This window comes from Lithobates pipiens, unplaced genomic scaffold (genome assembly GCF_037356315.1).
Source record: "Lithobates pipiens isolate NorthernLeopardFrog02 unplaced genomic scaffold, aLitPip1_a1.2 Scaffold_13, whole genome shotgun sequence".
Classification (NCBI taxonomy): domain Eukaryota; kingdom Metazoa; phylum Chordata; class Amphibia; order Anura; family Ranidae; genus Lithobates; species Lithobates pipiens.
In genome coordinates this window covers 533,596,343-533,668,431 of record NW_027507718.1, presented here as the reverse complement: position 1 = coordinate 533,668,431, position 72,089 = coordinate 533,596,343, and the positions used below count along the sequence as shown (strand labels likewise).

General features: G+C 47.5%; 1 pseudogene; it reads left to right on the top strand.

The window, feature by feature from the left end:
* The first annotated feature begins 35,611 nt into the window (after positions 1–35,611).
* LOC143975708 (proteinase-activated receptor 1 pseudogene) lies at positions 35,612–38,070 on the top strand (annotated as a pseudogene).
* The last annotated feature ends 34,019 nt before the right edge of the window (positions 38,071–72,089 follow it).

The following is a 72,089-nucleotide window of genomic DNA, read 5'->3' as shown; positions in this document are numbered from 1 at the left end:
GGGGTTTCTCAAGCATAATCTCTACAAACATTATGCCAAGAGTCTCGGGGTTATTTTAGACGCACAAATGTCAATGGATGCACAAATAGGATCCGTAGTCAGTCGATCTCACCATCTGCTGCGCATGCTTCACAGACTCCTCCCTTTTATCCCAAAGAATGACAAAGCAGTGGTAGTTGGAACAATCATTAATTCACGTCTGGACTACGCAAACTCGCTTTACATAGGATTACCACAATATCAACTTGTGTGATTACAACTGATCCAAAACACGGCGGCAAGGCTGATAACAGGGAAAAAAACCCTGGGAATCCATCTCTCCTTCACTGAGGAGCTTACATTGGCTAACCGTAAAAAATCGGATCATGTTCAAGACCCTTTGCCTCACCCACAAATGCGTGCATAGAGAAGCTCCGCAATACCTAATGGAGAAAATAAATCATTACACACCAAACCGCAGTCTTCCATCAGTCAACAGAAACCTCCTCCTCGTGCCCAAAGCCCGGTATAAATCCAAGGGGGATCGGAGATTCGCTGTCCAAGGGCCTCGGCTATGGAATGCTCTACCAATCAACATCCGCCTGGAAGAAAATCACCTGGCTTTTAGGAAAAAACTCAAGACCTTCCTCTTTTAGCTGATGATCAAAGCTCATCACAGCACCTAGAGGTGATTCACTTCGCGTTGTGCGCTATACAAATATTTAATTCATTCATTCATTCAAATATTTCATTCATTCATTCACAGTGTGCAGGGTTGAGGAGTGCGCTATGCACAGTGTGCAGGGTTGAGGAGTGCACTATGCACAGTGTGCAGGATTGAGGAGTGCACTATGCACAGTGTGCAGGGTTGAGGAGTGCACTACACACAGAGTGCAGAGTTGAGGGATGCGCTATGCACAGGGTGCAGGGTTGAGGAGTGCACTATGCACAGTGTGCAGGGTTGAGGAGTGCACTACACACAGAGTGCAGAGTTGAGGGGTGCGCTATGCACAGGGTGCAGGGTTGAGGAGTGCGCTATGCACAGTGTGCAGGGTTGAGGAGTGCACTACGCACAGAGTGTAGGGTTGAGGGGTGCGCTACGCACAGGGTGCAGGGTTGAGGGGTGAGCTATGCACAGGGTGCAGGGTTGAGGAGTGCGTTACACACAGTGTGCAGGGTTGAGGAGTGCATTACGCACAGTGTGCAGGGTTGAGGAGTGCACTACACACAGAGTGTAGGGTGCAGGGTTGAGGACTGCATTATGCACAGTGTACAGGGTTGAGGAGTGAACTACACACAGAGTGTAGGGTGTAGGGTTGAGGAGTGCGTTATGCACAGTGTGCAGGGTTGAGGAGTCTGCTATGCACAGTGTGCAGGGTTGAGGAGTCTGCTATGAACAGTGTGCAGGGTTGAGGAGTGCGCTATGCACAGTGTACAGGGTTGAGGAGTCTGCTATGCACAGTATGCAGGGTTGAGGAGTGCGCTATGCACAGTGTACAGGATTGAGGAGTGCACTACGCACAGAGTGCAGGGTTGAGGAGTGCATTACGCACAGTGTGAAAAATTGAGGGGTGCGCTACACACAGTGTGCAGAATTGAGGGGTGCGCTACACACAGAGTGCAGGGTTCAGACATTCCAAATCTCAATTCCTCCCCTCCTCAGCTTACACCCCCCTCTACTGCTTTCATAATATCCCCCCTTAAAAGCTCTACCTTTCCTTCATAACGTACCTTTGTTGTTGTAGAGCCAACCATCTCTAGTAGCTCCAACAACAAATCAGAGGGATGAATACCATACGGCCTGACAAAATTCATATCTTCTATCATATGACCACAGTGAGCTGAGATCTGATTGGTTGCTGGGGCTCAGGTCACATGGTATATCCTCATTATTCTGTATAAAGTAACTTTTATATCAATGGAAGATCAAATCTAACTCTGTGTCTGCTCTTATTTCCAGTGCCCATCATCCGCCCACGTAAGGAGGGTAAGGAGCTTCATTATTTATTATTGTTTTCACATTTCTATCATTCTGTAACAAAAAAGTAAATTAAAGTGGAACTCCAGACAAAACATCCTTGTTTATTGGATGGAGTGTGGAAAGATAAGTGTTGTGCTGTCTGTGTTCTCCCCAGTGACTTTGTGTCCTTGTGACTCCATATCAGACTCTGACTAATGTTCTGTTACCTGGAGAGAATGTGAGGGGCAAATCACCCAGCAGGGACACAATATTCATACAATCCCTTTCCTGCACCACCCAAACCTTTCACAAAGCTTGTCTGGAGTCACACCCCTTCCCACCCAGCCTATAGAAAAATGGAGACTGGACAGGATATTCCTCAATATGGGTGGACGTCATATATTGTCCTCCTGGATTATGCAGGTCTGTGATCTCAAATCTATCCGTCTCCAGTATAGCTCTGTGATCTCTTCCATCATCCTCCAGTACTGCTCTGTGATCTCTTCCATCATCCTCCAGTACAGCTCTGTGATCACTTCCATCATCCTCCAGTACAGCTCTGTGATCTCTTCCGTCATCCTCCAGTACAGCTCTATGATCTCTCTTCTATCATCCTCCAGTACGGTTCTGTGATCGCTCTTCTATCATCCTCCAGTACAGCTCTGTGATCTCTGTTCTGTCATCCTTCAGTACAGCTCTGTGATCTCTCTTCCATGATCCTCCAGTACAGCTCTGTGATCTCTCTTCTATCATCCTCCAGTACAGCTCTGTGATCTCTTCCATCATCCTCCAGTACAGCTCTGTGATCTCTCTTCTAGCATCCTCCAGTACTGCTCTGTGATCTCTCTTCCATTATCCTCCAGTACAGCTCTGTGATCTCTCTTCCATCATCCTCCAGTACAGCTCTGTGATCTCTCTTCTATCATCCTCCAGTACAGCTCTGTGATCTCTCTTCTATCATCCTCCAGTAAAGCTCTGTGATCTCTGTCCCATCATCCTCCAGTACAGCTCTGTGATCTCTTCTATCATCACCCAGTACAGCTCTGTGATCTCTCTTCCATCATCCTCCAGTACAGCTCTGTGATCTCTCTTCCATCACCCTCCAGTACAGCTCTGTGATCTCTCTTCTATCATCCTCCAGTACAGCTCTGTGATCTCTCTTCTATCATCCTCCAGTACAGCTCTGTGATCTCTCTTCCATCACCCTCCAGTACAGCTCTGTGATCTCTCTTCCATCATCCTCCAGTACAGCTCTGTGATCTCTCTTCTATCATCCTCCAGTACAGCTCTGTGATCTCTCTTTTCTATGATCCTCCAGTACAGCTCTGTGATCTATCTTCCATCATCCTCCAGTACAGCTCTGTGATCTCTCTTCGATCATTCTCCAGTACAGCTCTGTGATCTCTCTTCTATCATTCCCCAGTATAGCTCTGTGATCTCTCTTCTATCATTCACCAGTACAGCTCTGTGATCTCTTCCATCATCCTCCAGTACAGCTCTGTGATCTCTCTTCCATCATCCTCCAGTACAGCTCTGTGATCTCTCTTCTATCATCCTCCAGTACAGCTCTGTGATCTCTCTTCCATCATCCTCCAGTACAGCTCTGTGATCTCTCTTCCATCACCCTCCAGTACAGCTCTGTGATCTCTCTTCTATCATCCTCCAGTACAGCTCTGTGATCTCTCTTCTATCATCCTCCAGTACAGCTCTGTGATCTCTCTTCTATCATCCTCCAGTACAGCTCTGTGATCTCTCTTCTATCATCCTCCAGTACAGCTCTGTGATCTCTCTTCGATCATCCTCCAGTACAGCTCTGTGATCTCTCTTCCATCACCCTCCAGTACAGCTCTGTGATCTCTCTTCCATCATCCTCCAGTACAGCTCTGTGATCTCTTTTCTATCACACTCCAGTACAGCTCTGTGATCTCTCTTCCATCACCCTCCAGTACAGCTCTGTGATCTCTCTTCCATCACCCTCCAGTACAGCTCTGTGATCTCTCTTCTATCATCCTCCAGTACAGCTCTGTGATCTCTCTTCTATCATCCTCCAGTACAGCTCTGTGATCTCTCTTCCATCATCCTCCAGTACAGCTCTGTGATCTCTCTTCCATCATCCTCCAGTACAGCTCTGTGACCTCTTCCATCACCCTCCAGTACAGCTCTGTGATCTCTCTTCCATCATCCTCCAGTGCAGCTCTGTGATCTCTCTTCTATCATCCTCCAGTACAGCTCTGTGATCTCTCTTCCATCATCCTCCAGTACAGCTCTGTAATCTCTCTTCCATAATCCTCCAGTACTGCTCTGTGATCTCTCGTCCATTATCCTCCAGTACAGCTCTGTGATCTCTTCTATCATCCTCCAGTACAGCTCTGTGATCTCTCTTCCATCATCCTCCAGTACAGCTCTGTGATCTCTCTTCCATCATCCTCCAGTACAGCTCTGTGATCTCACTTCCATCATTCTCCAGGACAGCTCTGTGATCTCTTCTATCATCCTCCAGTACAGCTCTGTGATCTCTCTTCCATCATCCTCCAGTACAGCTCTGTGATCTCTCTTCTATCATCCTCCAGTACAGCTCTGTGACCTCTTCCATCACCCTCCAGTACAGCTCTGTGATCTCTCTTCGCTCATCCTCCAGTACAGCTCTGTGATCTCTCTTCCATCATCCTCCAGTACAGCTCTGTGATCTCTCTTCCATCATCCTCCAGTACAGCTCTGTGATCTCACTTCCATCATCCTCCAGTACAGCTCTGTGATCTCACTTCCATCATTCTCCAGTACAGCTCTGTGATCTCTTCTATCATCCTCCAGTACAGCTCTGTGATCTCTCTTCCACCATCCTCCAGTACAGCTATGTGATCTCTCTTCCATCACCCTCCAGTACAGCTCTGTGATCTCTCTTCGCTCATCCTCCAGTACAGCTCTGTGATCTCTCTTCCATCATCCTCCATTACAGCTCTGTGATCTCTCTTCCATCATCCTCCAGTACAGCTCTGTGATCTCACTTCCATCATCCTCCAGTACAGCTCTGTGATCTCACTTCCATCATTCTCCAGTACAGCTCTGTGATCTCTTCTATCATCCTCCAGTACAGCTCTGTGATCTCTCTTCCATCATCCTCCAGTACAGCTATGTGATCTCTCTTCCATCACCCTCCAGTACAGCTCTGTGATCTCTCTTCTATCATCCTCCAGTACAGCTCTGTGATCTCTCTTCCATCATCCTCTAGTACAGCTCTGTGATCTCTCTTCCATCATCCTCCAGTACAGCTCTGTGATCTCTCTTCCATCATCCTCCAGTACAGCTCTGTGATCTCTCTTCTATCACCCTCCAGTGCAGCTCAGTGATCTCTCTTCTATCATCCTCCTGTGCAGCTCTGTGATCTCTCTTCCATCATCCTCCAGTACAGCTCTGTAATCTCTCTTCCATCATCCTCCAGTACTGCTCTGTGATTTCTCTTCCATCATGCTCCAGTACAGCTCTGTGATCTCTCTTCCATCATCCTCCAGTACAGCTCTGTGATCTCTCTTCCATCATCCTCCAGTACAGCTCTCTGACCTCTTCCATCACCCTCCAGTACAGCTCTGTGATCTCTCTTACATCATCCTCCAGTGCAGCTCTGTGATCTCTCTTCTATCATCCTCCAGTACAGCTCTGTGATCTCTCTTCCATCATCCTCCAGTACAGCTCTGTAATCTCTCTTCTATAATCCTCCAGTACTGCTCTGTGATCTCTCTTCCATTATCCTCCAGTACAGCTCTGTGATCTCTCTTCTATCATCCTCCAGTACAGCTCTGTGATCTCTCTTCCATCATCCTCCAGTACAGCTCTGTGATCTCTCTTCCATCATCCTCCAGTACAGCTCTGTAATCTCTCTTCCATAATCCTCCAGTACTGCTCTGTGATCTCTCTTCCATTATCCTCCAGTACAGCTCTGTGATCTCTTCTATCATCCTCCAGTACAGCTCTGTGATCTCTCTTCCACCATCCTCCAGTACAGCTCTGTGATCTCTCTTCCATCATCCTCCAGTACAGCTATGTGATCTCTCTTCCATCATCCTCCAGTACAGCTCTGTGATCTCTCTTCCATCATCCTCCAGTGCAGCTCTGTGATCTCTCTTCTATCATCCTCCAGTACAGCTCTGTGATCTCTCTTCCATCATCCTCCAGTACAGCTCTGTAATCTCTCTTCCATCATCCTCCAGTACTACTCTGTGATCTCTCTTCCATCATCCTCCAGTACAGCTCTGTGATCTCTCTTCCATCATCCTCCAGTACAGCTCTGTGATCTCTCTTCTATCATCCTCCAGTACAGCTATGTGATCTCTCTTCCATAATCCTCCAGTACAGCTCTGTGATCTCACTTCCATCATTCTCCAGTACAGCTCTGTGATCTCTTCTATCATCCTCCAGTACAGCTCTGTGATCTCTCTTTCATCATCCTCCAGTACAGCTCTGTGATCTCTCTTCTATCATCCTCCAGTACAGCTCTGTGATCTCACTTCCATCATCCTCCAGTACAGCTCTGTGATCTCACTTCCATCATTCTCCAGTACAGCTCTGTGATCTCTTCTATCATCCTCCAGTACAGCTCTGTGATCTCTCTTCCATCATCCTCCAGTACAGCTCTGTGATCTCTCTTCCATCATCCTCCAGTACAGCTATGTGATCTCTCTTCCATCACCCTCCAGTACAGCTCTGTGATCTCTCTTCTATCATCCTCCAGTACAGCTCTGTGATCTCTCTTCTATCATCCTCCAGTACAGCTCTGTTATCTCTCTTCTATAATCCTCCAGTACAGCTCTGTGATCTCTCTTCGATCATCCTCCAGTACAGCTCTGTGATCTCTCTTCTATCATCCTCCAGTACAGCTCTGTGATCTCTCTTCGATCATCCTCCAGTACAACTCTGTAATCTCTCTTCCATCACCCTCCAGTACAGCTCTGTTATCTCTCTTCTATAATCCTCCAGTACAGCTCTGTGATCTCTCTTCGATCATCCTCCAGTACAGCTCTGTGATCTCTCTTCTATCATCCTCCAGTACAGCTCTGTGATCTCTCTTCGATCATCCTCCAGTACAACTCTGTAATCTCTCTTCCATCACCCTCCAGTACAGCTCTGTGATCTCTTCTATCATCCTCCAGTACAGCTCTGTGATCTCTCTTTCATCATCCTCCAGTACAGCTCTGTGATCTCTCTTCTATCATCCTCCAGTACAGCTCTGTGATCTCACTTCCATCATTCTCCAGTACAGCTCTGTGATCTCTTCTATCATCCTCCAGTACAGCTCTGTGATCTCTCTTCCATCATCCTCCAGTACAGCTCTGTGATCTCTCTTCTATCATCCTCCAGTACAGCTCTGTGACCTCTTCCATCATCCTCCAGTACAGCTCTGTGATCTCTCTTCCATCATCCTCCAGTACAGCTCTGTGATCTCTCTTCCATCATCCTCCAGTGCAGCTCTGTGATCTCTCTTCTATCATCCTCCAGTACAGCTCTGTGATCTCTCTTCCATCATCCTCCAGTACAGCTCTGTAATCTCTCTTCCATCATCCTCCAGTACTATTCTGTGATCTCTCTTCCATCATCCTCCAGTACAGGTCTGTGATCTCTCTTCCATCATCCTCCAGTACAGCTCTGTGATCTCTCTTCTATCATCCTCCAGTACAGCTCTGTGATCTCTCTTCCATCATCCTCCAGTACAGCTCTGTGATCTCTCTTCCATAATCCTTCAGTACTGCTCTGTGATCTCTCTTCCATTATCCTCCAGTACAGCTCTGTGATCTCTTCTATCATCCTCCAGTACAGCTCTGTGATCTCTCTTCCATCATCCTCCAGTACAGCTCTGTGATCTCTCTTCCATCATCCTCCAGTACAGCTCTGTGATCTCACTTCCATCATTCTCCAGTACAGCTCTGTGATCTCTTCTATCATCCTCCAGTACAGCTCTGTGATCTCTCTTCCATCATCCTCCAGTACAGCTCTGTGATCTCTCTTCTATCATCCTCCAGTACAGCTCTGTGACCTCTTCCATCACCCTCCAGTACAGCTCTGTGATCTCTCTTCCATCATCCTCCAGTACAGCTCTGTGATCTCTCTTCCATCATCCTCCAGTACAGCTCTGTGATCTCACTTCCATCATTCTCCAGTACAGCTCTGTGATCTATTCTATCATCCTCCAGTACAGCTCTGTGATCTCTCTTCCATCATCCTCCAGTACAGCTCTGTGATCTCTCTTCCATCATCCTCCAGTACAGCTATGTGATCTATCTTCCATCACCCTCCAGTACAGCTCTGTGATCTCTCTTCTATCATCCTCCAGTACAGCTCTGTGATCTCTCTTCTATCATCCTTCAGTACAGCTCTGTGATCTCTCTTCTATCATCCTCCAGTACAGCTCTGTGATCTCTCTTCGATCATCCTCCAGTACAGCTCTGTAATCTCTCTTCCATCACCCTCCAGTACAGCTCTGTGATCTCTCTTCCATCATCCTCCAGTACAGCTCTGTGATCTCTCTTCTATCACACTCCAGTACAGCTCTGTGATCTCTCTTCCATCACCCTCCAGTACAGCTCTGTGATCTCTCTTCCATCATCCTCCAGTACAGCTCTGTAATCTCTCTTCCATCATCCTCCAGTACTGCTCGGTGATCTCTCTTCCATCATCCTCCAGTACAGCTCTGTGATCTCTCTTCTATCATCCTCCAGTACAGCGCTGTGACCTCTTCCATCATCCTCCAATACAGCTCTGTGATCTATCTTCCATCATCCTCCAGTACAGCTCTGTGATCTCTCCTCCATCATCCTCCAGTACAGCTCTGTGATCTCTCTTCCATCATCCTCCATTACAGCTCTGTGATCTCTCTTCCATCATCCTCCAGTACATCTCTGTGATCTCTCTTCCATCATCCTCCAGTGCAGCTCTGTGATCTCTCTTCTATCATCCTCCAGTACAGCTCTGTGTTTTCTCTTCCATCATCCGCCAGTACAGCTCTGTAATCTCTCTTCCATCATCCTCCAGTACTACTCTGTGATCTCTCTTCCATCATCCTCCAGTACAGCTCTGTGATCTCTCTTCCATCATCCTCCAGTACAGCTCTGTGATCTCTCTTCTATCATCCTCCAGTACAGCTCTGTGATCTCTCTTCCATCATCCTCCAGTACAGCTCTGTGATCTCACTTCCATCATTCTCCAGTACAGCTCTGTGATCTCTTCTATCATCCTCCAGTACAGCTCTGTGATCTCTCTTTCATCATCCTCCAGTACAGCTCTGTGATCTCTCTTCCATCATCCTCCAGTAAAGCTCTGTGATCTCACTTCCATCATTCTCCAGTACAGCTCTGTGATTTCTTCTATCATCCTCCAGTACAGCTCTGTGATCTCTCTTCCATCATCCTCCAGTACAGCTCTGTGATCTCTCTTCCATCATCCTCCAGTACAGCTCTGTGATCTCTCTTCTATCATCCTCCAGTACAGCTCTGTGATCTCTCTTCTATCATCCTCCAGTACAGCTCTGTGATCTCTCTTCTATCATCCTTCAGTACAGCTCTGTGATCTCTCTTCTATCATCCTCAAGTACAGCTCTGTGATCTCTCTTCGATCATCCTCCAGTACAGCTCTGTAATCTCTCTTCCATCACCCTCCAGTACAGCTCTGTGATCTCTCTTCCATCATCCTCCAGTACAGCTCTGTGATCTCTCTTCTATCACACTCCAGTACAGCTCTGTGATCTCTCTTCCATCACCCTCCAGTACAGCTCTGTGATCTCTCTTCCATCATCCTCCAGTACAGCTCTGTAATCTCTCTTCCATCATCCTCCAGTACTGCTCGGTGATCTCTCTTCCATCATCCTCCAGTACAGCTCTGTGATCTCTCTTCCATCATCCTCCAGTACAGCTCTGTGATCTCTCTTCTATCATCCTCCAGTACAGCGCTGTGACCTCTTCCATCATCCTCCAATACAGCTCTGTGATCTATCTTCCATCATCCTCCAGTACAGCTCTGTGATCTCTCCTCCATCATCCTCCAGTACAGCTCTGTGATCTCTCTTCCATCATCCTCCATTACAGCTCTGTGATCTCTCTTCCATCATCCTCCAGTACAGCTCTGTGATCTCTCTTCCATCATCCTCCAGTGCAGCTCTGTGATCTCTCTTCTATCATCCTCCAGTACAGCTCTGTGTTTTCTCTTCCATCATCCGCCAGTACAGCTCTGTAATCTCTCTTCCATCATCCTCCAGTACTACTCTGTGATCTCTCTTCCATCATCCTCCAGTACAGCTCTGTGATCTCTCTTCTATCATCCTCCAGTACAGCTCTGTGATCTCACTTCCATCATTCTCCAGTACAGCTCTGTGATCTCTTCTATCATCCTCCAGTACAGCTCTGTGATCTCTCTTTCATCATCCTCCAGTACAGCTCTGTGATCTCTCTTCCATCATCCTCCAGTACAGCTCTGTGATCTCACTTCCATCATTCTCCAGTACAGCTCTGTGATCTCTTCTATCATCCTCCAGTACAGCTCTGTGATCTCTCTTCCATCATCCTCCAGTACAGCTCTGTGATCTCTCTTCCATCATCCTCCAGTACAGCTCTGTGATCTCTCTTCTATCATCCTCCAGTACAGCTCTGTGATCTCTCTTCCATCATCCTCCAGTACAGCTCTGTGATCTCACTTCCATCATTCTCCAGTACAGCTCTGTGATCTCTTCTATCATCCTCCAGTACAGCTCTGTGATCTCTCTTCCATCACCCTCCAGTACAGCTCTGTGATCTCTCTTCCATCATCCTCCAGTACAGCTCTGTGATCTCTCTTCCATTATCTTCCAGTACAGCTCTGTGATCTCTCTTCCATCATCCTCCAGTACAGCTCTGTGATCTCTTCCATCATCCTCCAGTACAGCTCTGTGATCTCTCTTCTATCATCCTCCAGTACAGCTCTGTGATCTCTCTTCCATCATCCTCCAGTACAGCTCTGTAATCTCTCTTCCATAATCCTCCAGTACTGCTCTGTGATCTCTCTTCCATTATCCTCCAGTACAGCTCTGTGATCTCTTCTATCATCCTCCAGTACAGCTCTGTGATCTCTCTTCCATCATCCTCCAGTACAGCTCTGTGATCTCTCTTCCATCATCCTCCAGTACAGCTCTGTGATCTCACTTCCATCATTCTCCAGTATAGCTCTGTGATCTCTTCTATCATCCTCCAGTACAGCTCTGTGATCTCTCTTCCATCATCCTCCAGTACAGCTCTGTGATCTCTCTTCTATCATCCTCCAGTACAGCTCTGTGACCTCTTCCATCACCCTCCAGTACAGCTCTGTGATCTCTCTTCCATCATCCTCCAGTACAGCTCTGTGATCTCTCTTCCATCATCCTCCAGTACAGCTCTATGATCTCTCTTCCATCATCCTCCAGTACAGCTCTGTGATCTCACTTCCATCATCCTCCAGTACAGCTCTGTGATCTCACTTCCATCATTCTCCAGTACAGCTCTGTGATCTCTTCTATCATCCTCCAGTACAGCTCTGTGATCTCTCTTCCATCATCCTCCAGTACGGCTCTGTGATCTCTCTTCCATCATCCTCCAGTACAGCTATGTGATCTCTCTTCCATCACCCTCCAGTACAGCTCTGTGATCTCTCTTCTATCATCCTCCAGTACAGCTCTGTGATCTCTCTTCCATCACCCTCCAGTACAGCTCTGTGAACTCTCTTCCATCATCCTCCAGTACAGCTCTGTAATCTCTCTTCCATCATCCTCCAGTACTGCTCGGTGATCTCTCTTCCATCATCCTCCAGTACAGCTCTGTGATCTCTCTTCCATCATCCTCCAGTACAGCTCTGGGATCTCTCTTCTATCATCCTCCAGTACAGCTCTGTGACCTCTTCCATCATCCTCCAATACAGCTCTGTAATCTCTCTTCCATCATCCTCCAGTACTACTCTGTGATCTCTCTTCCATCATCCTCCAGTACAGCTCTGTGATCTCTCTTCCATCATCCTCCAGTACAGCTCTGTGATCTCTCTTCTATCATCCTCCAGTACAGCTCTGTGATCTCTCTTTCATCATCCTCCAGTACAGCTCTGTGATCTCTCTTCTATCATCCTCCAGTACAGCTCTGTGACCTCTTCCATCACCCTCCAGTACAGCTCTGTGATCTCTCTTCCATCATCCTCCAGTACAGCTCTGTGATCTCTCTTCTATCATCCTCCAGTACAGCTCTGTGATCTCTCTTCCATCATCCTCCAGTACAGCTCTGTGATCTCACTTCCATCATTCTCCAGTACAGCTCTGTGATCTCTCTTCCATCATCCTCCAGTACAGCTCTGTGATCTCTCTTCCATCATTCTCCAGTACAGCTCTGTGATCTCCCTTCTATCATCCTCCAGTACAGCTCTGTGATCTCTCTTCCATCATCCTCCAGTACAGCTCTGTGATCTCACTTCCATCATTCTCCAGTACAGCTCTGTGATCTCTTCTATCATCCTCCAGTACAGCTCTGTGATCTCTCTTCCATCATCCTCCAGTACAGCTCTGTGATCTCTCTTCTATCATCCTCCAGTACAGCTCTGTGACCTCTTCCATCACCCTCCAGTACAGCTCTGTGATCTCTCTTTCATCATCCTCCAGTACAGCTCTGTGATCTCTCTTCCATCATCCTCCAGTACAGCTCTGTGATCTCTTCCATCATCCTCCAGTACAGCTCTGTGATCTCTCTTCTATCATCCTCCAGTACAGCTCTGTGATCTCTCTTCCATCATCCTCCAGTACAGCTCTGTAATCTCTCTTCCATAATCCTCCAGTACTGCTCTGTGATCTCTCTTCCATTATCCTCCAGTACAGCTCTGTGATCTCTTCTATCATCCTCCAGTACAGCTCTGTGATCTCTCTTCCATCATCCTCCAGTACAGCTCTGTGATCTCTCTTCCATCATCCTCCAGTACAGCTCTGTGATCTCACTTCCATCATTCTCCAGTATAGCTCTGTGATCTCTTCTATCATCCTCCAGTACAGCTCTGTGATCTCTCTTCCATCATCCTCCAGTACAGCTCTGTGATCTCTCTTCTATCATCCTCCAGTACAGCTCTGTGACCTCTTCCATCACCCTCCAGTACAGCTCTGTGATCTCTCTTCCATCATCCTCCAGTACAGCTCTGTGATCTCTCTTCCATCATCCTCCAGTACAGCTCTATGATCTCTCTTCCATCATCCTCCAGTACAGCTCTGTGATCTCACTTCCATCATCCTCCAGTACAGCTCTGTGATCTCACTTCCATCATTCTCCAGTACAGCTCTGTGATCTCTTCTATCATCCTCCAGTACAGCTCTGTGATCTCTCTTCCATCATCCTCCAGTACAGCTCTGTGATCTCTCTTCCATCATCCTCCAGTACAGCTATGTGATCTCTCTTCCATCACCCTCCAGTACAGCTCTGTGATCTCTCTTCTATCATCCTCCAGTACAGCTCTGTGATCTCTCTTCCATCACCCTCCAGTACAGCTCTGTGATCTCTCTTCCATCATCCTCCAGTACAGCTCTGTAATCTCTCTTCCATCATCCTCCAGTACTGCTCGGTGATCTCTCTTCCATCATCCTCCAGTACAGCTCTGTGATCTCTCTTCCATCATCCTCCAGTACAGCTCTGGGATCTCTCTTCTATCATCCTCCAGTACAGCTCTGTGACCTCTTCCATCATCCTCCAATACAGCTCTGTAATCTCTCTTCCATCATCCTCCAGTACTACTCTGTGATCTCTCTTCCATCATCCTCCAGTACAGCTCTGTGATCTCTCTTCCATCATCCTCCAGTACAGCTCTGTGATCTCTCTTCTATCATCCTCCAGTACAGCTCTGTGATCTCTCTTTCATCATCCTCCAGTACAGCTCTGTGATCTCTCTTCTATCATCCTCCAGTACAGCTCTGTGACCTCTTCCATCACCCTCCAGTACAGCTCTGTGATCTCTCTTCCATCATCCTCCAGTACAGCTCTGTGATCTCTCTTCTATCATCCTCCAGTACAGCTCTGTGATCTCTCTTCCATCATCCTCCAGTACAGCTCTGTGATCTCACTTCCATCATTCTCCAGTACAGCTCTGTGATCTCTCTTCCATCATCCTCCAGTACAGCTCTGTGATCTCTCTTCCATCATTCTCCAGTACAGCTCTGTGATCTCTCTTCTATCATCCTCCAGTACAGCTCTGTGATCTCTCTTCCATCATCCTCCAGTACAGCTCTGTGATCTCACTTCCATCATTCTCCAGTACAGCTCTGTGATCTCTTCTATCATCCTCCAGTACAGCTCTGTGATCTCTCTTCCATCATCCTCCAGTACAGCTCTTTGATCTCTCTTCTATCATCCTCCAGTACAGCTCTGTGACCTCTTCCATCACCCTCCAGTACAGCTCTGTGATCTCTCTTTCATCATCCTCCAGTACAGCTCTGTGATCTCTCTTCTATCATCCTCCAGTACAGCTCTGTGATCTCTCTTCCATCATTCTCCAGTACAGCTCTGTGATCTCTCTTCCATCATCCTCCAGTACAGCTCTGTGATCTCTCTTCCATCATCCTCCAGTACAGCTCTGTGATCTCTCTTCTATCATCCTCCAGTACAGCTCTGTGATCTCTTCCATTACCCTCCAGTACAGCTCTGTGATCTCTTCTATCATCCTCCAGTACAGCTCTGTGATCTCTCTTCTATCATCCTCTAGTACATGCCACAAGACGATCAGCGTCACATGTCCTTAGCTCCACCCAACGTTTCGTCATAAGAATGCGTCACCACAGACCGGAAGCAACTTGCATTCCGGAAACAGGAAGAACACCAACGCCAAACTCCGGTCACAAAGGGAACTACCTAATGACATATAAATAAACGAAAAGGCATGATAAAAGAACATCACTAAGAAGTGATTAATGAGTAAGAAGGACAATATCAATTTTAAACTAAAAAAATTGGACGTGGAACAAACAGACCTGAGAAACAACGACATCATGTGGTAAAAAAACAACATTACAGCTATAAAAAAATACAGAGGTACCCTCTTTTTGTATAGGGATATGCTTCTATTATTTATGGTTCGATTCAGAGCAAATCCTTTTATATTCCCCGTATTATATTTCTCTGGATTTTCTGTAGGTGTAATGTTGTTTTTTTACCACATGATGTCGCCGCTTCTCAAGTCTGTTTGTTCCACGTCCAATTTTTTTTTTTTTAGTTTAAAATTGATACAGTAAAACTTTGGATTGCGAGCATAAAATTTGATAATTCGTTCCAGAAACATGCTTGTAATCCAAAGCGCTCGTATATCAAAGCGAATTTCCCCCGTAAGAAATAATGGAAACTCAGATGATTCGTTCCACAACCATTTATTCCTAGCTCTTTCATTTTATAGGCCATATAAAAAGATTCTAGCGATGTGATTGGTTGTGTAACCATAAAATGTCCCTCCACAAATGGAAGCCTCCGCAAGGGGGATTAGAAGCAAAATCCAGAAGGAGAAAAGAGAAGAGGGGTGCCTCCAATGCCGCCTACACACGATCGGAAATTTGGCCAGCAAAAGACCAATGAGAGATTTTCATTCGGAAACTGCGACCGCGTGTACGCTCCATCGGAATTTTGCTGGCCGAATTTCGGCCAGCAAAAGATTGAGGGCAGGTTCTCAATTTTTCCGACTGAAAAAAATTTGATCGGAAATCCCGATCGTCTGTAGCAATTTCCGACGTGCAAAATTCCTACACACGCTCGGAAACAATTCGACGCACGCTCGGAAGCATGGAACTTCATTTTCTCGGCTCGTCGTAGTGTTGTACGTCACCGCGTTCTTGACGGTCGAAAGTTCAGCAAACTTTTGTGTGACCCGTGTGTATGCAAGCCAAACCATCATAGCTTTTTCCGTGGAGAATTCCGATCGTGTGTACGCGGCATAAGTGTAGCAATATGGCCGTATTTAACCACTTAAAGAGTAGTTCCCATTCTAAAAAAAAAAAAAAAATTAAAATCAACTACAAATATTGCAGCTGCTGACTTTTAAGAATCGGACACTTACCTGTCCCGGGGGCCAGTGATGCGGGGGATCGAAGCCTCGCTCGTCTCCCCCTCCATTCGGCGGCGCCGGCATTGTCACTGTGGGCACTCGGATGTGGCTTCACAACCGGGCACCCACTGCACATGCGTGATCGGCGCTGTGTGACGTGATTGGCCACACAATCATCTGGGACCTATCACCTGTCCCAGATGATTGATAAGAGATAGGGGGCAGAGCTGAGCCCTTCCTGCGCTGAGGGGAAGTGACGTCACCAGCCCAGGCACTGAAGGAGGCAGACTACGAGGGACCCCCTAGCAACAGCCATTTAGAGGTGAGTAAAAAAAAAATTTCTAAATGTTTTTTTTTTTTGTTTTTTTTTAGGAACATTCATCCCATTTTTTTTATTTTATTTTTTTGCATACAACTCCACTTTAAGCCCCAGACCATTTGGCTGGCAAACGACCAGAGCACTTTTTTGCGATTCGCCACTGTGTCACTTTAACTGACAATTGCGCGGTCGTGCGCTGCTGTACCCAAACAAAATTGATGTCCTTTTTTTTCACCACAAAAAGCGTGAGCTATTTTTTGGTGGTATTTGATCACCTCTGCGGTTTTTATTTTTTGCGCTAAAGACAAAAAAAGAGCGTCAATTTTGAAAAAAAAACGCATTATTTTTTACTTTATAGTTCTAATAAATATCCCCCAAAAATACATAAAAAAACATTTTTCTTCAGTTTAGGCCGATACGTATTCTTCTACATATTTTTGGTTTGCACAAAAGCTATAGCGTCTACAAAATAGGGGATAGTTTTATGGCATTTTTATTATAATTTTTTTTTTTTTTTACTAGTAATGGCGGCGATCAGCGATTTTTTTTTTATTTTTTATTTTTTTTACACACTGACGGTAAGAGTCAGTAGTTTTGTAGTTGGGATCTGGGATGAAGCCCACACAAGCACAGGGAGGACACGAAAACTCCATGTAGATAGTGTCCTGGTTGTAGTTCGAACCAAGGAATCCAGTGCTTCAAGGCAGAAGTGCTAACCACCGTGCTGCTCACTGTGACATATATACTAGACTTGTGCACAACGGAAAATGTCGTTTAGTTTCAGTTCGTTGTCATTCGTAAAATACATCATTTCGTTCTGTTATATTCGTTATGTTGCATTAATACGCTTTTGGATAATTCGTTATTATTCGCAGAGTGTCTAATTAATTTGTTCGTATTAGTTGAAATTCGCTATTTATGTATGTATAGACATTCGTGATAATGATTCGTAGTTTGGAAAGTCGTTTGTTTATTGAATCTTTTAACACACACAATGACAACGTCTCGTCTCCTCGGCTCAAATACAATACAACACTAGTGATGGACGAACTTCCGACGGGACGTTTCGCGAACGCGAAACGCGAACGGGCACAAACGTTCGCGAAAACGACCGTTCGCCGCGGGCTCCATTGACTTCAATGGGAGGCGAATTTCGCAAACCTTTAGGTCGAATTTGCGGCCACGGGGTAATTATTAGGGGGTAGCACGCAGTCCCACCACCTGGACAATAGCATAATACATGTATGAGGTGAATTTGGGATCGATAACTACAAGCATTTTTTTTTTATTTGGGAAATTGTTCTGACAATTCAGGACTATGGAGCTAATGAAGGCAATGGAGGAGAGGGAAGGTCAGGGACCAGGGTAGGCAAACAAGAGGGTGCAGGAGATACAGAGCACTGACAGCAGCACCGTAATACAGAGCACTGACATCAGCACCGTGACATACAGCGCTGACAGCAGCTCCGTGACATACAGCGCTGACAGCAGCTCCGTGACATACAGCGCTGACAGCAGCTCCGTGACATACAGCGCTGACAGCAGCTCCGTGACATACAGCGCTGACAGCAGCTCCGTGACATACAGCGCTGACAGCAGCACCGTGACATACAGCGCTGACAGCAGCTCCGTGACATACAGCGCTGACAGCAGCTCCGTGACATACAGCGCTGACAGCAGCTCCGTGACATACAGCACTGACAGCAGCTCCGTGACATACAGCGCTGACAGCAGCTCCGTGACATACAGCGCTGACAGCAGCACCGTGACATACAGCGCTGACAGCAGCTCCGTGACATACAGCGCTGACAGCAGCTCCGTGACATACAGCGCTGACAGCAGCTCCGTGACATACAGCACTGACAGCAGCTCCGTGACATACAGCGCTGACAGCAGCTCCGTGACATACAGCGCTGACAGCAGCACCGTGACATACAGCGCTGACAGCAGCTCCGTGACATACAGCGCTGACAGCAGCTCCGTGACATACAGCGCTGACAGCAGCTCCGTGACATACAGCGCTGACAGCAGCTCCGTGACATACAGCGCTGACAGCAGCTCCGTGACATACAGCGCTGACAGCAGCTCCGTGACATACAGCGCTGACAGCAGCTCCGTGACATACAGCGCTGACAGCAGCTCCGTGACATACAGCGCTGACAGCAGCACCGTAAGCAGCCCCAGGAGGAAGTCAGCACAGCACAGGGATGGTGTGATCCCCTCATAATAAGAACCCCCAGGAGGAAGTCAGCACAGCACAGGGATGGTGGGAGCCCCTCATAATAAGAACCCCCAGGAGGAAGTCAGCACAGCACAGGGATGGTGGGAGCCCCTCATAATAAGAACACCCAGGAGGAAGTCAGCACAGCACAGGGATGGTGGGAACCCCTCATAATAAGCAGCCCCAGTAGAAATATGACACCGCTCAACCTCTTCAAAGAGGAGGGTAGGGGCATATAGTACGGTGTGCTTTTTTGGGTCAGGGAAGTGAGCCAAATGAATTAAGAAGGTCTGTGTGCTTGATTCCAAAAATTGTTTATAGACATATACATGGTCTACTGATCACATGTGTTGAATTCCTCCGAGATCCATGCCTCATTCATTTTTAGAAATGTGAGGTAGTTAACACTGTCGTGAGCTAGGCGAGTACGCTTATCGGTCACAATCCCCCCTGCTGCGCTGAACGTCCTTTCGGACAGGACACTGGATGAGGGGCAAGCCAACAGTTCGATTGCAAATTGGGCAAGCTCTGGCCAGAGGTCAAGCCTGCCCACCCAGTAGTCTAGGGGTTCATCACTCCTCAGAGCGTCCACATCGGCCGTTAACCCAATGTAGTCGGACACCTGACGGTCTAGGCGTTCCCTGATGCTGGATCCGGATGACACCTGTCGATGGGTCGGCTGAAAGAATGACCTCATATCCGAAGTCACCAACACATCTTCAAACCGGCCTCTTCTTGCAGGCGCTGTTGGATTGGTACCCGCAAATCCTTCTCTGGGAGTGGGAATTGCTCCTCTGCCAGCGCACGCAAAAGCAGAATGCAGCATTTCTCGAAGCAAGGCCTGGAAGTGCTGCATTCTGACAGCCCTCTGCGACGGCGGTAACATTTCCGCCATTTTGTGTTTGTACCGGGGATCTAAGTACGTTGCCACCCAGTACTGGTCCTTGACCCTCATGCTTTTTATACGGGGGTCCCTATTAAAACACTGGAGCATGAAGGCCCCCATTTGCACTCAAGCGGAAGGTATGTGGTGGTGGTGGTGTTGTTGGTGGTAGTGTCTTTGGGGGTGCACATAGCAGAGAGTGAAGAAGAGGGTGCAGATCGAGAGGATGAGGAGGGTGCAGAAGAATAAGGCTGAGTGAGCCACTCAACCAAGTCTGGTGCGTCCTTTAAAGTAATTGAACGCACCTTCTGCAACTTCCCACTTTGGCTCAAGGCTGTTGCTCCTGCCCTACCCCTACCACCCCTGCGGAAGGGCCTGCCTCTTCCTCTGCCTGTCATTTTTTAAATCACCCTGTGACAAAACTCTTAGTCCCTATACCGCTGAAGGACTGCTGCAGTATAGGGCAGCGGTCAGCAGTAGTGCACGTCAACCCTATGTATTGTGGACCGATAGCGGTCCTTACAGAACAGCAGACTGTACTGCACTCAGGCCTATGTACCGTAGCACCCTATACCAAGTTACCAGTCCTTATAAGAACTTTTGTGGACCAAGCAGGTTGTGTGTTAGTGATTAGCAGACTGTACGTCAGTCCCTATACCAATGAAGGACTGCTGCAGTATAGGGCAGCGGTCAGCAGTAGTGCACGTCAACCCTATGTATTGTGGACCGATAGCGGTCCTTACAGAACAGCAGACTGTACTGCACTCAGGCCTATGTACCGTAGCACCCTATACCAAGTTACCAGTCCTTATAAGAACTTTTGTGGACCAAGCAGGTTGTGTGTTAGTGATTAGCAGACTGTACGTCAGTCCCTATACCAATGAAGGACTGCTGCAGTATAGGGCAGCGGTCAGCAGTAGTGCACGTCAACCCTATGTATTGTGGACCGATAGCGGTCCTTACAGAACAGCAGACTGTACTGCACTCAGGCCTATGTACCGTAGCACCCTATACCAAGTTACCAGTCCTTATAAAAACTTTTGTGGACCAAGCAGGTTGTGTGTTAGTGATTAGCAGACTGTACGTCAGTCCCTATACCAATGAAGGACTGCTGCAGTATAGGGCAGCGGTCAGCAGTAGTGCACGTCAACCCTATGTATTGTGGACCGATAGCGGTCCTTACAGAACAGCAGACTGTACTGCACTCAGGCCTATGTACCGTAGCACCCTATACCAAGTTACCAGTCCTTATAAAAACTTTTGTGGACCAAGCAGGTTGTGTGTTAGTGATTAGCAGACTGTACGTCAGTCCCTATACCAATGAAGGACTGCTGCAGTATAGGGCAGCGGTCAGCAGTAGTGCACGGCAACCCTATGTATTGTGGACCGATAGCGGTCCTTACAGAACAGCAGACTGTAACGCACTCAGGCCTATGTACCGTAGCACCCTATACCAAGTTACCAGTCCTTATAAGAACTTTTGTGGACCAAGCAGGTTGTGTGTTAGTGTTTAGCAGACTGTGCGTCAGTCCCTATACCGCTGAAGGACTGCTGCAGTATAGGGCAGCGGTCAGCAGTAGTGCACGGCAACCCTATGTATTGTGGACCGATAGCGGTCCTTACAGAACAGCAGACTGTAACGCACTCAGGCCTATGTACCGTAGCACCCTATACCAAGTTACCAGTCCTTATAAGAACTTTTGTGGACCAAGCAGGTTGTGTGTTAGTGATTAGCAGACTGTACGTCAGTCCCTATACCAATGAAGGACTGCTGCAGTATAGGGCAGCGGTCAGCAGTAGTGCACGGCAACCCTATGTATTGTGGACCGATAGCGGTCCTTACAGAACAGCAGACTGTAACGCACTCAGGCCTATGTACCGTAGCACCCTATACCAAGTTACCAGTCCTTATAAGAACTTTTGTGGACCAAGCAGGTTGTGTGTTAGTGATTAGCAGACTGTACGTCAGTCCCTATACCAATGAAGGACTGCTGCAGTATAGGGCAGCGGTCAGCAGTAGTGCACGGCAACCCTATGTATTGTGGACCGATAGCGGTCCTTACAGAACAGCAGACTGTAACGCACTCAGGCCTATGTACCGTAGCACCCTATACCAAGTTACCAGTCCTTATAAGAACTTTTGTGGACCAAGCAGGTTGTGTGTTAGTGATTAGCAGACTGTACGTCAGTCCCTATACCAATGAAGGACTGCTGCAGTATAGGGCAGCGGTCAGCAGTAGTGCACGGCAACCCTATGTATTGTGGACCGATAGCGGTCCTTACAGAACAGCAGACTGTAACGCACTCAGGCCTATGTACCGTAGCACCCTATACCAAGTTACCAGTCCTTATAAGAACTTTTGTGGACCAAGCAGGTTGTGTGTTAGTGATTAGCAGACTGTACGTCAGTCCCTATACCAATGAAGGACTGCTGCAGTATAGGGCAGCGGTCAGCAGTAGTGCACGGCAACCCTATGTATTGTGGACCGATAGCGGTCCTTACAGAACAGCAGACTGTAACGCACTCAGGCCTATGTACCGTAGCACCCTATACCAAGTTACCAGTCCTTATAAGAACTTTTGTGGACCAAGCAGGTTGTGTGTTAGTGTTTAGCAGACTGTGCGTCAGTCCCTATACCGCTGAAGGACTGCTGCAGTATAGGGCAGCGGTCAGCAGTAGTGCACGGCAACCCTATGTATTGTGGACCGATAGCAGTCCTTACAGAACAGCAGACTGTACTGCACTCAGGCCTATGTACCGTAGCACCCTATACCAAGTTACCAGTCCTTATAAGAACTTTTGTGGACCAAGCAGGTTGTGTGTTAGTGTTTAGCAGACTGTGCGTCAGTCCCTATACCGCTGAAGGACTGCTGCAGTATAGGGCAGCGGTCAGCAGTAGTGCACGTCAACCCTATGTATTGTGGACCGATAGCGGTCCTTACAGAACAGCAGACTGTAACGCACTCAGGCCTATGTACCGTAGCACCCTATACCAAGTTACCAGTCCTTATAAGAACTTTTGTGGACCAAGCAGGTTGTGTATTAGTGTTTAGCAGACTGTGCGTCAGTCCCTATACCGCTGAAGGACTGCTGCAGTATAGGGCAGCGGTCAGCAGTAGTGCACGGCAACCCTATCTATTGTGGACCGATAGCGGTCCTTACAGAACAGCAGACTGTACCGCACCCAAGCCTATGTACCGTAGCACCCTAGACAGACCAAGTTACCAGTCCTTATAAGAACTTTTGTGGAACAAGTGAGTTGTGAATGATTAGCAGACTGCAGCAGAAGGGCAGCAGTCAAGTATAATATTCTTTCTATATTTGGAAGAAAGAATATTATACGTGTACAAGCCTATTACCGTACCACTGATACCAGTCCTGAAAAGAACCTTTGTGGAACTAATAGTAACAGCAAGTCTTTAAAATTATCCTCACTGCCTGACACACTGCTTCCTGCCTGTCCCTATACAAATTGGCAAAAAAGAGTAGGCTGGAACGATTAGCTGGAACAGCTCTTTTGTGGACCTGATAGTAACAGCTAATGATGATGATGATGATGATGATGAAGAAAGACTAATCTGGCTGAGCTGTCCCTAAAATAGCAGCATACAGCGCTCTGTCCCTTTATCTAAACTGACAAAAGAAACTCAGGCTGCTGACCTAACACCTATACCAGTCCTGAAAAGAACTTTTGTGTACCAAATAGCTAGCGTTTTCTCTGTCCCTACTCCACACAGGATCCTTTCCCTACAGTGACAGAAGAAAGAATGTAAAATGGCCACCGGATCGGGTGTATTTATAGGTTAGGGGGAATGTCCAAGTGTCCATGAGCTGTCATGTCTCAATTGGTTGTCCTGTAACACATGATAAACGTGTCACGAAAGGTTAAAGTTCTTGTATACATTAAACACGTAAGTCCGCCGGGGCGAACGACGGAAAAAGGCGTTCGAACCCGCGGACGGCGAAAGTCGGAAATTCGCCGCGAAACGACCGCCGGGCGAACCGTTCGGCCATCACTATACAACACCCTTCTAACTCAGGTCTCAGGAATGCGCTTTGCCAGTAATCCAACCTCCGGCACAAAATTAATCAGCTGATTGGACTATAAGATTTACTTTGAGCTGAACTTTTGTTTCATTAGATCTTTAACCACTTCCTTACTGGGCACTTAAACCCCCCTCCTGCCCAGACCAATTTTCAGCTTTCACCGCTGATGCACTTTGAATGACAATTACGCGGTCATACAACACTGTACCCAAATGAAATTTTTATAATTTTTTTCCCACAAATAGAGCTTTCTTTTGGTGGTATTTAGTTACAGCTCGGAGTTTTATTTTTTGCTAAACAAACAAAAAGAGATGCAAAATAAAAAAAAATAAAAATCATGTTTAATAGTTTGTTATAAAATTTTGCAAACAGACATTTTTCTCCTTCATTGAGGTGCACTGATGAGGCGGCACTGGTGGGCACTGATAGGCTGCACTGGTGGGCACTGGTAGGCATAGTTAAGGTGACACTAATAGGCACAGATAAGGTGACACCGATAGGCACAGATAAGGCAGTACTGATGGGCACAGATAAGGCGGCACTGATGGGCAAAGATGGGCACAGATAAAATGGCACTGATGGGTGGCACAGATGGGTGGCACGGATGGGTGGCACGGATGGGTGGCCCTAAGGGTCACTGATAGGTACCACTGATAGATGGGACTGATGGGCACTGATAGGTGGCACTGATAGGTGGCTCTGATAGGTGGCACTGCTGGGCACTGATGAGCGGCACTGATGGGCACTGGTAGATGACACTGATGGGCACGGATATGTGGCACTGAGGTATAGCACTGTTGTTGAGGCAGATTGTGGGCACTGATAGGTGGCACTATGGGCACTGATAGGTGGCACTGTGGGTACTGATATATGGCACTGTGGGCACTGATGTATGGCACTGTGGGCACTAATGTATGGCACTATGGGCACTGATGGGTGGCACTGCTGGGTGGCACTTTTATTAATAACTGGCAGGGGGCAGCTGGGCACTGATAAGTTGCAACAGCTGGAGGGCCACAGGTTGAGCACCCATGATGTAGACAAAGATGTCCAACCTCCTGAGGACATTGAGTCAAATTAGCTTACACAATATGTGTTGGGTTATAGACGCCGGGACCGGCTGTGCCTTTGATTTTCCTAGAGTCCGTCCTCCTAGAGCAGTGATGGTGAACCTTGGCACCCCTGATGTTTTGGAACTACATTTCCCATGATGCTCAAGGACTCTGCAATGTGGTTGAGCATCATGGGAAATGTAGTTCCAAAACATCTAGGGTGCCAAGGTTCGCCATCACTGGTCTAGAGCATTCTCTGGATCAACACACTGAAGATGAAGATTTCTCCCTCTTCCTTTTTTCTTTCTTTTTTTTCCCCTGCCCCTATTTCCACAGTCCTCTTCAGAAGGCTTGGCATGCTCAGAAAACATTGGCTGTGAACTTGTATAGAACTTAAATAAAGCGTTATTTACGGTATCCTTCCGGGGGATGGTCACTGCCCTCCCAAACCGTTTCTATCTCTGGGTGTCCTCACAAGGTAGATTCACATCACAGAACTTTATTTCTGGGCTTTGGTTTTCTCTGCCCAGCTATGTTGTCTATTGTTGTGTTTTAGTTTTGTTGGTGTTTGCACCATAGTTTATTCTCCTTTCTTTCTCTTTTCTGCCCCCTTTTCCCTTCCCAGGGATACCTCCCTTTTGGTTATTGCTGAGCGGGTGGCTGCTTGGCTGCTTTATCTACACCCTGATGGCGCCCCTTTAACATCTCACATTAAATGCTCAAGGTTTGAACTCCCCAACCAAAAGTACTAAAGCTTTCTGAGCCTTTCCATCACTTGGAGCCACCCAACTCTACTAGGCAATCGTTCAGCACACTGCTATAAAGACATTCCCTAGTTGACACCTGGAGGGAATGCAACCCCACCTGCCATCCATATACTTACTACTTCCATCCCCACAAGCTTTTCACTAGAATAGATAACATTTTGATCCCAATGGGATTGACCACAGAGCTGCTGTCATCCACCATTACACTCATACCGTGGTGGTCCAATCATAACAAAGTGATTACAATTTTCTCCCTACTTTCTAAATATCATGATTACAACCTGAAACATACAGTAAATGATTCATATTGGGCTCATGCTGGGCATCTCTACTAATCAGTGCGACCCATACTTGGCAAATCCTTAAGCGCTTTTTCTCTCTGCATATAAGAAAGGCCTTCAAAACAGTCTCCTGGCCTTATCTTCTCGATCTCTATCTTCTCTATGTACTCAAACAATGGGGGGTTTTGCCCCTGCTTTCTTCAATGGGTGACTTCCCAAAGCATATGTATGATAGGCTGGCTTCTGATTGGATTAATTTGCAATTGGTAGAAGCATTAGGAAGGGCTGCCCTCCTTTTTTTTTTTCCTCCATTCTCAGTCGCGATAGAACCACTTGCCCACTTCATATGCCCGAATATTAACCACTTCAGATCCGCGCTATTGCCAAATGACGGCATTAGCGCGGACCTACATTTTCAGGACTACGTCTATTGACGTCGTCCTGGTTACGAGCGGCCTGCGCGCCCCCTGAGGGGCGCGCGCGGCGCGCTCTGTGATCGGCGAGTCCGTGAGACTCGCCTGATCACCGATCCGTGTAAGGGGTCGATCCCGACCCCTTATCACGTGATCAGCTGTCAGCCAATGACAGCTGATCATGTGATAGAACGGAGCCGGCAATCGGCTATTATTCCTCCTCGCGCTAACAGCGCGAGGAGAGAAAAAAAAAGCCGATCACCGGCGGCCGTGATCGGGACATCAGTCCCGATCACGGCCAGCAATACAAGCAACCACCTGCCACCTGCCAGTGCCCACCTGCCTCCCGCAGTGCCATCCTGAAAAAAAATAAAAGAAAAAGTAAGTGCCCCCCGTCAGTGCCCCCTGTCAGTGCCCATAGTGCCCACAGTGCCACCCACAGTGCCACCCACAGTGCCACCCACAGTGCCACCCCACAGTGCCACCCACAGTGCCACCCAATCTGCCTCAAAGGTGCTGCACCCCAGTGCCGCCCATCAGTGCCCAGCAGTGCCGCCCATCAGTGCCCAGCAGTGCCGCCCATCAGTGCCCAGCAGTGCCACCTATCAGAGCCACCTATCAGTGCCACCTATCAGTGCCCATCAGTCCCATCTATCTGTGGTACCTATCAGTGCCCATCCGTGCCACCCATCCGTGCCACTTATCCGTGCCACCCATCCGTGCCATCTTATCTGTGCCCATCTTTGCCCATCAGTGCCGCCTTATCTGTGCCCATCGGTGCCGCCTTATCTGTGCCTATTAGTGCCGCCTTAACTATGCCTATCAGTGCCCACCAGTGCAGCCCATCAGTGCCCACCAATGCAGCCCATCAGTGCCCACCAATGCAGCCCATCAGTGCCCACCAATGCAGCCTATCAGTGCCGCCTAATCAGCGCACTTCAATGAAGGAGAAAAATGACCCGTTTGCAAAATTTTATAACAAACTATTAAAACATGATTTTTTTTTTTTTTGCATCTTTTTTTGTTTGTTTAGCAAAAAATAAAACTCCGAGCTGTAACTAAATACCACCAAAAGAAAGCTCTATTTGTGGGAAAAAAATGATAAAAATTTCATTTGGGTACAGTGTTGTATGCCCGCGCAATTGTCACTCAAAGTGCATCAGCGCTGAAAGCTGAAAATTGGTCTGGGACTGAGGGGGGTTTAAGTGCCCAGTAAGCAAGTGGTTAAAGGAAGTAGGTGGGCATCACCACAAACTGGCTGCAAAAGGAACTCAACCAAGGTGGCTACAGGAATTTTGAACCATATTATTATTATGCCAGCCATGCAGCAAACGTGGAAACTTATGCCGTGCACACACGACCGGAATTTGCGGCAGAAAAAGGTTTGACGGTCTTCCCAATGGACTTTTTCGATGGAGTTCCGAACGCTCGGATTTACCCACATACAATCAGACTAAAGTTTGTTCGAAAGTCCGTTCGTTTTGAACGTGATGACGTAAGACAGGACTAGAAAAGGAAGTTCAGTAGCCAATAGCTTCCCTTGCGTCGTATTTGGTCCGTCGGACCAGCATACAGACGAACGATTTTCCCAATAGGAATTGAGTGCGTCGGACAGATTTGAAACATGTTCTATTTCTAGGTCCATCGGAATTTTTTAAAGAAAAACGACCGGATTATCCCACACACGATCGGAATGTTTGACACACTGATTCCGTTGGACCTATTCTGATGGAAAGTCCGGTCGTGTGTACATGGCATAAGAGGTACCAGACTAACAGCTGATGAGAGGATAGTCCTAATACCAGAGTTTGGCTGGGCAGCATGCACCACATCAGTGGAGGCAGGATGAGCAGCAGATGCTGGATCAGCAGAGGAAGGCTGGGCAGCAGACACTGGATCAGCAGAGGAAGGCTGGGCAGCAGACACTGGATCAGTAGAAGAAGGCTGGGCAGCAGACAATGGATCAGCAGAAGAAGGCTGGGCAGCAGACACTGGATCAGCAGAAGAAGGCTGGGCAGCAGTCACTGGATCAGCAGAGGAAGGCTGGGCAGCAGACACTGGATCAGCAGAGGAAGGCTGGGCAGCAAACACTGGATCAGCAGAGGAAGGCTGTGCAGCAGTCACTGGATCAGCAGAAGCAGATAAGCAGACACTGGATCAGCAGAAGAAGGCTGGGAAGCAGACACTGGATCAGCAGAAGAAGGCTGGGCAGCAGACGCTGGATCAGCAGAAGCAGATAAGCAGACACTGGATCAGCAGAAGAAGGCTGGGCATCAGACACTGGATCAACAGAGGAAGGCTGGGCAGCAGTCACTGGATCAGCAGAAGAAGGCTGGGCAGCAGACACTGGATCAGCAGAGGAAGGCTGGGCAGCAGTCACTGGATCAGCAGAGGAAGGCTGGGCAGCAGTCACTGGATCTGCAGAAGAAGGCTGGGCAGCAGACAATGGATGAGCAGAAGAAGGCTGGGCAGCAGACACTTTATGAGCAGAAGAAGGCTGGGAAGCAGACACTGGATCAGCAGAAGAAGGCTGGGCAGCAGACAATGGATCAGCAGAGGAAGGCTGGGCAGCAGACACTGGATCAGCAGAAGAAGGCTGGGCAGCAGACACTGGATCAGCAGAAGAAGGCTGGGCAGCAGACACTGGATCAGCAGAAGAAGGCTGGGCAGCAGACAATGGATCAGCAGAGGAAGGCTGGGCAGCAGACACTGGATCAGCAGAAGAAGGCTAGGCAGCAGTCACTGGATCAGCAGAGGAAGGCTGGGCAGCAGACACTGGATCAGCAGAGGAAGGCTGGGCAGCAGACACTGGATCAGCAGATGAAGGCTGGGCAGCAGTCACTGGATCAGCAGAGGAAGGCTGGGCAGCAGACCCTGGATCAGCAGAGGAAGGCTGGGCAGCAGACACTGGATCAGCAGAGGAAGGCTGGGCAGCAGACACTGGATCAGCAGAAGAAGGCTGGGCAGCAGTCACTGGATCAGCAGAGGAAGGCTGGGCAGCAGACACTGGATCAGCAGAGGAAGGCTGGGCAGCAGACACTGGATCAGCAGAGGAAGGCTAGGCAGCAGACACTGGATCAGCAGAGGAAGGCTGGGCAGCAGTCGCTGGATCAGCAGAAGAAGGCTGGGCAGCAGACACTGGATCAGCAGAGGAAGGCTGGGCAGCAGACACTGGATCAGCAGAAGAAGGCTGGGCAGCAGTCGCTGGATCAGCAGAGGAAGGCTGGGCAGCAGACACTGGATCAGCAGAGGAAGGCTGGGCAGCAGACACTGGATCAGCAGAGGAAGGCTAGGCAGCAGTCGCTGGATCAGCAGAAGAAGGCTGGGCAGCAGACACTGGATCAGCAGAGGAAGGCTGGGCAGCAGACACTGGATCAGCAGAGGAAGGCTGGGCAGCAGACACTGGATCAGCAGATGAAGGCTGGGCAGCAGTCACTGGATCAGCAGAGGAAGGCTGGGCAGCAGACACTGGATCAGCAGAAGAAGGCTGGGAAGCAGACACTGGATCAGCAGAGGAAGGCTGGGCAGCAGACGCTGGATCAGCAGAAGCAGATAAGCAGACACTGGATCAGCAGAAGAAGGCTGGGCAGCAGACACTGGATCAGCAGAGGAAGGCTGGGCAGCAGACACTGGATCAGCAGAGGAAGGCTGGGCAGCAGACACTGGATCAGCAGAGGAAGGCTAGGCAGCAGACACTGGATCAGCAGAAGAAGGCTGGGCAGCAGACGCTGGATCAGCAGAAGCAGATAAGCAGACACTGGATCAGCAGAAGAAGGCTGGGCAGCAGACACTGGATCAGCAGAGGAAGGCTGGGCAGCAGACACTGGATCAGCAGAAGAAGGCTGGGCAGCAGTCACTAGATCCGCAGAAGAAGGCTGGGCAGCAGACACTGGATCAGCAGAGGAAGGCTAGGCAGCAGTCGCTGGATCAGCAGAAGAAGGCTGGGCAGCAGACACTGGATCAGCAGAGGAAGGCTGGGCAGCAGACACTGGATCAGCAGAGGAAGGCTGGGCAGCAGACACTGGATCAGCAGAGGAAGGCTGGGCAGCAGACACTGGATCAGCAGAGGAAGGCTGGGCAGCAGACACTGAATCAGCAGAGGAAGGCTGGGCAGCAGACACTGGATCAGCAGAGGAAGGCTGGGCAGCAGACACTGAATCAGCAGAGGAAGGCTGGGCAGCAGTCACTGGATCAGCAGAGGAAGGCTGGGCAGCAGACACTGAATCAGCAGAGGAAGGCTGGGCAGCAGTCACTGGATCAGCAGAGGAAGGCTGGGCAGCAGACACTGGATCAGCAGAGGAAGGCTGGGCATCAGACAAAGGATCATTGAAGTTAGGTTAGGCAACAGACAGGAAATCAGTGAAGTCAAGCTAGGGAGTAGAGGGAGCATCAGTAAAGTTAGGCTGAGCAGCAGATGCAGGATCCCGAGAGATCATGGCTCCACCTCCCAAAGGAAACACCTCCTCCATCAGAGCTTTTTAAGGGAAGCCTCCACGCAGCCTCCTCAGTTGTTTGTGTTTCCTCCAACTAGGAGGAACACCTCCTCTGGGAGTCACGGTCTCTCGGGTGGTCCTGAGAGTGTAGGTTCTCACCTTTGGTCACCCCCCCCTTTTCCCCGCACCCCCCTCTCCCCCCCTTCTTTCTGAGTGTTTGCAGCGGTGTATAATTTAAGGGGTGTCGGCTTGGGCACCAGGAACTTGTGATTTTCCTTAGTTGCACCTGGGTGTTAGCTGCATTTTCTGTTTGTTTAGGCAAAGAGTGATGCCCAACCAGTTAAGAGGAGATGTCCTGCCTGCAAGGAGAAACTTAGTGAAACCTGGACCAAAACGATTTGTGCGTTTTGTATCACAAGCCTGGTTAGGGAGGAATCCCCGTCCTTTTGTGGTGACTTAATTTCAACCATTAAGTGTGAGCTTAAGGCTACCTTTCAGGCATTCAGGTCTAATCTGTCAGACTAGCCTGGAACGTCGGGAGAGCCTAGAACCCAGCAGTCTTCCTTGGAACCTCAAGGGTGTTCTCAGTTGCTGACTGGGGGAGGGTTGTTGCAGGACACCTCGCAGGATTCCGTCTCACTGGCCTTAGAGGAGTCGGACTCAGAGGAAGTTTCAGAAGCAGCTTCTAAGTACAAATTATCCTTGGAAGAAGTGGGAGGTCTCCTCAAAGTGATGTATGCCACTTTAGGTATTGAGGAAGAGAAGAAAGAGCTCTCCCTACATGATCGCATGTATGCTGGGATAGGGGATTCCAGATCTCGCACCTTTCACAGTGCATTCCCTGTTGTCAAACATGATCAAGAGAGAGTGGTTGGAGCCCGAGAAGAAACCTTTTTTCTCCAGAGCACACAGGAGGAGTTTTCCTTTTGAAGACAACCCGGACCTGGTTTGGAACAAGGTCCCAAACTTGGACTCGGCCTTCTCTCAGGTCTCGAAATTGACAGACTTAGCCTTTGAAGACATGGGCACTTTAAACGAACCCATGGATAAAAAGATGGATCTCCTTCTAAAAAGATCCTGGCAGTCGGTAATGATGAATTTTCCAGTAAAGAAAAAGCCAGCGCAGACGTAGAGGCAGTTTTTTCGGAGCCCCAAGGGACAAGCTGAAGATAGGACACAGAACAGGAGGAAGCCTTGGGTGGCACAAAAACCCAAGCATAAAGGGGGAGTTCTCCTCCTGCGTCCACCTCCAAGCCACAATGACTCACCCGTCAGGGTGGGAGGGAGGCTCCAGGAGTTTCTCCCTCAGTGGGGGCCATTACTCAAAATCAGTTCATTTTGAGGATGATTTCCCACGGTTAGGTGATAGAGTTTACAGAGGTCCCTCCTCAAAGGCTCCTGTTCACAAACATTGCCAGAGATCCAGTCAAGGCCTTCGCTATGAAGTCCCTTAGTCAGGATCTGATGTTTCAGAGGGTCATTGTCCCAGTCCCAACAGAGGAACTGGGTCAGGGATTTTATTTGCATGTGTTCCTGGTCCAAAAGCCTTCGGGAAGGTTCCGACTCATCTTGAACCTCAAAGGGCTGAACAAGTCAGTGCGGTACGAGAGGTTTCTGATGGACTCTATCTTCTCCGTAAGGAACCTCTTGAATCAAGGGTGCTATATGGCATCCATAGATTTGCAGGATGCGTATATCCATGTCCCAATTTTGGTCGGGTCTCAGAGATATTTGAGGTTGGCACTAAAGGAAGGGAGCAAGGTAGTTCACCTCCAGTTCAGAGCCCTCCTGTTCGGCCTGTCATCATCCCTGAGAGTGTTCACCAAGATTGTGGCTGAAGCATTAGCTCCCCTCCGCCTGGAAGGAATCTTGGTGATTCCCTACCTAGATGACCTGTTGTTTTTAGCCCAGACCGGGGAGGGTTTGCGGAAAGATTTGGACAGAGCCTGCATCCACCTAGAGTTAGGTTGGATTATGAATCTGCAAAAATTTAATTTGGGTCCCGCTCAGGAAGTAACTTTCCTGGGGAAGGAGAAGCTGATACAGTTAGTATCCCAACTGCAATCCAATCAGCCCCTATCCATCAGGAAGGTTATGTCGGCGTTGGGAACCTTGACTTCTTCCATCCCGGCAGTCCAGTGGGCGAGGCATCATTTCAGGCCTCTTCAGGCTTTCTTGTTGAAGGTTTGGGATCGTCAACAAAGTTCGCTGGATGTTCCGGTGAAGGAGGGCCCTCTCCATCAAGATCTGGTGAAGCTGAGGCTCACGGCTTGGCTTCTGAGGAGCAGCTCTTGAAGAAGAAAGGGTTCTCTGACAAGTTGGTGGCTACTTTGTTGTCCAGTAGGAAGAAGGTCACTAGGGCAATATATTTTAAATTCTGGAAGGTATTCAACTCCTGGTGCAAGGCTTCGGCAAGATCACCAAGACAAATTGCTTCAATTTTGGAATTCCTGCAAGAAGGGGCAGATAATAAGTTAGCAATCAGCACCCTCAAGGTGCAAGTGGGTGCTCTAGGGGTTTTCTTGGTGAAACCGATAGCATCAGACCCCCTAGTAGTTATGTTCTTTAGAGCTCTTTCTTGATCTAGGCCTGTTGTTTCTAAAAAATACCCAGGCTGGGACTTGTCTACTGTTCTGCAGGTCCTGACCAGGGATCCTTTCAAACCTATTGTTTCGGCCTCCCTGAGATGGGTTACGTTGAAAACTGTTTTTTGGTGGCCATTACTTCAGCTCGCAGAGTCAGCGAGTTGCAGGATTTGTCAATCAAGGAGCTGTTCTTTTTTGTTTTTTTTCCGGATAGGATAGCCCTTAAAACAGATCCTAATTTTTTGCCTAAAGTAGCGTCAATTCAAAATCGATCCCAATCGATAATTCTTCCTACATTCTGCTCTAATCCGTCGGGTAAGAAAGAAGATCTCCATACCTTGGATGTTAAGAGAGCAGTTCTAAGTTATTTGGAAGCCACTAAATACTTTAGACATACGGATGCACTGTTTATTTTATTTTCCGGTAGTAAAAAGGGAAAGCAGGCTTCTAAAGGGACCATAGCCAGATGGCTAAGCTCTTGTACACACGGTCAGAGATTCCGATGACCAAATCCGTCGGAGTTATTCTGACAGATTAATTCCGGAAGAGGTCCGGAAGTGATGTTGCATACACACGGTCGGACTAAGTTGTCGGAAAATCCGATTGTATATAACGTGATGACATTATTTAGTTACGATGGGACTACGTTCAGGCTAGTAGCCAATAGCTTTGGTCTAGGAATTTGATCTGAGCATGCGTGGCACCTTGTCCGTCGGAGTAGGCTACACATGATCGGAGTATGTCCGATCGGAGCATTTTGTCGGAAAATATTTCCGTCAAGTTGGAAAAGTTGGTCCAACGGATATTCCGATGGAAACAGTCCAATGCAGACCACACACAGTCGGAATATCCGACAAAACACTCCGATCGGAAACATTCCGACGGAATCTCCGACCGTGTGTACAAGGGCTGAGGATGGCAATTTTGGAAGCCTATTCCTGCGCAGGTCAGAGGAGTCCAGTTAGTGTCTGGGCTCATTCCACAAGGGCTACATCGGTGAGTTGGGCAGAGAAATGTAGCACCACCCCCAACAGATATGTAAGGCAGCTACCTGGTCAAGTCTGGCGACATGTGCCTGTCATTATAGATTGGATATCATGAGGGCTGGGGATCAGGCTTTTGGAAGGAAAGTCTTACAGGCTATTGTCCCGCCCTGAATGGAGTAAGTCTCGGTAATCCTCTCGGGTGGCTGTCCTGAAAGTCGTTTTGGAAAATTCAAGTTAGACTTACCGGTAACTTGTTTTCCAGTAGACTTTCAGGACAGCAGTAACCCGTCCTGTGTTTTACGTTAATTGTTGTAATACTATGATATAACTGTCACTTATGTGTTGCAGCAAGGGGTTGGAGAGTCTCTACAAACAACTGAGGAGGCTGCGTGGAGGCTTCCCTTAAAAAGCTCTGATGGAGGAGGTGTTTCCTTTGGTAGGTGGAGCCATGATCTCTCGGGTGGCTGTCCTGAAAGTCTACTAGAAAACAAGTTAGCGGTAAGTGTAACTTGAATTTTTCCGCTCATTAATATCCTCTCCTCCAGTGGTTCATTGGCAAAAACTGATTCCACCCAATATTTTAGTGGATGTATCTGCCTTTAGTTAAGAGAGAAATTTTCCAAAGGTAGCATTGTTCTGTTGTGATCTTCTTTAACCTTTTGCTCTTCCTGGGCGTGCCTGCTATGTGCAGAGGCGGTACCCACTAGAAGCAGCTGTGTCTTTTGATTTGCTTGTGTCCAGACTCCTAGAGCCAAAGTGTATTCCCAGAGATCTGCTGTGCCTTTGGTTTTTCCCATGTCCAACTTCCTAGAACCAAAGCATATACAGTATGTCACAAAAGTAAGTACACCCCTCAGTCACATGTTTGTAAATCTTTTCTTCTCTATTTTCATGTGACAACACTGAAGAAATGACACTTGTCTACAATGTAAAGTAGTGAGTGTACAGCTTGTATAACAGTGTAAATTTCCTGTCCCCCTCAAAATAACTCAACACACAGCCATTAATGTTTAAACCGCTGGCAACAAAAGTCAGTACACCTCTAAGTGAAAATATCCAAATTGGGCTCAGTTAGCCTTTTTCCCTCCTCGGTGCCATGTAACTCGCTAGTGTCTCAGGTGTGAATGGGGAGCAGGTGTGTTAAATTTGGTGTTATCGCTCTTACTCCCTCATACTGGTCACTGGAAGTTCAAAACTTCCTCTTATGCCCCGTACACACAGTCGGACTTTCCAATGATAAAATCTGTTGGATTTTTTCAGACGGATTTTGGCCCAAACTTGTCTAGCATACACAAGGTTGCACAAAGTTGTCGGGAAAATCCGATCGTAGCTAATAGCTTTCATCTCGTAATTTATTCTGAGCATGCGTAGCACTTTGTCCATCGGAATTGTCTACACAGAATCGGAATTTAAACAATCGGATTTAGTTGTCGGAAAATTTTAGATCCAGCTCTCAAACTTTGTGTGTCGGAAATTCCATCGGAAAAAGTCAGACCGTGTGTACAGGGCATTAGATTGAAATTATCAGCAGATCTCAGGGCTCCCAACATTAAGGGGACACACAAGAGATCATCAGCTGTCCTCCTGTTTGATGTAATGTGAAAAATCCGGCAAAATGTTTCCCATACAATGACTTCAGCTCATATTTTCATGTTTTCAGATGAAGAAACTACGACGAACTCAACCCAACAAGTCAAGGTCCAACAACTACACAGAACATTTTCATCTGAATTTAAAGAATATATGAACAGCTGGTGGGTGACGAAGTTTGTGCCCTCCATCTATACCGTGATTCTCCTCGTGGCTCTTCCTCTCAATATAATGGCCATCTTCCTGTTCTTGGTGAAGGTGAAGAAGCCAGGAGTTGTGTACCTGCTGAACCTAGCCGCTGCTGATGTTCTCTTTGTCAGTATTCTTCCTTTCCACATCGTGTACAGATTCTCAGGAAATAACTGGCTATTGGGGGAAGGGATGTGCCGATTAGTCACGGCCATGTATTTCAGTAGCATGCGTGGATCCATCCTGCTGATGACGAGTATCAGTGTGGACCGGTTCCTGGCTCTGGTCTACCCGGTCCAGTCCCTTCCCTGGCGCACAGTGAGAAGATCCTGGCTGGTGTGTTGCTTCATCTGGGTGATATCGATGGTCAGCACCGTGCCGGTTCTCATAGCGGAACAAACCCGACCATTTCCCGACATGAAGATCACAACCTGTACTGATGTTCAGGATGCCGAATTGGTCGAAAAGTTTCATATTTACGTCTATTTCCCCATATATATGGCACTTTTATATTTATTACCTTTAATTATTACAATCTTCTGTTACATTGGAATCGTCCGCAGTCTCAGTGCACCGAGCATGAAGGGCGCCCAGAAGAGATCCCGAGCCGTCCTCCTGTCTGTGGTTGTGTTGTGTGTGTTTGTCCTCTGCTTTGGCCCAGCCAATGTTATTTGGTTCATGCATTTCCTGCAGGTCTATAACCAAGCCAGTAACTTCCTGTACGTCGTCTACGTCATCAGTGTCAGTGTGAGCAGTGTCAGTTGTTGTCTGGATCCTCTGATCTATTACTATGCGTCCTCGGAGTGGCAGAGACACGTCTACAGCCTGCTGGGATGTAAGAGAGAACAGACACCACCAGTAGACCCCAAAGACAAAATGCAAGAATCCTCTTGAAACATCTTAGTTTATATAACTGGACGAGGAAGAACCTTTCCAGAAGACCTAAAACATAAATAAGTGCCAATTACCTCTATGGTACCTCATCCTCTCCTTTTGTCTTTTCACTGCTGCCCATTCCTAAGTTTCCAGGCCACCATTTAAAAAAATTCTTTCTGGGGTCAGCTTGTAATATAGTTTTAGTGCAAGATGGAGCTCATGATATCATGTGGCTCACCCCACACATGCATATGACAATAATGTGAGATCTGGAAGAATAGGAACAAGATCAGCAGGGTTTTATTGCCCATACTCAATGCTACTTTCTTCTGTATCATTCTCTGAAGCTGCAAAAGCTCAGTCAACTCTTGTGGCTGACCCTTATCTGGGGGGGCACAAGAATCCATCACCTTTCTGATGAGCTCCCTTTGAGCCAAGCTCTGTGCAATGATATGTTCCCATAAGTCCTCAGCAATAAAGCTCCACATAGCATTTTCAAGCTCATATCTTCGAGTATTAGTGAATCTCTTCTGGTTATGCAATAAGTTAAATAGCCGAAAGCCAAACTTGCTGCTTTGCTGATCCCCATCGGTTCACCTGCTGGAACAGTGGCCCCCAGGCTCCCTCTACGTGGGGACAACAGGACTGTCTTGGGTAATAGGACTTTCCAAGGCATCCCTCAGATGAACTTCAGCCATGGCTTCTGCTTTGGTAAAGGGAGTAGAAGTTTCATCCCTCTGAATGGGGTTGCAGGCAAAACCAACTAGGCATCAGTCTTGGTCCTGATCTCCATCCAGCTCCCTACTGCTGCACAGCATTCCCTCCCCTCAGTGATACACATGACTTCCCCATCTCTGATCCATGTACAAAAAGCGGTGGATAATTTGTAACAGGTAACCCCGACTGGTACATTCCAGTAGGTGCTGCCATTTTGGTGCTCTCGCCAAGTGAGTGCTTCTCTTCTACACTCAAGCATGGCACACTGACTCCCCTCGCCTTTCCAAATTGGCTGAAACTGCACAGTAACCCCACCCCCCTCTTCTGGCTGGCATGCTAGCAGTAACCTGTTGGACAGACTTCCCTGGCACTCTCCCTCCAGTGCCACATGTCCACTCTTTCACTGCCACCACTTGGAAATGTTTCTGCACTGACAGTAGCCATTGTAGAGCAGGCATTCTCCATTGTGACACAACACTTCTCCACGCTGATTACCTTCCAGCAATTCTGCACACTGAATAAAAGCACTGACAGTCTTTTCTGTTTTCTTCCATCAGTTACCAATAGCAACTGCTGGGATTCCTTTAGGGAATAATCCTGGATGAGCCCCCAAATGTACCACTTCCCCACAAAGGAGCTGCTTGTAGATTGTATGGAGTCCTTTCCCCAATAGTTGCCCGCATCCAGGCATACAATCATAGTCAGTCTTTGGCTCAATGAACAGTCCAGGGGTTTTCTTTTTGGTGTTTTTTTTGGGGGGGGGGTAACTTGGTTGGGGTTAGGGAACTTGAGGAGTTAACACTTCCTTTGGTTGAAAGTCTAAGCAAAGCCCTTTCACTGGGAATTAAATAGACTTAGCTCTTCAGAACACCTTTACACATACACTGTCGACTGTGACACACACAAGGGATGACCTCAGCCCACAGTCTCTAGGATCTCTCTATTCAGTCTACTCACAAAAGTCATTGGAAAACTGGTTGACCCCTTCCAATACCCTTACAACCCTTTCTCCCTGTGATATCAGAGTAGATCCTCAGAAGACAGCCCCTCAGTCAGCTTTCTGCAGCTTCCAGCAAAGCAGGGTTCCTGGTAGCCCACTTGGGGCCTTGATCCCCCCCCAGGCACATGGCAGGGTGGGTGGGAATGGTCATTGGAAAATTATAGAAGGGTGATAATAATAGACGGACAATGTCTGAAAACTCTGAGAATATTAATTATCAGATTTACTCAGAATTCTTCATCTAGATTACAGACACACGTTGAGCAGCTTCAGTTCATCCAGATACAGGAGATCAGTCAGAGGATGATAAGCTGCGTTACACTTTCCATGTCATCAGATTGTCCTCATATGACTCCATGTAACCTTCTTGACTCTAATATATTATAGGAAAATAAATATATCATAAAAGCCATGATCTCATCCTCATCAGTGCCGACCAATAAGCACATATCCATTGCTACACATACACTAGCAGCCATGACATTAACATTCTTCTGATTGGTTTTGCCCAATGAGCCCACATACAATACTATATATCAGTTGTGACCTCATCATCATCCTTGCCACCCAATGGGCAGACATTTACAATAGTAGTTATGACATCATCATCTTCCTGATCGGTTTTACCCAATGAGTGCACATCCAATGCTATCCAAAGCCATGACACCATCCTTATCAGTACCACCTAATAGGCACACATCCATTACTGCACATGCAATACCAGCCATGGCATCATCATCCTCCTGATTGGTGATGTCCAATGGGCACACATCCACTACTATACAATATATCAGTCATGACATCATCATCTGCAGCTGACAAATCTACAACCCTTCCTAAATAATTATTATAGTTATATCAATTGGTTATTACTCTCAAAGATGAGGCGCTCTTCCCACCAGATCATATAAAGGTTGGTGAGTGGGGGCCTCATCATTGCCCTCATGGAGGGCTCCGCCTCAATGTAGGTAATAAGGACCATCACACAAAAAATATTTAGAAGCCAAAATTTCCACAGAATTAAGTAAAACTGACGGTAACTCCTCGGTGAAGCCGCTATCCGGGATCAGATGATATGGCGGAGCCAGTGTTGCAGGTATATGGTTAGGAATTAGCTTAAGGTCTAGAGATGGGCCAAACACCCCCCTGTAAGGTTCACAGCAGAACTCCCAAACAGGGCAAATGTTCTAACCTGAATGGTGAACCCCATTGAAGTCTATTGGAGCCGAAGAGGAAAAAATAAAAAGTGCTCATTTTGAAGGCTTGTATGCAAGTAATTGGCCAGTAATTGGTAAATGTCGCCCTGGGGGACATGTATTAATAAAAAAAAAAAAAAAAAAAAAAGCGGTGGAGCAGCAGTGATCTTAATTATGCTAAAAGTGCAACAATAAAAATGAAAGATCCATTTAAATATAGTGCCTGGGGGGGGGGGTCTCCTTAGTCTGCCTGTAAAGTGGTGCATCTGTAGCATTCATAAAGCATGCTACAGCAAAAAATAACATTTCTAAAGAAAAAAAACAAGGCAAATCCCATTTAAACGACTCACGGTTACAATTCCGGCTATCCCCCTAGTCCATACCAGGACCTTCAGGTCTGGAATGGATTTTAAGGGAAAAAATCCTAAAAAAAAAAAAAAAAAAATGAAGTGGCCACCTCCCCCAAAATCCATACCAGACCCTTATCCGGTCATGCAGGTCAGGAAAGCGAGTGCCCCCCCCCCCTACTGAACCTTACCAGGCTGTATGCCCTCAACATGGGGAGTGGGTGCTTTGGGGTGGTGGGGGGGGGCTCTGACGTCAAGTGACATCAGAAATGGAGCAGTGCCACCGAATGACATAGCCAGGTGGCCCCCGCCACTTGCCTATAAATGAAATGTCAAAGCGCGGAGCAGGTCAGCAGGTGGCGTGATTGGCGATGGATTTACACAGAGGGACACAATTTTTTTTATTTTTTTAATAAAAAGATTTGTCAAAAACGGACTTGTGTGGTTAGTACTTTTGTACACTTTTTTGGTGAATGGGTAGGGGTACTATGTACCTGATACCCATTCACATTGGGGGGCCAGGATCTTTAACAAGGGGGCTTCCAGATTCCGATAAGCCCCCTCCACCCACAGACCCTGACAACCACAACCCAGGGTTGTTTGTAAGAGGCCCTTGTCCCCATCAACATTGGGACACAGTGCTTTGGGGTGGGGGAGCTCTTCACCAAAGCACCCACCCCCCGCATGTTAAGGGCATGTGGCCTGGCATGGTTCAGGAGGGGGGGGGACTCGCTCATCCCCCCACCCTTCCCTGATCTTCCAGGCTGCATGCCCGGATAAGGGTCTGGTATGGATTTTGAGGTATACCCCACACCATTTTTTTAAAACCTTTTTACCAGCATTTTTTTTTTATTCAACTGTCAGTGGGGAAACCCATTGACAGCTGATGACTAATCAGTTGTTAATAACACCGCTGCTGACTTCCTGTCCTCACTCCCTACACGGCACCCTGGGACGCTTAAACTGCGCCCTGATTATGCAAAGCTTTGCTTAATCAGGGCGCAGAATGCACTGTGCAAATGTTTGGCCCAAACTCATTCTCGGGTCTCACCGTTCTCCCATCCCTATAAAGGTCCTGTTTGAACAGGAAATTAACACCGAATCCTGGCTATTCAAGTGCCTGCCTGAACATTTACCCATCCCGCAGGAGCCAAATGTCATGTATAATAGCGGCAATACTTCCTACTGTCATTGCTTATTAGGGATGCTGTTGCATGCAGGCACTGCCGAGCAGTGCCGGGACAAGGTCACCCAGCGCCCAGGGCAAAGATGCCAAACTGCGCCCTCCTTTCCTTTAGGGTTAGGGTCAGGGTGCCCCCTACCCCTGCAATAAACCATTGCGCCAGGGGCAGCCGTCCCTCCTGCCCACCCCTTGTCCCGGCCCTGCTGCCAAGTCCATAGCAACTGAAGGCATCAACTGGAAGGTGTGTAAATTGCTCAATGAACCAATAACAATTGAAGAACTAACTGAGGCCGTTGCTACTATGGCTAACAATAAGTCCCCGGGGGCCAATGGATTACCCGTGGAGTTGTATATACTCTATGGTGAATCTCTTTTGCCCAAGCTTTTGGCTGGTTGAATGATGCTGTTCGCAGAGGAGCATTGCCAGCTTCTATGAGAGAGCCTATCATTCTAGTGTTGCCCAAGCCGGGTAAAAGCCCTTTACTTCCTCTCATCAATAAACACGGACATCAAACACTTGGCCAGAGTTCTAGCCACACGTTTGGCAAAGCTGGCCCTGGGCTGATACACCTTGATCAGTTGGGCTTCATTCCTGCTCGGTCAACGGCATTGAGTATTAGAAGGCTATTTCTTAACATAGAGCTACCAGTAGATAATTAGCACAATAGGACTGTGTTCTCACTTGACGCTGCCAAAGATTTGAAAACGTCAAGTGGAGATATCTGTGGGGGGGTCCTATGCAAATTTAAAGTTGGGAAATTGTCTATTGTCTGGATCCAGTTGTTACATATGGCTCCCAGTGCACATATTTGCATTAAAGGGGTTCTCTCTGAGACTTTCCCGTTGCACAGAGGGACTAGGCAGGAATGCCCATCGTTCCCCTTGCTCTTGGCTTTGGTGCTGGAACCTCTGGCAGCCATGGTGAGAGCATCCCCTGTGGTGGTAGGTCCATAGAGGTGAGAGGGTAGACAAACTCTCCCTCTACGCTGAGGACACCCTGATATAACTTGGAGATACAATTGGGTCCCTTGAAGCTGTCATGCAACTTATTGAACAATGTGGGCGCTATTCAGGTTTTGCCATTAATTGGCATAAGTCCTCGCTACTGCCATTGGACCCCTTGCCTGGCCCTTTCCCTCAAATAGCTTCACAGGTGGATTTTTTATTTTCTTTAACGTTATGTATGTTTGGTTTGTGTGAGGTTTTGATTTTTTATTGTACTCACCACTGTTTGAAAAGTGTGGGCTCATACTTCATGTAATGTAAAACGTATCTCTGAATATCTAATAATTGCACATGCTGTCTATCCTTGAATGTTTGTAATTTATATTTTCTTGTATAATAAAACTTTTTCTCTGATTTAAAAAAAAAAAAAAGCCATCAGCTGACTCCAATCACTTACATGAAAGCAATGGAGGTGGAGAGGACTAAAAAAACAACAGGACTGGGGTTCCCCCCAATTCATCCCAGTGAGTTCAGGTAGGATAAGAATTTTAAGGGGAACAACACAAAAGAAACAAAAAAAAAAAGGGCATGAGGTGCCCCAAATTCTATACCAAACATTTTGGGTCTAGCATGGATGTTAAGGGCCCCACACAAAAATAAAAGCATAAAAGTTCACAAAACATTCACACCAGACCCTAGCAGGCCAGGAAAAGGGAGGAACCATACCAGGCTACATGGACACGATTGTATATGCTGATATGACGGGTTGGCAGATGTTGGGCTCGTGATTGATGTGGATCTACTGCACATCACCGGATGACGTGATTGGTGGTCTATGTACAGCCCGGGACTTTTCTGGGGTTTATTTCATTAAAGGTCTTGCCATAAACTGTGCCTCTGTGTTTATTTACACTTTCTATTTGTACTGGGAATTGCTATGTACTGTGTAACTCATTTACAAGGGGGAGGGGGGGGGGGCAGTATCTGGAGCCCCCTGCCTGCAGACCCTCACAAACACTGAGCCAGGGTTGTGGGGAAGAGGACCTTGTCGTCATCAGGATGGGGACAGAGTGCTTTTCCAGGGGGGCCCCCAAATTCTCCAAGTTACCCTTGAGGGCATGTGGTTTGATATGGTTCAGGAGAGGGGCACACAAGCATCCCACCTATCCTGGCCTGACAGGCTTCTGTATTTTTTACATGATTGTCCCATTCAGCCAAAACAGCAGCTCACCGCCCCTTTATAAACACACCTCTGGTGATGAGGATGTCCCTCTGAGGCAGAGGCATTCATACACCTTATTATGTGCCCACCCCAACATCTATGACCCCCAAGGTCCCATCAGAAGAGCAGGGGAGAAAGAAACAGGATCGGAGAAAAAACTTTGCCACAAATATTGCCTGATTAAACTAGCTAGGAATCAGCACATGGCAACCTTGTAGACAGACTTGTGAAGCTATTTTTTAGCATAGAGGTACAGTACTTCGAGCTGCAAATAATTATATCCAAAATAAAGAAATAGCAGAAAAAATAACAAATTTGATTGTTTAAAATAATACTATTATGCCAAGTGACAGGTAAGCTGACAACACAGTTTTTAAAATATGTTGACAGGTGCAATTAGTCTACCCACCTGCGGGTGGCCTAGTGCCAATGTTTCTTGAGAAGATAAAGCTCGGGAGGGGATTTGATTCTGTTCAGTGCCTCGAGAGGAGAAGTATCTAGACCAGTGATGGCGAACCTCGGCACCCCAGATGTTTTGGAACTACATTTCCCATGATGTTCTTGTACTCTGCAGTGTAGTTGAGCATCATGGGAAATGTAGTTCCAAAACATCTGGGGTGCCGAGGTTCGCCATCACTGGTCTAGACTGAACACATAACTCTGGAGTGACTTTGGTGGCCATCTTAGGTGAGGGAACCTTTTAAATAAGAAGTTTTGGCACACTTTTGGTGAGTGGATGGTCAGGGACAGGAACTTACTTGTGAGGGACGATATCGAGCATAGAAAAAGAGTTCCAGAGCAGAAGGGATAGCTTAGGGGAGGCTCCTTCTTTCTTTCATGCACTCTAGTAGGCGTGGAGTCGGTGCAATCTGCAGCATCTTCTTTGCCCCTTTCCAGAATGGACCCTATTCCCAAAAACTGAAGCCATCCTACGGTACCATAACTTGTAAATGTTGGGACTGTATATTTTCTGGACCATTATACATCAGTGTCAACAACTGGTTGTTATGTTACTACCAACAACCTCACTAAGGATTGATATAAAGACACCAGTGCCCTATAAACTGGGTGTGAGTGATTCCTCCCAGACAAGATACCTAAACCAGCCCCCACCTCCAAGTCTGTAGATCTGAAGTCCTTATTTCAAATTCTTATATATCCTTGAGGTGCCATGGGAGTGTTCCTAGGGGAGACCTAAAGAATTCTGAAAAGTTCTCTCTGATGTTTGCACCACTTGTGATAACATGGCTTCCAGTCTAATTTTCCCTTTCCATAGTGTGGATTATTGTATCTTTAAAAGGGTACCTATCACACCAGCGAACATAATCATGCAGGGTGCATGAGGCCTTAACAGCAGTGATTACATTCTGCATGTTCAAGTTGATTGGAGTGTGCAGAAAAAAAGACCAAAAGCACACTCCACAACTCTTCCTGCTCTGGTAAGCCAAAAATCGGACACCCTCTTGCCGTGCTTACAATAGAGCCTTAGCAAGTGCTCGCCCAGCGCAAAGGCCTCACTCCCTACAAAGACAATGGGCAGACCAGGACTACTTATTCCCAGCAGTGGAGAGTTATCAAAAAGGTTTGCAAGCATGAGGAAACTGCATTATGATATTTTAAATGATTACTTTTCTCCAGTGTTACCATGTTAATATTATTTTCTTGTGTGAGTTAGCGTTCCCTATGGCCAGAGGCTAAAATACTTTCTCGGGCCCCACATCAGACATCTTTTAACGGCTTCAGCCCTGGAAGATTTTACCCCCTTCCTGACCAGAGCACTTTTTGCGATTCGGCACTGCGTCAATTTAACTGACAATTGCGCAGTTGTGTGACGTTGCACCCAAACAAAATTGACGTCCTTTTTTTCCAACAAATAGAGCTTTGTTTTGGTGTTATTTGATCAGTTCTGCGATTTTTATATTTTGCTCTATAAACAAAAAAAGAGAGAATTTTGAAAAAACTTTTTGCTATAATAAATATCCCCCAAAAATATATTTAAAAAACGACTTTATTTCATCAGTTTAGGCCGATACGTATTCTTCTACATATTTTTGGTAAAAAATTGCAATAATCGAATATCGAATTGGCTTGTGCAAAAGTTATAACGTCTACAAATTAGGGGATCGTTTTATGGCATTTTTATTATTACTTTTTTGTTTATTAGTAATGGCGGACGATCTGCAATTTTTTATTGTGACTGTGACATTATGGCGGACACATCAAAAACACTTTTGACACTATTTTTGGACCATTGTCATTTATACAGAGATCAGAGTTATAAAAATGCACAGATTACTGTGTAAATGACACTGGCAGGGAGGGGGTTAAAACCTAGGGAGCGATCAAGGGGTTCTAGGTAGGTGTTCTAGGTAGGTGTGTCCTAGGTAGGTGTTCTAACTGTGGGGGGATGGGCTACAACTCACATGACAGCGATCACTGCTCCCGATCACAGGACGCAGTGGATCTCTGTCATGACACAAGGCAGAACGGGGAAATGACACGATCGCCGGGAGACCGGTGGATATCGAGTCCGCAGGTCCTGCAGGCACGGTCATGCCCGCTAACCCCCACCAAATAATGGAGACGTATTTGCCCATTTGCCCACCGATGCCATCGTGCTGACATATATCGGTGTGCAGAGGTCGGCAAGTGGTTCATTTGCCAGTGACACCTGTCTCGGCACTGACTACACAGATATTTTGATAGATACTGCATTGGGTCTCACCAACAGTTCCACCACACGTTACACAATATACTTTACTCGTTCAGCCCAAAGGCATGGGAGGAAGGAGCTGTATATTTCATGAGGCCTCACATACCAGGATCCGGGTTGGTCCACAGGAGGGTTCTATTATGCAGAGGGACATAACAGAGGGATCCTGCTCCTAAGCCCTTGTACACACGGTCGGACATTCCGACGGAAAATGTCCAATCGGACCGCGTTGTCGGATAATCCGACCGTGTGTGGTCTCCATCGGACTGTTTCCGTCGGAATATCTGACCGACAAAGTTTTAGAGCTGGGCTATAAAAATTTTCCCACAACATGATCCGATCGGACTTTATCCGATCGTTTGTAGAGAATTCCGATTGGACAAAGTGCCACGCATGCTCAGATAAAATTCCTAGACCAAAGCTATTGGCTACTAGCCTGAACGTAGTAACGTCATCACGTTCTGAACGATCGGATTTTCCGACAACTTTGTCCGACCGTGTGTATGGAACACCAGTTTCGGACAAAATCCGACGGATTTGGTTGTCAGAATGTCCGAACGTGTGTACAAGGGCTTAGAAGTGCAAACCATACCCTAACCCTCTTCACCCCTCTTACAGAACCTGTCACTGGTTACCACGGCCTCCTCTCCCGAGCTGGCAACTGCTCCTTCCCTTTACTCTCCATTACCTAGAAAGTAACATGAATGTTTAAACTTATACTCAGATCCCATACAGTGTATACTCAGTTCCCATACACTGTAGGAGCACACTCTCACTCTCTCCACAAGTAAATCAGATCAGAGCAACCAACCAAATTGCAGTATGCATTTGTAGCGCCTACACCGATTTTGGAGCGAACAAGAAATGAAATTGTGTGCCAATCACTTCTATGTTTTAAACAATGGAGAAGATTATTTCTCAGAACAGAAAAATGTGGGAGAGTGGGGAGTAGGGCGCATTTCACCTTTAATTCCGATCAGCAACAGGCAGATTGGCAAAAAATAGGTGAGGTATGTAAGACGGCAGTACAGGAAAAAGAGCCTTTAAGGTGAACCAGCACATCTGTACTTTGTAGGACAGGCCGTCTCCTCTAGTAACTGAACTTTACTCACAGCTTCATACACAGATTGTCTTGGACGAGTTCTCTCTTGAAGTCATCCCAGCCACTTCATAGCCTTCTGTTCATGAAGGATCACCCCTGGTGCTTCTTTAGAACTCCATTCCTCTAGAATCATTTCCAGATCTTTTGTAGGCTTTTCTCCACATGCACCCGGAAAGGCATCAGATAGGCCTAGCAGCTGGCAGCCACCTGGATAGGCCTCAGGCTTCAGGCCTAGCAGCCAGGAACTGTACACACATCCACCCAGGCCGAAGCCCTGGGTGGGAACACTGACCATGATCATCTGACTTTATTTCATTAAATAGCTTTTCCCAGCATGCATCACATCAAATATGATTGGCTGAGAAAAGTATGTTTATCCATAACTTGCATATACTCTAGCTCATCATACTAATGTCAAAAGCAACAGTGCCACCTACTGACAAAAGGGAGAAACCAACAATTGAACATAAGTAATTTTAAACTTAAACACTACAAATTAGCTAGGCTGGCTACCACCCAGCATAACTGAATTTACCTGCAGCCCTACTCTAGGGACAAGGGTGCTTCACGTTAAAAACAAGGGTTTAATCTGCACACATTTACTAATACTCGCATCAGCTGCAGAGCCACTCCACGGCACCCCAGTATTATCTAAATTTTTGTGAGCCTCCGTAGTAGAAGTACATGCATAATAATGGATAGATAGAGGACAGGTGAGCCTGGAGGGAGCCCACCCCTTTCTAAAAGGTACAGGGGCACACTAGACACCCAGCATAGAGGAAAATGGCAGCAAAGATGTCCAATGTGCCCCCTCACCGTATTCCAACAGTACAAACAATTGGCCATTGCCCCCATCTATAGCTGGCCTTTGCAACAAGGAGCACATGGAATGGCAATGGATGTTATAAAAAAACAAAAGAAAATTCCCAGCTCAACTTACCAACCAGCATGCTCTCCAGGCTTACATGCCCTCTATTATTATGCATGTGCTTCTACTATGGAGGCTCTCGAAAATGTATAGAGTTAGGACCGCAGATAATATTGGGGTGCTGTGAAGTAGCTCTGCAGCTTATGCAAGTATTTGCAAATGTGTGCAAACCAGTGCTGTGTTTTGGCCTAGGCCGACAAGACTCAGGCCTAGGGTAGCACTTGGGGGGCAGCAAAAAAGCCGCCCTCCCACATGAAAAAGGCACCCGCTCCCTCCTCCCGACTCCCGCATGCAGGGCCACAATCAGTGGAGTACAGCTGAAGAGAACAGTGGCATCAGGGTGCGGAAGGGGGCCAGGAAGCAGTTTTAGTAGGTACCGTCAAGCCGCCCTGTTGTTAAAACGGTGACTCTCTCTCTCTGATTGGCTCTCTGCTGTGGCCAATCATGGGGAGGGGAAAAAGCGGGCAGGAAGCTGGGCGGCGGTGCACCAAATCCAATTAGAGCCACTCTCTCTCTTCTCCCTTTGGCTGACAGGAGAAAGGGGAGGGGGCGAGCGGGGGAGATACACAGACAGCCCGCAGCTCTCCCCTCCTTGTCACAGCGCTGCTGCAGAGTTCACAGCGGAGCTGCGGTCTGTCTGTGTATCTCCCCCGCTCGCCCCCTCCCCTTTCTCCTGTCAGCCGAAGGGAGAAAAGAGCAAACGGTTCTAAATGGGTTTGACACACTTAGAGCCGCTACGCTTCCTGCCCGCCTTTTCCCTCCCCATGATTGGCCACAGCAGAGGGCCAATCAGAAGACACTGGGGGGGCATCATGGTAAATGCAGTCCCTGAAGACTGGTGGCCCCAGTGTGCCCACAGACACCATCCTACAGCCCCCAGCATGCATGCACTTTGCTGGGGGAGGGGGGATCCTGGAACCCGGAACAAAGCAGAGGAATTGAGTGTTAAAGTAGGAGAAAAAGAGAGAACTGTGCTGGGGGAAGCCAGAGACAGAGCCACACTGTACCCGCACCACCAGAAAGAGAGCCACACTGTACCCGCACCACCAGAAAGAGAGCCACACTGTACCCGCACCACCAGAAAGAGAGCCACACTGTACCCGCACCACAAGGGAGAGAGAGCCACGATGTACTCACACCACCAAAGGTGGAGAAAGACGGAGCCACTGCCAGGGTACAGACATGCTACCCTACTGACTAGCGTCAGTCTGGGCAACCTACAGTGAGAGAACTTCCAACCGGGGTGATCAATGTTGCGATTTCACCGGGTCTGGTAAGAAGGCCCGTTGGCCATTATCCATTACTGTTCCCAGGGACTGAGCCATTAGCTATTGCTAGCGTGGGCACCCATTACATCTGCCCCCCATTGGTCCCACAAGATTGGCTTTCCATAGCAGCCGACACCTCTCTCCTCACTGTCAGCCACACACACGCCACGGCACCTCCTGCCTCGGCTCAATGTTCTAGTGTACACAGCCAGGAGGAGGAGGGGCCGCAGAGGAGGGGAAACAACTTCAGTCCAAGAGCTGTGCTGCTGGTATGAGGTCTGTGTATAGTTTACAGTGGAGGGGGACACAGTAACCGGGAAGGGGAGGAGGCAGGGCCGGATTAACATAGGGGCTATTGGAGCTGCAGCTCCAGGCCCCTTTCTCAAGATAGGCCCATTTGCCCCAAAAAAAAAATCAATAAAAAATAAAAAAGATAGACTTGTAGGATTGTAGCTCGGCGATCAGGAGTCACAGTGACCCCACATTTGGTGGGTAGGTAGCTAAAGACCCACTCCAGCACTGGTTAAAATATGGGGCCTCTATCATTTGTTCCGGAGATACGGGACTGCTTGCGCAGCCTGTCAGAAGCTACATACAGAGCGGCAGTATAAATACAGCTGGAACACTCTCCTTGCACAGCCTGTCAGAAGCTGCATACAGAGCGACAGTATAAATACAAGCTGGAACACTCTGCAGCAGACGGAGAGGATGACATCACAGTGCTGATAATAATTATTTGTATATTACTTCTGATAATTAACCCCTTGCCACCCAGGCCCATTCTGAGACTTCTCTCCTACATGTAAAAATTATCATTTTTTTATGCTAGAAAATGACTCAACTCTCAAGCTTTATATATTGTTTTAGCAGAGACCCTGTGGAATAAAATGGTGGTCTTTGCAACTTTTTATGTTACATGATATTTTTTTTGGAAAGAAACTGTTTCATTCATAAAAAACAAAACACTAAAGTTAGCATGATTTTTTGTTGTGTACTAAGCGATGCTTTACATTTTTTTACAGGTTACATGTTTATAGTTACAGAGGAGATCTAGTGCTAGAATTATTGCTCTCGCTCTAACGATGGTGGCGTATGTAACCTGTGTGTATCTGGCTCTGGTACTAACCAGTACCTACCCAGGGACTGACTAGTATCTCTCCCCAGCCTGTCCCCACACACCCTCTCACCCGCTGACCTGTGAATGGGGCGATCACTCCCGCAGTGTTATTGTGTTCTGCCAGTGAATACAATGATTAGTGTTGCTAACTATAGCTGGCAGCACTGATTGTTTTGGGGAAAACCTGACAGGCTGGTTGTACTCAAGTCGGTTAATAGGTTGACTTGTGTAAAACCAGATAGCCCATACATAGATCGACTATGGCTGGTCTCTGCTTAAAGCGGAGGTCCACCCTAAAGTGGAGCTTACGCTCATCGGAACCCTCCCCCCCTCCGGCGCCACAATTGGCACCTTTCAGGGGGGAGGGGGGTGCAGGTACCTGTACAGTACAGGTATCTGCACCCACTTCCGGCATAGATATCTGCAGAATATACGCCCCTTTCCGCAGATATCTACGCCCCTTTCCGAAGGTCTCCCGCTACATGCTGGGAAATACACAGGTCCCAGAGACAGCGGGGACCATCATTATTGCGCAGCGCGACTCGCGCATGCGCCGTAGGGAACCGGGAAATGAAGCCGCAAGGCTCCACTTCCTGATTCCCATACCCAAGATGGCGGCGGCAGCACCCGAGAGACGATCGAGAGATCGGCTTCGGGTGCCGACATTGCGGGCGCGCTGGGCGGGTAAGTGTCATTATTTTAAAAGTCATCAGCTGCAGTATTTGTAGCTGCTGGCTTTATAAAAAAACAAAAAAAAAACGGCGGACTCCCGCTTTAATAGGTGTCATTTCAATCCATGTCTGGCCCAATTAACCACTACGCAGTCACTAAACATCCTTCCACAAACCTTTACATTTTTCCCTCCCAGATTTCTTCATCCTCCTCTCCCATACATACTGCTCACTGTCATACTCTCCACACTTCTCTCCTATACATAGTGCCCACTGTCATACCCTCCACACTTCTCTTCTATACATAGTGCCCACTGTCATACTCTCCACACTTCTCTCCTATACATAGTGCCCACTGTCATACTCTCCACACTTCTCTCCTATACATAGTGCCCACTGTCATACTCTCCACACTTCTCTCCTGTACATAGTGCCCACTGTCATACCCTCCACACTTCTCTTCTATACATAGTGCCCACTGTCATACTCTCCACACTTCTCTCCTATACATAGTGCCCACTGTCATACCCTCCACACTTCTCTCCTATACATAGTGCCCACTGTCATACTCTCCACACTTCTCTCCTATACATAGTGCCCACTGTCATACTCTCCACACTTCTCTCCTATACATAGTGCCCACTGTCATACTCTCCACACTTCTCTTCTATACATAACGCCCGCTGTCATATCCTACACACTCCTCTCTTGTACATAGTGCCCAGCGTCATAACCTCCCTCCACACTCCTCTCCTGTAATTACTGCTTACTGTCCTACTCTCCACACTTCTCCCCTGTACATAGTGCCCACTGTCATACCCTCCACACTCCTGTACATATTGCTTACTGTCATACCCTCCACACTCTTCTCTTATACATAGTGCCCAATGTCATACCCTCTACACTACTCTGCTGTGCATACTGCCCACTGTCATACCCTTCACACTCCTCTCCTGTGCATAGTGCCTTCTGCCATACCCTCTGCACTCCTCTCATGTACATAGTGCCCACTGTTAGACCCTCCACATTCCTCTCCCTCACCTGCACATACTTCCCACTTTTATACCATCCATACTCCTCCCCTATGCCTCTTACCCAGAAAAGATGTTCTTTAAAGTTATACTGAATATCCTCAATGTTACCAGCTCTAGAATGGGCACTTTTGTCAGTTCAACTAAAGGAAATCTCACAGTCCTCATATTTGTTCTTCCCCATTATTAGTATTTATTTCATTTTGTAATTACTATTGTGATGTATAGAGGGACACGGGGGGTGTCGGCTACTATAAATATAGCACTGGTAAAAAAAAGCCTCCCTGAAAATATTTTTGAAATATTGACAACTATGCACTTAGGCACTGCCCAAGGGCCACAGGGTCAGTAGGGGCCCCATGAGAGGCTCCTGTGATAGTAAAGCGGTAGTAAACTTTTCTAACATTACTACTTTTTAGAGGCCCAGCATATTAGCACATTAGGGCACACTTAAATTGTCAGACTGAGCCCTCCAGTGCTGTGCTGTGATCAGTCCGGCGGGGCCCGGGCACTTCCATCTTCACCCGGACTTCCTTCTGGGTTCTGTGCCTTCGGTCACTTGTCTTGGCCAGGCTGTGTTGATGTCATTCCCACACATCCTCCTGTACGTCCTCTCTCTCCCATCCCCCCCTTTCTCTCTCATCCTCCCTCCCTTACCCCTCACACCTCTATCATCCCCTTTCTCTCTCTCTCTCATCCTCCCCCTCTTTCTCTTTAATTTAATTTGTTATAAAAAAAAATAGTTTGCATTTTTATTTATTTATTGTTTATAAAAGGCCCCAACAAAATCCTCAGCACCAGGCCCATGATGTTCTTAATCTGGCCCTGGGAGGAGGCAGATAACAGACGCACACATGTAGTGATGGGAGGGTAGAGGACATGTGCTAGTTGTTGGGTCTGATCCTCCCCCACCACTAATGCCACGTACACACAACCAGACTTTCCGGCACAAAAGTTCAGACGGTCTTCCCAAAGGACTTTCGACGGAGTTACGAATGAACGGACTTGCCCACACACGAACGGTCTATCCGATGGAATGATTCCATCTGATCTTTTCTGCCGGAAAGTCCGATCGTGTGTACACGGCATTACACATGTCCTCTACCCTCCCAAAGCACCCAGCACATATCCCCTCCCCCCCCAAATGAAAAGATGCTGCATCCCTCTCTGTCCTCTTCCTGCGGCGTCCCTCTGTCCTCCTCCCATGAAGATGACAAGGCGGATATTAAAAGGGAAGGGGAGTGGCCTTGACAGGAAGGGGCGGGTCATATATAAATTAGGGGGTGTGCAAGTTTATTCAGGCCTAGGGCAGCACAAAACCTAAATACACCACTGGTGCAAACTAAACCCCTGTTTTTATACTTACTTTTAGACAGGATAATTTGGTTTATTGCAGGTTGAGCTGGGAATTATCTTTGGTTTTGTTTGACATGTGTCGCCCTTCCATGTGATTCCTTGCTGTGAAGGCCAGTTATATGTGCTGTGGGTGGCTATTTGTTTGTGTTTTTATGATCCAGACCCTCTACCTGCACTGCAACAAGACACACCCCAGGCTGGTTGGCTCCGGGTCTGATTGCTGCTATGCAGAGGGACACACAGAAGACAGACTCTGGTATTTGTATTGGTTACATTACAAAATACATTTAAAGATTTATAATGTAAAGATATATAAATATTTTTTTATAAGTGCCTGGAGTCTAAGAAGTTAACCACGAAATGAACAGGGTGTCTGTCAGAGCTGTCTGGGCTCCAGGGCCCTAAATATATAAAACAATTGTATTCCTTGTAATGGGATTGTTGGTGATACCCAATCACTTCCACTTGTCAGTTGGCTTGAAGCTGCTGGGCTGTCACGTATGGAAATCACGTTCCTGAAGATCACCAAATCTGTGCTGAGATAATCTCCAACTGTCATCTCCTCCAACTCAGATAAAGAACCCAACCCGTCATCTACAGAGAGAAGACTCTCCATCACTTCTTACTTTTCACAGTGCAAAGATGGAGCTCAGCCTGCCTCTCATCCTTCTGTGTGTGTCCACCTCACTCTCCATAGAGGACAATGAGACGGAGGGTGAGTACCCCCATTTCAGTATTGTAGGGTGATATCATGTATTGTGTGTGTCCTCCTCGTTCTCCATAGAGGACAATGAGACGGAGGGTGAGTACCCCCATTTCAGTATTGTAGGGTGATATCATGTATTGTGTGTCCTCCTCACTCTCCATAGAGGACAATGAGATGGAGGGTGAGTACCCCCATTTCAGTATTGTAGGGTGATATCATGTATTGTGTGTGTCCTCCTCGTTCTCCATAGAGGACAATGAGACGGAGGGTGAGTACCCCCATTTCAGTATTGTAGGGTGATATCATGTATTGTGTGTCCTCCTCACTCTCCATAGAGGACAATGAGATGGAGGGTGAGTACCCCCATTTCAGTATTGTAGGGTGATATCATGTATTGTGTGTCCTCCTCACTCTCCATAGAGGACAATGAGATGGAGGGTGAGTACCCCCATTTCAGTATTGTAGGGTGATATCATGTATTGTGTGTCCTCCTCACTCTCCATAGAGGACAATGAGATGGAGGGTGAGTACCCCCATTTCAGTATTGTAGGGTGATATCATGTATTGTGTGTCCTCCTCACTCTCCATAGAGGACAATGAGATGGAGGGTGAGTACCCCCATTTCAGTATTGTAGGGTGATATTATGTATTGTGTGTGTCCTCCTCACTCTCCATAGAGGACAATGAGATGGAGGGTGAGTACCCCCATTTCAGTATTGTAGGGTGATATCATGTATTGTGTGTCCCCCTCACTCTCCATAGAGGACAATGAGATGGAGGGTGAGTACCCCCATTTCAGTATTGTAGGGTGATATCATGTATTGTGTGTGTCCTCCTCACTCTCCATAGAGGACAATGAGATGGAGGGTGAGTACCCCCATTTCAGTATTGTAGGGTGATATCATGTATTGTGTGTGTCCTCCTCGCTCTCCATAGAGGACAATGAGATGTGGGGTGAGTACCCCCATTTCAGTATTGTAGGGTGATATCATGTATTGTGTGTGTCCTCCTCACTCTCCATAGAGGACAATGAGATGGAGGGTGAGTACCCCCATTTCAGTATTGTAGGGTGATATCATGTATTGTGTGTGTCCTCCTCACTCTCCATAGAGGACAATGAGATGGAGGGTGAGTACCCCCATTTCAGTATTGTAGGGTGATATCATGTATTGTGTGTGTCCTCCTCACTCTCCATAGAGGACAATGAGATGGAGGGTGAGTACCCCCATTTCAGTATTGTAGGGTGATATCATGTATTGTGTGTCCTCCTCACTCTCCATAGAGGACAATGAGATGGAGGGTGAGTACCCCCATTTCAGTATTGTAGGGTGATATCATGTATTGTGTGTGTCCTCCTCACTCTCCATAGAGGACAATGAGATGGAGGGTGAGTACCCCCATTTCAGTATTGTAGGGTGATATCATGTATTGTGTGTTCTCCTCACTCTCCATAGAGGACAATGAGATGGAGGGTGAGTACCCCCATTTCAGTATTGTAGGGTGATATCATGTATTGTGTGTCCTCCTCACTCTCCATAGAGGACAATGAGATGGAGGGTGAGTACCCCCATTTCAGTATTATAGGGTGATATCATGTATTGTGTGTCCGCTTCACTCTCCATAGAGGACAATGAGATGGAGGGTGAGTACCCCCATTTCAGTATTGTAGGGTGATATCATGTATTGTGTGTTCTCCTCACTCTCCATAGAGGACAATGAGATGGAGGGTGAGTACCCCCATTTCAGTATTGTAGGGTGATATCATGTATTGTGTGTCCTCCTCACTCTCCATAGAGGACAATGAGATGGAGGGTGAGTACCCCCATTTCAGTATTGTAGGGTGATATCATGTATTGTGTGTCCTCCTCACTCTCCATAGAGGACAATGAGATGGAGGGTGAGTACCCCCATTTCAGTATTGTAGGGTGATATCATGTATTGTGTGTCCTCCTCACTCTCCATAGAGGACAATGAGATGGAGGGTGAGTACCCCCATTTCAGTATTGTAGGGTGATATCATGTATTGTGTGTCCCCCTCACTCTCCATAGAGGACAATGAGATGGAGGGTGAGTACCCCCATTTCAGTATTGTAGGGTGATATCATGTATTGTGTGTGTCCTCCTCACTCTCCATAGAGGACAATGAGATGGAGGGTGAGTACCCCCATTTCAGTATTGTAGGGTGATATCATGTATTGTGTGTGTCCTCCTCGCTCTCCATAGAGGACAATGAGATGTGGGGTGAGTACCCCCATTTCAGTATTGTAGGGTGATATCATGTATTGTGTGTGTCCTCCTCACTCTCCATAGAGGACAATGAGATGGAGGGTGAGTACCCCCATTTCAGTATTGTAGGGTGATATCATGTATTGTGTGTGTCCTCCTCACTCTCCATAGAGGACAATGAGATGGAGGGTGAGTACCCCCATTTCAGTATTGTAGGGTGATATCATGTATTGTGTGTGTCCTCCTCACTCTCCATAGAGGACAATGAGATGGAGGGTGAGTACCCCCATTTCAGTATTGTAGGGTGATATCATGTATTGTGTGTCCTCCTCACTCTCCATAGAGGACAATGAGATGGAGGGTGAGTACCCCCATTTCAGTATTGTAGGGTGATATCATGTATTGTGTGTGTCCTCCTCACTCTCCATAGAGGACAATGAGATGGAGGGTGAGTACCCCCATTTCAGTATTGTAGGGTGATATCATGTATTGTGTGTTCTCCTCACTCTCCATAGAGGACAATGAGATGGAGGGTGAGTACCCCCATTTCAGTATTGTAGGGTGATATCATGTATTGTGTGTCCTCCTCACTCTCCATAGAGGACAATGAGATGGAGGGTGAGTACCCCCATTTCAGTATTATAGGGTGATATCATGTATTGTGTGTCCGCTTCACTCTCCATAGAGGACAATGAGATGGAGGGTGAGTACCCCCATTTCAGTATTGTAGGGGGATATCATGTATTGTGTGTCCTCCTCACTCTCCATAGAGGACAATGAGATGGAGGGTGAGTACCCCCATTTCAGTATTGTAGGGTGTGTGACAGAGCGAGGCTCTGTCCCTATGAAATTGGAGGAAAACGAGGCACAGACACAGAGTTTGCATATCTGCGGACTGCAAGACTACAGAGTGTAGCTTTTAAATGGAGAAAACTGCTCTGTCAGTTTTCTCCAGGTTTTGCTAGCTCCAGATGGGATTCTGTAGTTTGGAGATCCCTGAGAGTCATGGGTGGGACGGGATCTCCAGCCCTGTGTCCGGGTCTTGATGTTAACGAGCAGGGTGTGTGCCCAGCTGCATATAGGCCATATAAATGAAGGGCTGTTGGTGTAGGATGGAGGTGTGTGAGCAGCTTGCTGCTGGTTGAAGAGTGGTTTGCCCTGTGGGAGACTGTAGTCCGTGTAAGGGACTGGGAAAGGCTGACAACCTTGAGAGTCAGGAAGACTAAGGAAGCCGGTGAGTCCAGGGGCTGGAAAGAGTTGATAAATCTGTTGGGAGCAAGCAGAGGAACTGTTGACAATTGAGAGCCAGGTGGCTTGGTATGTTCATTTGTGTGCTGAATGAATTTAAACCCCTGCGTGGGATTACTGGATGAACTAAATATTTTGTTTTCTTATAATAAACGTGGGCTACCAGGCCCTTAACCATAAAACGCCTGCCTGATGTAGACTAAAACGCGCATCTACCAATTGAGCTTAATCACCCCAATATTACAAGTGGTGGAGAATGCGGGCATGTAGACGGTGGAGTCCGGGTCCTTGCTCCATGGTGAGTCGCATCAGGAACTACTGCTAGTTGTGTGTGGCAGCCAGGCGAACAGCATTGCATATACGTTTATTTGATGGACTGTGTTGCATGCGGGTTGTGTACCTGTGAAGGAAGAATCAAACATCAGATTTTTTTTTTTTTCTCTCCTTTGCTGAGAACTGTTACAAGCTGCTGTGTGCATGTGATTGCAAGGATGGGACGGTCAAAGCAAAAAAAGGAAGCAATCCTTGCTAAAGCCAGGGAGCGGCTATTGTGGCTAGAGGGTATTTCACCACATGCCCCAGCCACACCAGAGAATTTGTCTGAGTCTGACATCGCTGTGATCTGGGGTAAATTGATCATGTCACCCCGAGTTAAAGGAGAAGTGAAAGAGGATGTTGTCTCTGGCAGCCTGAGCCCAAAGGTGCCACAGCATGAGGCAAGGAGGCCTCTGCCCTGCATGCGTTGTAGTGGGTGGGGACATGCTGTTGCCCATTGCCCCTTGTCACAGGAATGTTTGTGGAATAACCAAGCTGGATGGGAGGTTGATGAATTCTGGAGCTCATCTACTAATGATTGTGATCAGCTGTGTCCTCAGAAGTGGTATCCAATGGCAACGAGTGAGAGCCAGTCATGGAGGAGATGCCAAGAAGTGAGCTCAGCATGGCCTGAGAAGATGTCTCCACCTTGTAGGACCAGTAAAAAGGGGCCAGTGACATGTGAGACAGAAAATGAATGGTTCAAGCGGAATCGCAAAGAGTCGGGTGCACTGCAAGGGGCTGAGATCTTGGCCTCTGACTATGTGCAACCCATGCTGCCTACAGAGGAGGTGGGAGACTTCCTTGTACGATTTGAAAAAGTTGCTGTAAAGAGAAAATGGCCTAGGGACCGGTGGCCAAAACTGCTGCAAACCTTATTGCGGATAGAGTTCCGGTCGGTTTACCATTTGATGGATGGGGACCAGGATGACTATCGCAAGTTTAAAGAGGAAATCCTTCTTAGAGGAGAGTTCCATCGTATCATGGGCCGCCAGCAATGCTCCAGGATGGGAGAAGTGTCGCCGGAAGTCCTAGGAATTGGAAATCCAGAGAAACGTAAGGTTTTCTGTCATGGCCGCTTAGGCAAAGGGGTCAGTCCCGAAAGGAGAGTACATCAGCTTGAATCCTGCATGAGTTATAGCCAACCAGCTTTGGAGCGCAAGTCTGCAGTTACCCCTAGCAACAAGGATCTTGTGTTACCTACAGGGGGCGTCAGTGGGTCCAGAAAGGCTGCAGTTTTGCTCCATGGCCACATGGGGGAGTCAGCCTATGGAGACACCACACCAGTGAGACAACGCACTCAAGTGAAGGCTATGACATCAGCTGCAGGAACTGGTAAGACTGTTTCAGTTTATGATGCTGAACCCAGTGAAGTGGGAGTATGTCCAGTGGGGAGACCCGCAGTACAAATGGACATAGACTTGCTGCATTGTGCTACCCAGAGCAGTGGGGAGGCGCAGCGTAAAGCCCAAATAGACGCAGGGCTAAAGACTGAAAAGGACATGGGGACTCTGCATATGCCTGCTATGATCCAGCAAATGGCTGGGAAAATTGAGCTAGGGGTGACCAAAACAGTGCTGGTACCATGTTCCCTAGTCATAGCTGCTGCAGGGTTGCCCAGGGAAACTTCCAAGGAGCTTGCAGTGTTGGAGCCGAGAGTTTCCCAGGTCAGCTATGGAGCTGCCCAAATAGGCAAAAGTGCCCCTTTACAGAGAGCAGGTGCTGTGAAGAGTCGCTCAGAGGTTATGGTGGCTCATAAACAAACCACAAAAACAGCAGTTGTGTCTACATGTAATGAGAATGCTAATGATCGTACTAACAAAAGTGATACTATTGCTAAACGTGATGAGTGTAATGACATTGAAACATGTATTTCTTGTAATGTCATATCTGAGAGTGAGGTTGGTAATGTGTTCACTACCAGTGATGAGAGTAGGAGATCTCCCATGACAGGCAGAGGCACAGGATTGTCCATGGAAGTCTCATGGGGTCTCCATGTGTTGGAGTCAGAGGCTGCCCAGGATGGCTCTGGTGCTATGCTGGTGGAACAAGGGGGGACTAATTCACACAGTGAGAGCGTGTGGGCGCAGCCCCACAACCCTACGTGTAGCCCAGTGGGCAAGGGGTTAATTCAGCCTGCAAAAGTTGAGTGTACAAAGCTGAATGTGTCTGTAATGCCACCAGGAAAAGGTGTTCAAAATGGTGTGCTGCACCAAGCTTTAGGTGATGAAGCATCACCCCAATGCAACGTTGATAAAAGTATGGTGTCACAAAATGATATATATAGACGTGACGAATGTGCAGTTGAAGCAAATGAATCCCAGGTTTCTGTGCGGCTTTCTACAGCAGGTGATGCAACGCTGTGGAACACCCATGGTGGAACCACAATGGACTGGGACAGCTGGGCCAAACAATTGTTAGCCATGCTGGATAAGGCTAGCTTAAGTAACCAGGGTGTGGACACAACTGCTATGCCAGACAGGGGGATCGCAGAGCTGCCGGTGGTTGAGGGCGTCTTGGTCCCTGCAAAGGTTGCTGCCCTCCCCTCTGAAGAAACAGTTCAGGGCACTGGCATCGCAGATGTGTTGTCCACAGCCCCACAGCTAAATGATATGGAGTATCAAAGTGATAGTGTGACTTGTAATGACCTGCAGAGGCTCACCAACACTGGTGCAGAAGGGATAAGTGTGAGACATGTGTCTGACAGCTCTCCAGGGGAGCAACAAGCTGTGATGATGGGTACCTCCAAGGAGGATGAGGTCTCTTCAAATGTCTCACCCTCTCAACCTGCAGTCGCTGAGCCCCTCCATGTCTTGGACAGGGTAGAAGACCCTAGAAAGTTCTGGTGTTTAGACATGGGATGTTTAGAGATGACAGAAACTTTACTAGAAATGTTAGAGTTGGTAAAGATGAACTTACTGTATACTTGGGTATCTCCGCCGCAGTTGGACCAGGTGGTGCTGCGTAGCACCAATGGGTGGAGCCAAGTGGTACAGGCAGTGCTGGGAAACCATGACAAACAGTGGAATTGGTGGGACCAATGGTTAACCATTTGGCACAGGATCTCCAGATTCTCTGTGAGCGTACTTCTAGTTATTGATTGGTATGGAAGGCACGCGAGAGAACTGCTTGAGATATCAGAGGTCTCTCCGTCTGGGGCGGTGACTAGAAACATCTCTGCTGGTGTGGTCCGAGGTGCGGCGGAGCAGTGGTCAGTAGAGGGCGCAGATACTGCCTTACCCGCTAGGCCTCATGAGAAGGAACGGCCCAGAATGGACTCAGCAGTAGCAGAGATGCTTTCTGTCACTGGCCCAGGGGTACAAGTTAAGGTGCCCGGAGACACTATGGGAGAAAGTGTTAATGTTGGTTGCCGTAACAATGTAATATGTACACCTGGAAAAAATGGTTTATGCTTAGGTCAGGGTAGTTTGTTAGAACAGGTACCCATGGAGTGTTGGACAACGGGTGAGGTGGAGCTGTGCTATGGTTCCGTCGGACGTAGTCCCTCCTTGGGTCTTCTTCTAACAAACACTGATTTGGAAAGCACTGATAATACGGAAAGCTGTGATCTGTTAAGAGTTCGTTCTGCAAACAATGATTTGGTTGCCATGGGTAACAAGAGAAACTGTTTTGAACCTGAAATACAGATGGTGAAGGGTAAAATGGGTATTTGTAAGTTGAAAGGAGGGCTCAAGGAAGGCAGAGTTCCCCCAAGAAAAGTGAATAAGCCCAGGGACCCCAAAAGAAGAGGAAGGCTGAGTATAGGAAAATATAGGAACCTGTTAAGATCCAGGGGGGAATGTTCCTGGAAGCGCACCCGGAAAAAGGGTTGGGCCTACGTGGCTGACAGCCAGCACAGAGGTGTCCCAACCATCGTGATGGGTGCTGGTGTTCCTCCCTCCGGATCGAAACAAAGGGGGGGGATATGTGACAGAGCGAGGCTCTGTCCCTATGAAATTGGAGGAAAACAAGGCACAGACACAGAGTTTGCATATCTGCGGACTGCAAGACTACAGAGTGTAGCTTTTAAATGGAGAAAACTGCTCTGTCAGTTTTCTCCAGGTTTTGCTAGCTCCAGATGGGATTCTGTAGTTTGGAGATCCCTGAGAGTCATGGGTGGGACGGGATCTCCAGCCCTGTGTCCGGGTCTTGATGTTAACGAGCAGGGTGTGTGCCCAGCTGCATATAGGCCATATAAATGAAGGGCTGTTGGTGTAGGATGGAGGTGTGTGAGCAGCTTGCTGCTGGTTGAAGAGTGGTTTGCCCTGTGGGAGACTGTAGTCCGTGTAAGGGACTGGGAAAGGCTGACAACCTTGAGAGTCAGGAAGACTAAGGAAGCCGGTGAGTCCAGGGGCTGGAAAGAGTTGATAAATCTGTTGGGAGCAAGCAGAGGAACTGTTGACAATTGAGAGCCAGGTGGCTTGGTATGTTCATTTGTGTGCTGAATGAATTTAAACCCCTGCGTGGGATTACTGGATGAACTAAATATTTTGTTTTCTTATAATAAACGTGGGCTACCAGGCCCTTAACCATAAAACGCCTGCCTGATGTAGACTAAAACGCGCATCTACCAATTGAGCTTAATCACCCCAATATTACAGGTGATATCATGTATTGTGTATGTCCTCCTCACTCTCCATAGAGGACAATGAGATGGAGGGGGAGTACCCCCATTTCAGTATTGTAGGGTGATATCATGTATTGTGTGTCCTCCTCACTCTCCATAGAGGACAATGAGATGGAGGGGGAGTACCCCCATTTCAGTATTGTAGGGTGATATCATGTATTGTGTGTGTCCTCCTCACTCTCCATAGAGGACAATGAGACGGAGGGTGAGTACCCCCATTTCAGTATTGTATGAATGAATGAATGAATGAAATACTTATATAGCGCACAATGCGAACTGAATCGCCTCTAGGCGCTGTGGCGAGCTTTGATCATCTGCTAAAAGAGGAAGGTCTTGAGTTTTTTCCTAAAAGCCAGGTGATTTTCTTCCAGGCGGATGTTGATTGGTAGAGCATTCCATAGCAGAGGCCCTTGGACAGCGAATCTCCGATCACCCTTGGATTTATACCGGGCTTTGGGCACGAGGAGGAGGTTTTTGTTGGCTGATCGAAGACTGCGGTTTGGTGTGTAATGATTTATTTTCTCCATTAGGTATTGCGGAGCTTCTCTATGCACGCATTTGTGGGTGAGGCAAAGGGTCTTGAACATGATCCGATTTTTTACGGTTAGCCAATGTAAGCTCCTCAGTGAAGGAGAAATGGATTCCCAGGGTTTTTTTCCTGTTATCAGCCTTGCCGCCGTGTTTTGGATCAGTTGTAATCGCGCAAGTTGATATTGTGGTAATCCTATGTAAAGCGAGTTTGCGTAGTCCAGTCCTGAATTAATGATTGTTCCAACTACCACTGCTTTGTCATTCTTTGGGATAAAAGGGAGGAGTCTGCGAAGCATGCGCAGTAGATGGTGAGATCGACTGACTACAGATCCTATTTGCGCATCCATTGACATTTGTGCGTCTAAAATAACCCCGAGACTCTTCGCTTTGGTCTTTGGGGAGATAGTCTGCCCAAAGACGGTTGGTGGAGACCAGGAGGTTTTGGTTGCGGGCTTATGATTTGGGTGTAAGATAAGAAGCTCTGTCTTTGATTGGTTCAGCTGGAGGGAGTTGGTGGTCATCCAGTCCTCTATTGATTTGAGGCAGTTTTCAAGTTGTTGTTGGTGATCTTTTTTTCCATTGATCCGGAAATAAAGTTGCGTGTCGTCAGCGTAAGAGTGGAAGCAGAGATCTGAGCATCTGATGATTTGAAGGAGTGGGCGAATGTAAATGTTGAAGAGAACGGGTGACAACGGAGAGCCTTGAGGGACTCCGCAGGTGACTGCCCGAGTTTCGGAGAGGAATTTTCCTAGTTTCACTGTCTGTGACCGATTTCCTAGGAAGGACGCGAACCATTGGAGATCTATGTCTTGGACTCCGGCTACTTCTGTGAGGCGGACGAGTAGAGTATTGTGATCTACTGTATCAAACGCTGCACTTAGGTCTAGCAGTACGAGGAGACACGGCTCTCCGTCATCTGCTGCTTCGAGGGCGTCATCCCAAATCTTGAGGAGAGCTGTTTCTGTTCCATGACCCGGGCGGAAGCCTGATTGCAGCGGGTCCAGGAGTTTGTGAGTATCCAGGTGAAGTTGTAGCTGATGTACTACAGCTTTCTCCATGATCTTAGAAATGGTGTTGAGGCTTGTAATCGGCCTACGGTTGTTTGGATCCTGAGGGTCCAGGTTTGGTTTCTTGAGTAGAGGTTTGACGATGCCTTGTTTGAGGATGCTGGGAACAATCCCTTCGTGGAATGATCGGTTTATGAGGTGCGTTATTGTTGGAGCCACGATGTCGGAGCATTCTTTCAGTAGTTTTGTGGGGATGATGTCAATAGGTGAGGTACTGTCACGCAGTTTATTAATGATGTTTTTTGCGGTGTCTAAGGTAATTGGGGATAGTGAAAATTTTGGCGGTTGCGGTATGTTGGTGCGGACATCCTCTTTATGTTTTTGCTGGCTGAGGTTGGATGTTTTCTTCTGACAAATTGTTTCCCTGATGGTTTTGACTTTATCGATGAAAAAATCCGACAGTTTGTCACAGTAATCCTGGGATTCGCTTTCTGGGGGTTCTAGGCACACCGGATTCATTGATTGTATTGTAAGGGTGATATCATGTTTTGTTTGTCCTCCGCACTCTCCATAGAGGACAATGAGATGGAGGGTGAGTACCCCCATTTCAGTATTGTAGGGTGATATCATGTATTGTGTGTGTCCTCCTCACTCTCCATAGAGGAGATGGAGGGTGAGTACCCCCATTTCAGTATTGTAGGGTGATATCATGTATTGTGTGTGTCCTCCTCACTCTCCATAGAGGACAATGAGATGAAGGGTGAGTACCCCCATTTCAGTATTGTAGGGTGATATCATGTATTGTGTGTGTCCTCCTCACTCTCCATAGAGGAGATGGAGGGTGAGTACCCCCATTTCAGTATTGTAGGGTGATATCATGTATTGTGTGTGTCCTCCTCACTCTCCATAGAGGACAATGAGATGGGGGGTGAGTACCCCCATTTCAGTATTGTAGGGTGATATCATGTATTGTGTGTCCTCCTCACTCTCCATAGAGGACAATGAGATGGAGGGTGAGTACCCCCATTTCAGTATTGTAGGGTGATATCATGTATTGTGTGTCCTCTGCACTCTCCATAGAGGACAATGAGATGGAGGGTGAGTACCCCCATTTCAGTATTGTAGGGTGATATCATGTATTGTGTGTATCCTCCTCACTCTCCATAGAGGACAATGAGATGGAGGGTGAGTACCCCCATTTCAGTATTGTAGGGTGATATCATGTATTGTGTGTCCTCTGCACTCTCCATAGAGGACAATGAGATGGAGGGGGAGTACCCCCATTTCAGTATTGTAGGGTGATATCATGGAGTTACATTGCACTATATAGAAGTGAATAAAAGAGATGCCAGTCTACTACACTTTTGGGGTATTGAGTTTCTTGGACCCCACTGGAGAGATGTTCATAGGGTGAGGAATATCTCACAAAAAGAGACAGGGTGGACACGTTGGTTATGAAGGATTTGAATGATCCTAGATAGTAACTGTTTTAACAGTTATTTGAGATTTACTGATTTCAATATTCATGTTCTGTTTTTTTTTGCATAAATAAACTGTCCTTGGTGTAGTAGTGAGTAGGCAATATATTGACACTACTTTTAGGGAGGGGTTTTAGGTTTGTCACTTTATATCACCATCACTAGTTTTTAAGAATGCAGAAATGATCTGCCCCTGGAAGGGTTTTGGGTCACCCTGAGAAGAGTGGTGTCAGGAGGAAGGGGTGACCTTCCATCACAGAGATTGTAGAGGAATGATCTGCCCCTGGAAGGGTTTTGGGTCACCATAAGTGGAGCAGTGTCAGGAGGAAGGGGTGACATGCCATCATGGAGGTTGCAGAGGAATGATCTGCCCCTGGAAGGGTTCTGGGTCATCCTGAGTGGAGTGGTGTCAGGAGGAAGGGATCACATTCCATCACAGAGATTTAGGATGGGCTGAACACTCCCTTGTTCTCTTCACAGCAGAACTCCCTAACAACGGAAATGTTCTAACCAGAATGACGAACCCCATTGAAGTGTATGGGAGCTATACCAAAGTGCCCAGTTTGAAGGCTCATGTGCAAGTAATTAGCCATAAAATGGGTATGGGGGTCCGGGTACTGCCCTGGAGTCCAATCCTATTTAAAGTGGTTGTAAACCCGTACAGACCTCTTTGACCTACAGGTAAGCCTAGATTAAGGCCTACCTGTAGGTGCAAAAAATATCTCCTAAACCTACACGGTTTAGGAGATATTTGCAAAAGACAGGCGCCGCTGTCTACGGTGATGATGCCATTAGCAGCGGCTCCCGCTCACATGCGCGGGAGTGACATAATCGCGGCTCCTGCCAATCACAGCCGGGGCCGCAATACCCGGGAAAGGGAGATGGATGCTTCGTGGAAGAGGGGACAGCGGTGACATCGCTGGCTCCTGTGTCAGGTAAGTGACACATAATGGGCTACTATGTGATGCGATGCGATGCATAGTAGTCCATTATGCTTTACCATTGCAGGGAAACAAAGAGGAAGTAAACCCATTAGGGTTTACTTCCTCTTTAAAATGACTTGTGGTTACAATTTCACCTGGCAACGTGGGGGTCTCCCCAAAATTTCATATCAGACCCTTATCCGGGCATGCAGCCTGGCAGGTGCCCCCCTCCGGAACCATTCCAGGCCACATGCCCTTAACATGACGGGTAGGTGCTTTGGGGCAGGAGGGTTCTGCCCCCCACCCCAAAGTACCTTGTCTCATGTTATTCGGGACAAGGGCCTCTTCCCCACAACCTTGGCCGGGGGTTGTGGGGGTCTGCGGGTGGAGGGCTTATCTGAATCTGGAAGCCACCTTTAAAAAGGGGGCCCCCCCAGATCCTGCCCTCCTGTGTAAATGAGTATTGGGTACATAGTACCCCTACCCATTCACCCAAAAAGTGTAAAAAAAAGTAATAAATGCAGGAGACAAATTTTGACAAATCCTTTATTAACCACTTGCCGACCAGGTCACGCAGATATACTGCGGCAGGTTGGCAGCGCTGTGCGAATCGGCGTACCCGTACGGTGACTCGCGTGGGTGCAGTTGTGGGAGGGCTGGCATACGCCACCGGTGGCACGCGATCGCTCCCACTGCACGCAGTGGAAGTGTGCTCGTGGGTCGGGAGGACTCGATGTTCACCGGCGCCCTGCGATCGCCTATTACAGAGGCAGAACGGGGATCTGCCTTTGTAAACAAAGCGATTCCCCGTTCTGACAGGTGACATGACATAGATCTTCTGTTCCCAGTGATCCGGAATAGTGATCTCTATCATGTTCTTGGCAGCCCATCCCCCCCCCACAGTTAGACCACGCTGAGGGAACTCACTTAACCCTTTGATCGCGCCCCCTTAGTGTTAACCCCCTTCCCTGCCAGTGTCATTTATACATTGATCAGTGCATTTTTATAGCACTGATCAATGTAATCATTTCGCTGGTCCCCAAAAAGTGTCATTTGGAGTCAGATTTGTCCGCCACAAGGTCACAGTCCCGCTAAAAACCGCAGATCGCCACCATTATCGGTAAAAACAATAAAAATAAATAAAAGTCCCTAAATCTATCCCCTATTTTGTAGGCGCGATAACTTTTGTCCAAACAAATCAATATACATCTATTACGATTTTTTTTTAACCAAAAATAGAAGAATAGAAGAATATATATCGGCCTAAACTGATGAGTACATTTGTTTTTTTATATACAGTGGGGGACGGAAAGTATTCCGACCCCCTTCAATTTTTCATTCTTTGTTATATAGCAGCCATTTGCTAAAATCATTTAAGTTTTTTTTGTTCCTCATTAATGTGCACACAGCGCCCCATAGTGACCGAAAATCACACAATTGGTGACATTTTTGCAGATTTATTACAAAAGAAAACCTAAAACCTCACCTGGTCCTCAGTATTCGGACCCTTTGCTGTGACCCTCATATATATAACTCAGGCGCTGTCCGTTTCTTCTGATCATTCTTGAGATGGTTCTACACCTTCATCTGTGTGTTGATTATACTGATTGGACTCGATTAGGAAAGCCGCACACCTGTCTATATAAGACCTTAGAGCCGGTTCACACAGGGGCGACTCAGATCCAACTTCAGGTCGCCCCTAGTCGCCCCAAGTCACGCTACATGTAAAAATCAATGTAAGTGAATGAGAGCCGTCTTAATGCACACTACTGAAGTCGCTCCGACTTCAGAAAAGGTTCCTGTATGACTTCAATCTGACTTCTAGGCGACTGGTACCCATTGATTTCAATAGAGGTCGCCTCCAAGTCGGATCTATACAGAGGCGACTCTCACAGAATTATCAGCTCTCAAGGGGGAACTCCACGCCAAATTTATTTAAAAAAAATTGGCGTGGGTTCCCCCTCCGAGAGTATACCAGGCCCTACACTGAAAAAACGGCGTGGGGGTCCCCCCCCGGATCCATACCAGACCCTTATCCGAGCACGCTACCCGGCCGGCCAGGAAAGGGCGTGGGGGCGAGCGAGCCCCCCCCCTCCTGAGCCGTACCAGGCTGCGTGCCCTCAACATGGGGGGGTGCCTTGGGGAAGGGGGGGCCGCGCAGCCCCCCCACCCCAAAGCACCTTGTCCCCATGTTGATGAGGACAAGGGCCTCTTCCCAACAACCCTGGCCGTTGGTTGTCAGGGTCTGCGGGCGGGGGGCTTATCAGAATCCGTGAGCCCCTTTAATAAGGGGGCCCCCGGATCCCGGCTCCCCACCCTATATGAATGAGTATGGGGTACAATGTACCCCTACCCATTCACCTGTGAAAAAAAATGTAAAAAAAAAAACACAACACACAGGGTTAAAGTAGTTTATTGCACAGCTCTGGGGGTCTTCTTCCGTCTTTGGGGGGTCTTCTCGCCGGACTCCTCCGCTATCTTCTGCTCTTTTGCTAGCTCTTTTACTAGCGGAGGAGCCCGGCTTTCTTCTTTGCCGCCGCCCTCTTCTTCCGACTTCGGGGGTCTTGTCCCCCTCTTCGGTTCTTCTTGCCGGGCCACCGCGCCTTCTTCTAGCTCTTTTACTAGTGGTGGCCCCGTCTTCTGTCACCGCCGCCTTCTGTTCTTCTCTTCTGTTCTCTTCTGGAGATGTTGCCTCGTCGCTGTCTCCGGTCACAATGACAGGACACGCAGCGTGCGGCGACTTATATAGGGACATCACCGGATGATGTCCCCACCCATTATGATGTCACTGTCCCAGCATCCTCCCCATGTTGAGGGTAGACATGTGCAAAAGGAAAAAATTTGTTTAGTTTCGTTTCGTTTTAATTCGTTAATTCATTAATTTCGTTTAGTTATATTGGTTAACTTCCTTAAATTTGTTTTCGGATTTCGTTTAGTTTTCTACCGAATTCGAAAAATCGGCCACATTCGAAAATATTTCTACCGGATTCGAAATGATTTCAACATGATTCGACATTATTTCAACCACATTCGAAAATATTTTGTGACCCGAATTTAGGGCCATGTATCTCGGGGTCACTTGGTGCTAGAAACTCCAAATTTGGACATGTTGTGGTGCTAGTACTATTGTGTTTGCATACCAAATTTGGGGTTTCTAGCTATAAGTGACCCCGAGATATGTGGCCCCAAAATCGGGTCACAAAATGTCATTCTCTGCTCTAACTAATAAAATTTTGCGACCCGATTTTGGGGCCACATATCTCGGGGTCACTTATAGCTAGAAACCCCAAATTTGGTATGCAAACACAATATTACTATCACTACAACATGTCCAAATTTGGAGTTTCTAGCACCAAGTGACCCCGAGATACATGGCCCTAAAGTCGGGTCACACAATATTTTCAAATGCGGTTGAAATAATGTCGAATCATGTTGAAATAATTTCGAATGCAGTTGAAATAATGTCGAATCATGTCGAATTCATTCGAATTCATTCGTTATATTTCTTTCATATTCATTGTAATTTGTTATTTTTTTATTCGGACATTCTGATGCATCTGAATGTCCGAAAGATGCAAAATTCGTCTGAATTTCGATTCGTTACGAAACGAATTGCACAAGCCTAGTTGAGGGTATGCGGCCTGGTATGGCTCAGGAGGGGGGCGGGCGCTCGCTCGTCCCCACCCCCTTTCCTGGCCGGCCGGGTAGCGTGCTCAGATAAGGGTCTGGTATGGATCTAGGGGGAACCCCCACGCCATTTTTTCGGCATAGGGGGTTCCCCTTCAAATCCATTCCAGACCTAAGGGCCTGGTATACTCTCGGAGGGGGAACCCACGGCAATTTTTTGGCGTGGTGTTCCCCCTTGAGAGCTCTTTCTCTGATTGGCCGCGACAAAAGTCGCCTGGCCTGGGGCAACTTAAAGTCATGTTGTAAGTCGCCTCAAGTCGTGTTGAAGTCATGTCCAAGTTTCCTCCAAAAGTCGTGTTGAAAGTCGTGTTGCCCCTGTGTGAACCGGCTCTCACAGCTCATAGTGCATGTCAGAGCAAATGAGAATCCTGAGGTCAAAGGAACTGCCTGAAGAGCTCAGAGACAGAATTGTGGCAAGGCACAGATCTGGCCAAGGTTACAAATAATTTTTTTCTGCTGTACTTAAGGTTCCTAAGAGCGCAGTGGCCTCCATAATCCTTAAATGGAAGAAGTTTGGGACGACCAGAACCCTTCCTAGAGCTGGCCGTCCGGCCAAACTGAGCTATCGGGGGAGAAGAGCCTTGGTGAGGGAGGTAAAGAAGAACCCAAAGATCACTGTGGCTGAGCTCCAGAGATGAAGTCGGGAGAAAGTTGTAGAAAGTCAACCGTCACTGTAGCTCTCCACCAGTCGGGGCTTCATGGCAGAGCGGCCCGACGGAAGCCTCTCCTCAGTGCAAGACACATGAAAGCCTGCATGGCGTTTGCTAAAAAAAAACACCTGAAGGACTCCAAGATGGTGAGCAATAAGATTATCTGGTCTAATGAGACCAAGATAGAACTTTTTGGCCTTAATTGTAAGCGGTATGTGTGGAGAAAACCAGGCACTGCTCATCACCTGTCCAATACAGTCCCAACAGTGAAGCATGGTGGTGGCAGCGGCATGCTGTGGGCGTGTTTTTCAGCTGCAGGGACAGGACGACTGGTTGCAGTCGAGGGAAAGATGAATGTAGTACAGGGATATCCTGGACGAAAACCTTCTCCAGAGTGCTCAGGACGTCAGACTGGGTCGACGGTTTACCTTCCAACAAGACAATGACCCTCAGCACTAACTATTGAAGGAGGGGCTTCACAACAACCCCGTGACTGTTCTTGAATGGCCCAGCCAGAGTCCTGACTTAAACCCAACTGAGCATCTCTGGAGAGACTTAAAAATGGCCGTCCACCAACGTTTACCATCCAACCTGACTGATCTGGAGAGGATCTGCAAGGAGGAACGGCCGAGGATCCCCAAATCCAGGTGTAGCACTGACCCTCGAAGGATCTTCTGGTTTTATTGGGCTTACCGTAGGGATGAGCTTCGAGTTCGAGTCGAACTCATGTTCTACTCGAACATTGCCTGTTCGCCTGTTCAGCGAACAGTGAACAATTTGGGCTGTTCGCAGCAAATTCGAAAAGCCGGAACACCCTATACAAGTCTATGGGAGAAATCTAAAGTGCTCATTTTAAAGGGTAATATGCAGATTACTGTCCTAAAAATGTTTGGGGACCCGGGTCCTGCCCCAAGGGACATGGATCAATGCAAAAAAAAGTTTTAAAAACGGCCGTTTTTTCAGGAGCAGTGATTTTAATAATGATTAAAGTGAAACAATAAAAGTGTAATATTCCTTTAAATTTCGTAGCTGGGGGGTATCTATAGTATGCCTGTGAAGGGGCGCATGTTTCTGGTGCTTAGAACTGTCCCTGCACAAAGTGTCATTTGTGCAGGAAAAAAAGTCCTTTAAAATCACTTGCGGCTAAATTGTCGGCTCTCCGTAATACAGAGAACACTCAATGAGTGTTCTCTGTATTAGCCGACAATTCATTCATTCATTGATTAAAAAAAAAAAAGAAAAAAGCGTGGGGGTTCCCCTAAATTCAATTACCAGGCCC